Source organism: Bos indicus, chromosome 14, assembly GCF_029378745.1.
Source record: "Bos indicus isolate NIAB-ARS_2022 breed Sahiwal x Tharparkar chromosome 14, NIAB-ARS_B.indTharparkar_mat_pri_1.0, whole genome shotgun sequence".
NCBI classification, from domain to species: Eukaryota; Metazoa; Chordata; class Mammalia; order Artiodactyla; family Bovidae; genus Bos; species Bos indicus.
In genome coordinates, this window is record NC_091773.1 from 62,132,509 (window position 1) to 62,204,357 (window position 71,849).

Below are 71,849 nucleotides of genomic sequence, written 5' to 3' on the forward strand. Positions count from 1 at the left end.
ACTCTGATGAACTCTTTGTAGGAAGAGAGTGTGTTGGGTCAGAATCCCTGAAACCCATGGCACTTGGCTGCCCAGCTGGTACCTCCTAGGCCCTCGGAGCATGTGGATTAAGAGGAGGGCGTGGCCAATATGGAGAGAGATCAGAAATCACCAGAACCCTAGGGCCCTGCAGGATGGTCTGCTTTGGTTAGTGCACTGCTGGAGGGTGGGGGAGGGGTGGGGAGGGGGGGTGGGGGGTGGGGTGGAAGGCCGGGTGCGGGGGTAGAATGCGTGGTCTGCGGTCTTCTGGCCCTTTCTGATGCTGATTTCATTTTGCAATTCTCAGCTCCAGCCTAGTCCTCAGAGAATGAAGGATATGAGATGATGGCCCAGTGTGGGCAGGGAAGAAGGCAGAGGAAGTCCAGGGACTTGCCTGGTCATATCCCAGCTGATGCTAGCCCCACTGTACCTGGAGCTACAGGGCTTTCTCACCTTCAGCCAGAACCAGCGTTTACTGAGGACCTGCTTGGTGTCTAAGGTGCTTAGCAGAATTAGTTTCTTTAGTGCTTTCAAAACCCAGCAAGGTCGTATCCTTGTTACAGTAGAAAAAGGAACCCTCAGAGAAGCTAGTTCTTGTCCAAGAAGTAGGGAAACTTTTTTATTTTAACACACGTTTTATTTAAATATGCTACTTAAAAAAAAAAAAAGCAAATGAGAGGGAAGGAAGTGGAGAAACTGTGGATGTTCTGTTGCTGAGAGGCAAAGGGTGGAGGAATGAGCTGTTGTGGTTCTGTTAAATCAGAGCCTCTGGTCAGTGCACTGCTACAGCAAGAGAGGAAGGACCAGCCCGAGGCAGGCTAGGGGTTGTGGGCCTGCGAGCAGGAGAGGGGACAGACTCTGGTGCCTGGGAACCAGCTGGGCTCCACAGGGTGCAGGCAGGAAGCCACTTACTTTTTTTTTCTCCCAATTGCCTTTTTCACCCACACTGTAGGCAGTTCCTTCCAGGCCCTGAGTGAGGTCTCAGGCAGATCCCACAGCTTTTCAGCTTATCTTGGGTGGGGAAAAAAAAAAATCCAGGCTGGGCTGATGTGGAAACTGACTTCGGGTCCAGTTGAAAAGCTCTTCCCCACTCAGCTTGGGCCTGCTTTTCACACACTGGGTGAAAAAAGAACTGTGCTCGTTACTCTTCTCTGTCCCTTCGTGCCTGTCTTGTCACCCCCCAGCTGCTGCTTTGGGGGGCCGTGAGGGTGGAGGGAGGGAGGTAATTAGCCGAAAAGGTCGTCCGTGAGTGCTGCAGGCCTCAGGTGATCATGACTGTGACCGTGACCTGGGCGAGTGTTCCACCAGATTTTTCCTCAAGAGAGGCGCTTGGTGAGGACTTAATGGACTGCCATCTCTGGGGGCGTTTTACCCACTTGGTAGTGCCTCCCCAGCTTTCTGCCTACCATCTTGCAAGTCCAGGTGGGCCATGGCCCAGCAGGTCTCACCTGTCAGAAACGGAGAGCTTCAGCTCACCTATACCTGTTGAATCAGAACGTGAGAGTGTGTGTGTGTGCGTACTCAGTTGTGTCCAACTCTTTGTGACCGCATGGACTGTAGCCGCCAGGCTTCTCTATCCATGGGATTTCCCTGGCAAGGACACTGGAGTGGGTTGCCATTTCCTACTCCAGGGGATCTCCCCCACCCCTGGATCGAACCCGCATCTCTTGCAGCTCCTGCAGTGGCGAGCAGATGCTTTACCAGCATGCCACCTGGGACGGCCACGTTGAGTCAGAACCTACATGTTAACGAGAGCCCAGGTGATGTGATGTGCGGTCAGGTTTGAGGAGCTCGGGCTTCCAGCCACCCCCAGCCCCTGACTCCCAGCAGCATCTCTCTTCAAGGGTTCACCAGACAGGCTTCACCCTGTACTTTTTAGAGCCTCCAAGTCCAGCCCCCTTCCACCCATGTACAAGTATGAGGGGAGTCTCTCCTCTCCCCATGGTAGGTTCTCTGGCTGCAGCTCTGGAAATTCGACTTACAAAGACAAATTAACAAGAGAAATCAAGTTTATTGACATGCATATGCATGGGAGCACTCAGCTATAAGGAACTCAAAGGGGTGGTAAGAATTTGAGCTTATGCAGCATCTTAACAAAAGAACGATACATTTTTAGAGAAGCGTCAAGACATAAGAAAAGCATTTGGGGCTTCTGGGGGTGGCAAGTTGTGGGACTGCAAATACATGAAGGAATCAATGGTTTTAGCAAAGTTTGTTATGTAGATTCCTGCCATACTGCTAAGGGTCTAGATTATCTCCAATGATTAACTTCAGTCCTTCTTGATAGAGAGGGGAGAGGCCATAGCCCCTCCTGACCAGTCCCTGGGGATCTCACCCACCATGCTGATTAAATGTTCCACAGGATGAGCAGACTGTAGTCCATTCAGCTCTTCCCTCATTGAGAGATACTCAGGTGGTTTTCCGACTTTCATCTCTGCAAGCCAAGCTTCAAAATGTGTCCTCTGGTTTGTGTGCTCCAGAGCTCTCGTTTCTAAATGTCACCTGCAGTAGAACACGGCCTCCAAAAATACATGCCTTTATAGTAGAGAATGTCAGATTGTTGTCCAAAAGTTTTAGCAACTTACACTTTTACCAGCAAGAAATGAATGTGCCCTCTTAACCGCAAGACAGAGTAAAATAGTGTAGCTGTTTATGGTTTAAGCTAATTTGATGTGTGAAAAAGAGTATGCCGTTAATGTTTTAGTTTGCTTCTCTACAATGACCACAGGGGTCAGGGTGTTTTTGTTTTTTTTCATGTCCACTGACCACTTACATTTCCTCTTCTACAAATTGCCTTCTTTATTATTTTAAAATAAACTTTCTCTTTGACTGCACTCTGTGGCTCGTGGGATCCTAGTTCCCTGACCAGGGACTGAATCTAGGCGCTGGGCAGTGAAAGTGTGGGGTCCTCACCTCTGGACCACCAGGGAATTCCCAAAATGAACTTTATTTAAAAGAACAGCTTTAGATTTACAGAAGAATTGTGAGGACCTGCAGAGGTTCCCACAGAGCTGCGCCCACTCTCCCCATTAGTAACACCTTACATTACTTTGCTGCATTTGTCATGGTCCATGGACCATTACGGATACATTATTATTAATTGAAGACCTTCAAATGTCCTTAGTTTTTCGCCTAGTGTCTCCTTTCTGTGCCAGAAAGTGAACTAAAACATGAACGGCATACTCTTTTTCACCACATTCAGTTCAGTAGCTCAGTCGTATCAGACGCTTTGCGACCCCGTGAATCGCAGCATGCCAGGCCTCCCTGTCCATCACCAACTCTGGGAGTTCACCCAGACTCACGTTCATTGAGTCAGTGATGCCATCCAGCCATCTCATCCTCTGTCGTCCCCTTCTCCTCCTGCCCCCAATCCCTCCCAGCATCAGAGTCTTTTCCAATGAGTCAACTCTTCCCATGAGGTGGCCAAAGTACTGGAGTTTCAGCTTCAGCATCGTTCCTTCCGAAGAAATCCCAGGGCTGATCTCCCTCAGAATGGACTGGTTGGATCTCCTTGCAGTCCAAGGGACTCTCAAGAGTCTTCTTTAACACCACAGTTCAAAAGCATCAATTCTTCATCGCTCAGCCTTCTTCACAGTCCAACTCTCACATCCATACATGACCACAGGAAAAACCATAGCCTTGACTAGACGAACCTTTGTTGGCAAAGTAATGCCTCTGCTTTTGAATATGCTACATTACACTTAGTTATTTCAGCTCCTTGGGCTCCTTCTGGCTTTGATGACTTGTCAGACACTGCTTGTTTTCCATGACCTTGACAGTTTTGAATAGTGTTGGTCAGGCATTGTGTATAGTATGTCCCTATCTGGGTCTTGTCTTTTTCTCCTGACTAAACTGGTATTAAAGCCCAAATTATCAGCCTGGCCTTGGCATCAGCCTTGCACACCTAGCAAGGCGGTGTTTGTCAGATTCTTCCCTGCAAAGTCACTCTCTCCCCGCTTTTTCCACCCTCTACTCTTTGGAAGGTAGTTACTATGTATGAAAGTGAAAGTCGCTCAGTCGTGTCCGACTCTTTGTGACCCCATGGACTGTGTCCATGGGATTCTCCAGGCCAGAACACTAGAGTGGGCAGCCGTTCCCTTCTCCAGGGGATCTTCCCAACCCAGGGATCGAACCCAGGTCTCCCGCATTGCAGGCGGATTCTTTACCAGCTGAGCCACCAGGGAAGCCCAGGTCCTATGTAAAACCCACACCTATGGAGTAGGGGTTATGCCTCATCTCCTTTAGGGTAAAGTACATGAATGATTTTGAACCCTTCTATATGAAAGAGTTGTCTGTTTCCCTTTGTTTACTTAATTATTCATTTACACATATCCATTCGGATGCCTGGATATTTACCTTATACTTTAGGTTATAATCCAATACTATCTTATTTTCTTGCTCAAATTGTTCCAGCTTGGACCATTTCAGATGATGCCCATGACCCTTTGACGTACTACCATCAAGGTGTGTGTGTGTGTGTTTTTAAAATTTATCTATTATTTATTGAATTTTTGGCCACCCCCTGTAGCATGTGAGATCTTAAGTTTCCCGACCAGGGACTGAATCCACACCCTCTGCTCGGAAGGCGGCGTCTCAACCACTGGACCGCCACGGAAGTCTGGGCTTTGTTTTTTTGATCACATCCTTGCCTTCTGGCATTTCAAGGTGCTCCAGGTCCTTCTTGTGTCCTAGAATCAGCTTGCTGTACCCTAGAATCAGCCTTTTCTCCAAATAGTTCTAGTTTCTTTTATGAGAGAATGGTATTGGAAAACAAGGTCTGGGTACAAGATTGCTCATTGCTATTGGGGTGTTATTGCTTCCAGTTTCTTTCAGCACACAGAGCAAGGTAATGTATGTGAACTTATTAACCAGTGTATCTATACACATTTACAAATATTTCTATATGAATATGAATTCATTCCTACATCCACAGCTCTATCACTACATGGAATAGTCTCGCCTCCTTCCCATGCTGATGTGTAAATGCCCACTCCAACAGTGAGAATCCTGGCTCCCTACAATATTCGCTTCATTGTTGATTTCTAGTACACATGTATATCAGCATCAGAACTATTAACCCTACCCTTATGGGAAAAACTTCATCAAACAGAGTACGGTTTTATGCGCAGTTCTTTTTGCCTTTAATCTTATGGCTCCATGCATTTCCAAGGTTCCCTCAGTCAGCACCGATCCCCTCACCTCCTTCAGGGAGGCATTTTGCTACATTTCCAGTACAGATTATTTCATCCGAGTCTGCATTCAATCCTGGAGTCCCTTAATCTCCTAGATGATTTACTTTAATGTGTATGCATTGGTTCACTATTTGTGCTGTGAAGTTCTATGGATTTTGACAAATACACAGTGTCCTATATTTACAAGTAGTGTATCATATAGAATAGTTTCACCATCCAAAAACAAAAATTGCATACTTCTTCTATTCAACCCTCTACCCCACTCCTATCAAATTCCTGCCCATCACTGATGTTTTTACTGTCTCTATAGTTTTACCACCTCCAGAATCTCATATAGTTGGAATTATACAGTAGGTAACTTTTTCAGATTAGTGTCTTTCATTTAACAATATGTATTTGAGGTTCACACGTGTCTTTTCCTGACTTGATAGCTTATTATTTTTTTAAATCACAGAATAATATCCCATTATGTGGATGTACTACAGTTTATCCATTCCATGTTCTATTGAAGGACATCTTGGCTGCTTTCAGTTTTTAGAGATTATGAATAAAGCTGCTATAAATATTCTTGCCTATTTTTAAATTGTCCTTTGCTTTTCAAATTGTTTGCTAAGGACTTTGAACTTCATCAGGTTTCAACTATTTTTTTTCCTACTCTATTATTTATTTCCTAGTCTATTATTTCAACTATTTATTTCCTAGTCTATTATTATAGTCTATTATGTCTCCACTGACTTCATGATTTTTGCCTCACAATATTAAAAAATGTCATTGAATATATCTGTAATTTTTGTTATGGCTTCTGGGTACCCTGACTTGCCCAGATTGTTTTTCTCCATCCCAAGGTTGAAAGATGTTTTCTGAATCTGTCTTCCATTACGTATTAAGGAAGAGTGCGGAAGAGTGCGTAGGTTTAAACAGGAGATAGAAATGCTGAAGAATTACAGAGTGCCTGCGGTACAGTGACTTGGGGCTCAGAAGAGTTCTGCCTCTGAATTCCGAGTGGTCCATCACCTGGGCTTCCTAGGGTGATCCCTGAGAAAAGGTTTTCACGGGGTCCCTTCAGACACATGTAGTTCTGGAAGCAGGGACCCATGTGGCCTGACTTTGGCAAAGCAAAACCAGGCCCCAGGCTTGTTTCCTGAGCTCATTCGCCCCTATGTCTCCTTATTTTGTTTCCTTCCTAGATCGTAAGTACCATAAAGTCGAGGGCCAGGTCTGGCTTACTGATCCTTCATTCCTCAATGCCTGGCATGATGCCCTGTGGGCAAGCAGGTGAGAAGGAAGGAAAGGGCGTGGGTGATTTCCATTAACTCTGAAGTTCCACGTGAAGTTCTGCTGTAGGCCCCGGGTGGCTAACCTCACCGGACCACCTCACAGGCTTCCTCACCTCCGGCTCCCCCACTGGGTGTGGCCAATGGATACCCAGTCAGGGGTTTAGAGGCTTGGAGGAAGGAGAGGTGGGAGTTCTGATTGCTGTCACGCCTCACGGGCTGGGCAGGCCTGGCAGCAGCAGGTTCTTATGTACTCACAGCTCCCGTCCTGCGGCCCTCCTCCCAGGATGCCAGCTTTCACCCGGGCACCCACACCACACGTCTTCCTCAGCCTCTGCCGCTCAGGTGGGCGAGCCCCTTCCCTCCGTGGGCAGTGGCTGTGGGTATCAGCGTCTCTTACTACTTAGAGGAAGCTTCCCACACCTCTGTAAATAGTCACTTCCCTAAGAAACCTTCTCATAACCCCCAACTGAGTGTGCTTTCTTTGCTGCCTGGACTCTGACGGGGCCTTAAAGGGGGAGAAAAATAGGGAAAGAAGCAAGAGGAGCATGGAAGGATAAGAGGTTCCCTCAGAAGCACTCACACAGGCCCGGGAGAAGCAGTCCTTGTCATTCCCTGTGCTTACCCCACTACGGGAGAGGACTTAGGACCGTGCGAGGCAAAGCGATGGCCGGCCTGAGTCAGCCCAGCTCCCCCTGGGCTACTGGCTCTGTCCTCTGTTCCCTCAGTGCTTGGTTCTATCTAGACAAGAAATCTTGATAAAGTGAAATTATAACTTACCCTTTATAGGCCTATCTCCCTCACCAGACTGGAACTCCTCAGAGGCAAACAAAGATTTGGGTTTTGGCCATTTCTGGATCCTGCCCATTTTCTTGTTTTCTTTTTTTTTTTAATGTTTATTTTTATTTATTATGTATTTTGCCGTGCGGGGTCTCAGTTGTGGCACATGAAGTCTTTGGTCTTCGTTGTGGTCTGTGGGATCTAGTTCCCTGACCAGGGATCGAACCCCAGCCTCCTGCATTGGGAGTGCAGAGTCTTAGCCACTGGACCACGCCCCTCTCCCGCCCCCGCCGGGGGAAGTTCCCTGTCCAGTTTCTTCCAGGCTGCTGGGCACAGAGGAAGTCCTTGAATGGATTCGCATGAAGAAGGGAGGAGGGTTTCTCCCACAAATGAACCTGTAGGCCCACCCTTCTAGAACCCACCCCGTTCCTTGGTGGGGAAACCACCTCAGAAGCCAGTGGCCAGGTCCTGAAAGCTAAAAAGTACTTGACACTGATGATACCAGAAGATGACTAAGCTGCTGACTCAAGAAAACCAACTTCCTCTTCCAAGATGGCTGCCGGTTCGATTATCATGCTGTTTCGCCCACACACATCCTGGCCTCGTGCCTGCCTGCCACCTTTGCCTCCTTCTTCATGGGCTGCCAGCTTGGCTCCAACAGCTTTCTCCTTGTACCTTTCTGTTCCGTTGCTGTCTCAGATGTTGTCCGAATGATCCGTACTAACCCCTTCACACCTGCATCAGGAAACCCTCACCACACAAAGTCCACAGTGTGGACCACGTTCTCCCATCCCCAAATCAGGATACCGTCATTTGAAACCGGGGCTGTCCCAGAAAACCTGAGATATCCATTGGATTTATAGAAGCAACACTAAACCTCGATTCATTTTTAACTTAAATGATTTTGATAACCACAAATGTATGAGGAGGAAAAACAGTGAACAAAGCTTAATTGTGTCTGGCTGTAGTTTTCATAGGCAGTGGTGACCAAATGCCTGTAACTTTCTAATGCAGTGGCTTTCTAAAATTTTAATTGTATTGGCATATAGTTGATTTACAATGCTGTATTAGGTTCAAGTATACAGCAAAGTGATTTGGTTATACGTATAATCATTCTTCTTTAGATTCTTTTCTATTATAGGCTATCACAGAATATGGAGTAGAGTTCCCTATGCTATACAGTAGATTCTTGTTGGTTGTCTATTTTATGTATAATAGTGTATGTTCATCCCAAGCTTCTGATTTATCCCTACCTTCTTTGTTTAGTTACTAAACTGTGTCCAACTCTTTTGTGACTCCATGGAGTGCAGCCCACTAGGTTCCTCTCTGGGATTTCCCAGGCAAGAATACTGAAGTGGGTTGCCATTTCCTTTTCCATCCCCTCTAATGCAGTGTTAATTTCAAATGTTCCATTAGTGGAAACATTTTTATTTTATTTTATTGAAGGATAATTGCTTTACAGAATTTTGTTGTTTTCTGTCAAGCCTCAACATGAATCAGCCATAGGTATACATATATCCCCTGCCTTTTGAACCTCCTTCCCCCTCTCTCACCACATCTCACCCCTCTAGGTTGACACAGAGCCCCTGTTTGAGTTTCCTGAGCCATACAGCAAATTCCCATTGGCTATCTACTTTACATATGGTAATATAAGTTTCCATGTTACTCTTTCCATACATCTCACCCACTCCTCCCCTCCCCTCTCCCCATGTCCGTAAGTCTGTTCTCTATGTCTGTTTCTCCATTGCTGCCCTGTAAATAAATTCTTAAGTACCATTTTTTCTAGATTTTGTATATATGCATTGCTGCTGCTGCTGCTGCTAAGTCGCTTCAGCCGTGTCCGACTCTGTGTGACCCCATAGATGGCAGCCCACCAGGCTCCCCCGTCCCTGGGATTCTCCAGGCAAGAACACTGGAGTGGGTTGCCATTTCCTTCTCCAATGCATGAAAGTGAAAAGTGAAAGTGAAGTCGCTCAGTCGTGAAGCGACCCCATGGACTGCAGCCTACCAGGCTCCTCCATCTGTGGGATTTTCCAGGCAAGAGTACTGGAGTGGGGTGCCATTGCCTTCTCCAATATATGTGTTAGAGTACAGTATTTATCTTTCTCTTTCTGACTTATTTCACTCTGTATAATAGGTTCTAGGTTCATCCACCTCATTAGAACTGACTCAAAGGTGTTCCTTTTTATGGCTGAGTAATGTTCCATTGCATATATGTACCACAACTTTATCCTTTCATCTGTCAATGGACATCTAGGTTGCTTCCATGTTCCAGCTGTTGTAAATAGTGCTGCAGTGAACAATGGGATACATGTGTCTTTTTAGATTTTGGTTTCCTCAGGGTATACCTAGGAGTGGGATTGCTGGGTCATATGGTGGTTTTATTCCTAGTTTTTTAAGGAATCTCCATACCATCTTCCATAGTGGCTGTATCAATTTACATTTCCATTTGTGGAAACATTTTTGATGCCGAATATCATCATTCATGTTGTCATATTATTTTCAATAAAAGCTGTTATTTATGTGTATAATAAACTGTGACACTTTGTATACCATTGTAAGATTTTTCATCTGAAATCCCAGCCCAGCCCTGGAATCATCCCAGCCTGGTGCCAGACGGTGAATGAAGAAGCCTCTAGAAGACTCCAGTCACCTGAGTTTTCCCAAATGGAGCAAAGACAAGGCATCCCACCACGCCCTTCCTAAATTTCTGACCTGCAAATTCATGAATGTTAGAAAAATGATTGTTTTATTTTTTTTTGATTGTTTTATTTTTAAAAAAATCACAAAGTAAAACTCTTCTCTGGTTGTTGTTGTTGTTTTTTTTTTTTTGAACATTTTTCTTAGTATATGAAAATTCAGTGAAAACTGAAGTTTTAGAAGAAGAAAAGGAGTATTTCTGCACCCTCCCACCCTGAACCTTCCAGATTGAACTTTCAGATGTTCTGATGCTTGGTGGTCCCTATTCCACCAAGAGCAGAAGTTAGTCCAGCCACACAGGGTTATGCCCACATCCCTGGGGCACTCTCTATACTGCAGAGAGAAAGATGACCTGCTGGAAGGAATTCTAAGTGGTGGGACCAGTTGTCTATAGAACAGTGAATGCTGGCTTTCAAATGCCCTGTCTGGCATCCTGGCTCCAGGACCCTTGCTGTTACTGACTTGTCTGAAGCACACCTAAAGCCCTTGACAATTAAATCATGGTGTTAGTCTTGCCTTGACTGAACAAAGCTCCTAGAAAGGTACTTCTCGTTGACAACCGCTCCTGGCACTATCATTACAGGTACTCAATAGAGAAACCCTTGCCTTTATGTCAGTTTTCCCTGTGAGGATGATGAGCAGATTCAGGCAACTAACCCACCACCACAGGCCAGGCTTCCAGCTGAGGGGTGGCCTCTGGCTTCCCTGAGGGATCCTGTGAGGCAGTGATATCATCAATGCATTTTTCAGAAATGCCCAAGGTGCATCCAGCATGCCCCTCCGGCCTCTCCTAGTCCTTGTAAATTCAGTTTCTTCAGAACTCCCTCCTCTCCCAATCTCTCCAAGCACCTTCTTGAATTTGAGGCATTGGTGAAGAGGGTATAGAACACAGCATCTGGTATTTAAATGGATAAGTCTGGCTTGGCAGGTTAGTAAATGAATGAATCTGGACCAACAAGAGGGTGAGCAGGTGGGTAGGTGAATACAAGCATGAACTGTCACCAGGCATACCCTGGAATGGCACCTTCCAGAGGACAGGGATTCCCACTTATTCAAGACCCCAGCTGGATTCCATTGACCCAACAGCATGAAATTTTTTCAAAATCTATTTTAAAAATGTGTTACTTAGAAACTAGAATATTTATGAACATGTAATCAAAGTGTGGCAAGACACTTATAAAGGTAACTCTACCATTTGGTACATACAAACATTCATTTATACCTAGTTGCTAGGTAATAAATTTTTGAAATGTTCAATATTTTATATCTACCACCTGTATTAGTGGGCCATTATTTCCCTCAACTAAAAGCAAACTATGTTTTCTATCACCGTCAATATTCTTTAAACTTGAAGGAAACTTTTAAAGAAACAGGGATGGGAGAGCTTTAAGATCCCATCCAGGGTTTCTCAGCATTACCTGTGTGATTCAAAGTCTTACCTGGGAAGACTTTAAAAAATCTCAATGTATTTTTTTTTCCTTTTTAAAAACATTAAAAATTTTTTTTCTTGTGTGCATTGTGTGTGTGTGGTTTGTCTTTTTTCTCTTTATGGTTTGGCATCCATGTTTTTAAAGTTTCCCAAGTGATTCCCATGTGCAGCCAAGGCTTTAACCCAAGTGCAGCTGAGACTAGTAAAGAGACTTACTCTGCAAACGTGTAGGCTTTACATTCCTTGTAAAAGTCAGACGTGAAATCAGCCCACGTCCTCATTCTGATCCCGCCCCATCATCTCCCTCTTCTTTACACTTATTTCTGTCTTGGTGGTTTAGTGACTCATGGGCCATGTCCGTGAGGATCCAAGTTCAGGTGAACTATGCTATCACTTTGTGAAAGCTGTACTTTCCACTCATGAACGCTGGACTGAACTTTTGTGCCTTGAAGTAGTTTTAGGGACTGAGGAAAGCATAGTTGAAATAAATCCTGAGAAGTTTGCAAACCACCCTGAGCCACAGCTGGCCCTTCCCCCAAATCACAGGAATGTTGAGAAACAGCAGCTGTATGGCCACCCTACCCTTTGTCAGTGGGCTTGCTCCCCCCATACATTTGTACTCTGTTCGTTACCCCCAGTCAAAACCCAACCATGTGTCCCTTGGAGAGTCACTTTCTCTCCAATGCTCCCTACCATAGCAGCTTTGAAAAAGTGCTTGTCTTCAACCCTAACTAGTCTCGTTTTCTGCTTTGACTGTTTAATTTCTGGACTAGGTCATGTCACTGACTCATTTGGAAAAGCAACATGTGAGGATGCCCACCCACAAAATATCTTTTCCCGGGCTTTGGCATTAGTGGGGTGTGAAGTAGCACCCAGGAGGGCAGACTTCACCATTCACCTTCCCTGCCCACCCCTCATCCTTCCAGTGCCCACTAACCAGGTAGGGCTCGGGGCGGGGGTTGAACCAAAAGACTTGCACATGCCAGTGGGTTGCAGTTATGTATTCAGTTTCCTATGTCCTTGAATAACACGGGCCATGGGAAGGGGGAGAGAAACACTGGAAGAGCTGCCTGGCTGGATACATGACTTCTACTAAGTCCTAGGTTCCTACACTTTACAAGATCATCTTCCTACAGGAAAACCGGCTCCCACAAGGATAGCAGGGGTTACAGGGGTCACAGGGGTTACAGGGGCTGCAGGGGCTACAGGGGCTGCAGGGGTTACAGGGGTTACAGGGGCTACAGGGGCTGCAGGGGTTACAGGGGTTACAGGGGTTACAGGGAGACGTGCAGGGGTAGCAGGGAGACTCGATCTTGACGCAACTGCCGAGCCCGTAGGAGTAGGTCACGTCCTTCTCGTCCACGCACGGGGGCAAGCTGAACTCTTTGCAGATGTTCATGTAGCTGTATTTTTTCGACCCGAGGCAGTCGTATCTGTTCTCGCGCTCGGCCGACACACACACCTTTCCGTCCTTCACTCTAACCTTGACTTGATCCGGTTCAAAGCCGCACACGTTCACCGATCCTAAAATGTTACTGCTACAGCAAGAGGAGGCCAGAATTCTATTTGTTGTTCTTCTCAGTCTGGAGTTTAGGAAAAGGAAAGGGTAGGAGGGAGAAGCTCAGATGGACTCAGACACAACTTGACAAGCAACATTTTAACCTCTATTGAAAAAAAAAAACACCAAACCAGCAGAAGTAAATACTAGTCACTGTGGGGAGTCAAACTTTACAGAAGGGTGTGAAGTGAAAAATGAGAGTCGGCCCATGGGAACCACACCCTCCACTCCCAGGTAAACCCCTGTTAACTATTGGTGAGTGTTTGGTCTTCCAGATCTCTCTGGAAGTTTTTTATTTTTACTGTTTATTTTTAAAATTTTTTTCTTTTTCTTTCCAGTTTTATTGAGAGATAATTGACATACAGCATTGTAAATTTAAGGTGTACAGCATAATGATTTGACTTAACATACATCGTGAAATTATTATCTCAGTAAGTTTAGTGATTATCTATCACTTCATATAGATACCAAATTAAACAGAAAGATCTTTTTCCTTGTGATGAGAACACCTAGGATTTAGTCTCTTAACTTTCATATACAACCTACAGCACTGTTAATCATATTGTATATTACATACCTAGTAAGAGTCAGACACGACTGAGCGACTTCACTTTCATACATTGGAGAAGGAAATGGCAACCCACTCCAGTGTTCTTGCCTGGGGAATCCCAGGGACGGCAGAGCCTGGTGGGCTGCCATCTATGGGGTCGCACAGAGTCGAACACGACTGAAGTGATTTAGCAGCAGCAGCAGTACTTATTTTGGAGAAGGCAACGGCACCCCACTCCAGTACTCTTGCCTGGAAAATCCCGTGGACGGAGGAGCCTGGTAGGCTGCAGTCCATGGGGCTGCCAGGAGTTGGACGTGACTGAGCGACTTCACTTTCACTTTTCACTTGCATGCATTGGAGAAGGAAACGGCAATTCTACAGTGTTCTTGCTTGGAGAATCCCAGGGATGGGGGAGCCTGGTGGGCTGCCGTCTCTGGGGTCGCACAGAGTCGGACACGACTGAAGCGACTTAGCAGCAGCAGCAGCAGCAGTACTTATTTACCTTATAACTGGAAGTTTGTACCTTTCGACCATCTTTATCCAATCCTCCCCCTTCCTCACCCCTCTAGTAGCCACAAATCTGATCTCTTTTTCTGTCTGTGTGGTTGGTTTGTTGGTTGGGTTTTTCTAAAGTATAATTGACCTACAACATTCCTGGTGCACAGCATAGTGATTTGATACTTTTTTCCATTACAAAATGATCAGCACTTTCTCTTGCATTTAAATCTCAACTCCTTGTCTTATTAGTTATGGAACCCTGGGCAGGCTTCTTAACCTCTCTGCCTCAGTTTCCTCATCTGTAAAACTGGGACAATACCAGTAACCTATTTCTAGGGATTTCATGAGACAAATTAGTTACTGAATGAAAAGGATCTATACTGGTGCTCGGAGCATGGTTAGCATGTTAGGCTTTTGTCTTGTGTGTGAGTCCCACAGCGTGCCATGGAAAGTACTAAGCCATTGGAGGCATTGTTTCATTTGACCTGCATGAGAACCCTGTCACGCAGGTGGAATTGTCCCTGTTTTGTAGATGGGGAGATGCTGAAGGTGGTGAGTGCAGAGCCAGGATTCAAATCCAGGCCTGTTTAATGCCAAAGTCATGATTTTAACCATCACTTAGACTGAGCTCTCAGCATGAGGACCCAGACACTCAGTCTTGGAGGCCTGGCATCAGCCCTGCCTGCTCTGGGTCTCCTCAGGGACCAATTTCTTTCTAATTGCCTGAGCCTTCCAAAGATAACCTAATGCTCTGAAATGCTCTTCTTTTTACTCCCTTACCATTAAAAAAAATCTGTATTCTAAGAGCCACTCCTGGCAAATCTTGCATCTTTGGCCTCCAAAGGGAGGTCTTGGCATGTGTGCTTTCTAGAACCTCTTCTGGTTTGAGGAGTCTGGACTCTGATTGGGTGATTAATCTCAGATATATTTTTTATTCTGACTTTTTATACTGAATAGTTTATACACTTACTGCTTTTTGTTACATAAGTTATTACAAGCTCACTGTAGAAAACTCAAAATGTGCTGTGCTCAGTCGCTTTAGTCATGGCCGACTCTGTGACCCCGTGGACTGTAGCCGGCCTGGCTCCTCTGTCCATGGCATTCTCCAGGCAATAACACTGGAGTGGGTAGCCGTTCCCTTCTCCAGTGGATCTTCCTAACCCAGGGATCAAACCTGAATCTCATGTCTCCTAAATTGGTAGACAGGTTCTTTATCACTAGTGCCACCTGGTAAGCCCAGAAAACCCAAAGTCCAGATAAACAAAGAGATGGACTATTTTTTCTTTTTTCAGTTCAGTTCAGTCACTCAGTCGTATCAGACGCTTTGCGACCCCATGAATCGCAGCACGCCAGGCCTCCCTATCCATCACCAACTCCCGGAGTTCACTCAGACTCACATCCAGTCAATGATGCCATCCAGCCATCTCATCCTCTGTCGTCCCCTTCTCCTCCTGCCCCCAATCCCTCCCAGTCTTTTCCAATGAGTCAACTCTTCGCATGAGGTGGCCAAAGTACTGGAGTTTTAGCTTTAGCATCATTCCTTCCAAAGAAATCCCAGGGCTGATTTTCTTTTTTAACAGACCACAAAAGCCCTCTTTGTCTTCTACAGGAGATGGATCTGGGAGTCCAATCTACAAGCCAAGGCCGGCTTCCAGATCCATCTCCTCCTCTCAACAATCTGAATCTTGGGGTATGAATTCATGTTTGTTTTGGGTTTTCCTTAGATTTCCCCCTCTTCCACTATTCCTTCCTATTCCAGAGGGGGTCACTCTGGCCCCCTCTCAACTGCAGCAGATGCACGGGGGTCTCACAAATATGGATCTTCAGGAAATTGCCCCAGAAGTCTTGGCTGGATCAGGTTTCTTCTTCCCTTTGCTCCTAGGTCAGGTGCAACCTATGGGGATGTGTGGGTTTAGGAGAAATTGCAGAAGCCTCATTTTACCCATTAGATTGAGCTCCGAACTTGCAACCTGACTCCTGCCTGGCAATGTACCATCACCCTACATAAGATTTTCCCTGGGTCTGTGAGGTTCTGAGAGATGTTCTGCTTTACTGTGATCATGAGGACAGAGGTTAGTCATGGTCAACAGAGGCAAGTCAGCCTCTTCAGTGGATGGCAGAAGCCTCTTAGGAAAATTGGGGAAGAGCGAGTGGGCAGCGCTGTTTGCCTGCCACTCTGGGGTGACACCTCCCCTCCCGACTGAAACTGGATTTCACCTGAAGGTATGACCACGCTCCTGAATGTGATTCTGCCCAGAGCAAAGGGGAGTGATACCGCCAGCCATCTTCACAAAGAGATGAATCGGTTTTCTGCCAAGTGATGAATAAGGTGAAGAGGATGACGAGAACGCCAGTCTCTACACTGAACCACAGGATGGCTGTCCTTCCTCTAGTTACTTTTTCTCCTTAGACCCCTGCGAGTAACCTGTTGAGCTTGCTTGTTCCTTTCCAACACATCTTTCCCTCTTCCTTCTTTTCCCTCTTCCTGTTCCTTGCCTTGTCTCTCTCCTGATTTTGGATGATACTGGAGAAGTATGACTCTCAGCAGGAGCAGGGTGGCACCACACAGGTGCATCTGAACACCTGTGGCACTGTTCAAACACAGGTGCCTGGGCCCCACCCCCGGAGTTTCTGATTCAGCTGGTCTGAGGAGGGAACCAAGAATTTGCATTTCTAACAAGTTCCAGGTGATGCTGGCTGCTGGGTTCAGACAGCAGATCACTCTGACCACTGCTGACCAGGCAATTTAAGCACATCGATTCCAGAACTCAGGCAAACCTGGTCTCAAGTCCCGGCTCTCCCATATCCTGAGGATCAAGAACGTTGCCCTGACTCTGTTTCATAATCTCTAAATTGGCCAAGATGTTGCAAGGATTAAATGAAGATGATGTGCTAGGCACTTGGTTTTCACTAGATAAAGGTAAGTCTCTTTATCAGGCTCCGCCTTACACAGACTTCCCCGAAATATGAGGCTTTAAGTGGCCAAGCCCCAAGTCCTGTGTCATTAAACACTAAGGCTAAATAATGGACATGCATTTGGCCTGCAGGGGCAGCAACTCCAACTCCTGCTGCCCTGGGTGCCTGGGCCCTGAGACCTATGGGTACAAAGAGATTGCAGTGAGAGGGGACGAGGGGCCCAGCTTGCTTCCAGCTCTGCAAGGTCACAGAGGGAAACAGCGAGCTGTCCTCTCTGTGGGAGAGTCAACCTGCCACCAGCCGTAAGGTAAAGCCGCAGAGTTCCTGGGTTCCTCTCTGCTGGCTTCCCACAGTGTGACTATGCCCTGATCTTTGGGTCAAAGAATGAGGTGGGTTGAGGGGAGTGGAATGATTTGCCTGAGGGCTTAAAACCCAGGGAGGCACTGCTAAACCACAAAGAATGCACTCTGGGGGCTGACAGTCATCAGCCTCCCCCAATGAGGGTGATGCAGGGGGAACTTCATACTCAGAGTGTGAGGGGTAAAAGGAAATGAGAAGGCTGGTTTCAAAGTTCTCAGAAGATGATGCCTCTGAGGTGGGGGTTTTTTTAAGGGAACTTCTTGAGCTGCAGGTCAACCAAGGATACTTGGATGACTGGACGGAAGCAGTCTCAGGATGAATTTCCAGGTACCTGCAAAGGGCCCAGCATTGAACCTAGGGCATTCCTAAGCGCAGCTGCAAATCAAGGTTCATTTGCCCACGCAACACTAGACCCAAGTGTTGGAGCCACTCCAATATGAGCTATAGTTAGATAATGAACCCTAAGGGCAGGATGGCTCTTACCCAGAGGGTAAAGCGTCTGCCTGGAATGTGGAAGACCTGGGTTCGATTCCCAGGTTGGGAAGACCCCCCTGGAGAAGGAAATGGCACTCCATTTCAGTACTCTTGCCTGGAAAATTCCATGGAAGGAGGAGCCTGGTAAACTACAGTCCATGGGATTGCAAAGAGTCGCACACGACTGAGCAACTTCACTTCTAAGGGCAGGATTGAGGAGGGGCTGGCTTTGTTTCTACCATTTGTGTACAGAGGACAGGAAGCCCATGAAATGCAGGGGTGAATCGAGTGCAAACTTACATCAGGCTGGTCACATGGTTTCCTACAAGAGAAATCAAACTCAGTAACTTCAGTCTCTCTCAGTTCAAGAGAGGAAGGAAGGAAGAGTCAGGGAAAAGGCTAGTGGTTAGAGTACGAAAGTAATCTGGGGAGAAGAAAAGAATTTCAAAGAAGCTAATGAAATGGAAGTACTTACTTGGGTCTCCACTATTGAAGATACTGTCAAGGTGTCTTTAGAAGTAGCTGCTCAGTAAACAATGGAAAGAATTTGGGCCTTCTGTACCCAGACTAAAAATACACACACACACAATCAAATACACACCAATTAAATACACACTCAGGAAGGCTCAAATGACTTTTAGGGGAAATTACATGGTCTGCCAAAACTTCTTGCCCATTATTAACGGAACACCCAGAGACAGAGCACATAGACTCTCACACAGAAAAACAATTCCAGTGGGGCCATGGCAACTATAGACCAAGGAATCTTCTCCATTGGGCAAAGAAGCTTCTGGATAACATGTCCTGGCATCTAAGAGGACATGTCATACCTAATCAAACTGCTGGCTTTTGCTTTAAGGGGTAAAAGGTCACGTGCATATGTTTTCTAAATTCTAAAAGCCTTGGGAAGGTTTCACACCAAAGATTGTTTTAAATCGAATCAACATGATATTTCTCAATCCATTCAGTCATGGGTTGGGAGCTGAGAGATAAGAAAGGAGGCATTTCACTGAAAAAAATGATAATGGGAGTCCTCTGGGACTAGAGCTGGACCAGGCTTTAACATTTTCATTCATATTCAGAAATTGAATATTTAGGTTTGCAGGTAACTCTAAGCTTTTCAGGACAGTGAAATGTCAAGCTGTTAGAGCATAGGAGTTTCCCAAGGTGGTCTGAATAGGAAGAAAAGTAGCTGGGAAGAGGGCAGACCTGAGGTCATTTCTGAAATGAACTCAGGATTATCAGTTCAGAGATCCCAGAAGACCTCAGCAGCTTCATGTACTGCTTCAGGCAACAGAAAAAAATTAGCGAAAAATCCAGACATCATCAGGGAAAGTATCACAAACCATAGCAAGCGTTACCTCTTGTATAAATAAACCACACTGCTTAGATTTAAGCTTGAAATCGTGTCTACTGCAGATCATTAAGTAAAGACTCCCGGAGTAGGCGGAGGGTGCCCAGCTGGTGAAGAACTCACCTGGAGAGCCCAGAGAGTAAGACAGCCTGGAGACAGAGACTGAGCAGACTTGGAGCAAGGGTGTTTGAATAGTCAGAGGCATAGGGAAGTAGACACAGGCTACTCGCAAGTAGCCCTTCATTTAGACCAGATATTTTTTAAAAATGACCCTTACATGAAATTTATGTAACTTGATACTTGATGGGGTAAAAATTGGTTCAGATTGAGTATAGATGAGTTTATTTGGCAATGGTCCCATCTCAGACTATTGAAGGAAGTTCATTACTGACCTTTGGTGACCAATGACCTAGACAATAATTGTTCTATTGCCCTTTCCAGGGAATCATCACTGTCCTTTGTTGTCAGGGCTTCATTCTCTCTCTTTCTGTCTTCATCCATCCATCCGTCGTCATCTTTCTTTTTCTTTTCTTTCTTCCTCTCTCTCCCTCTCCTCTCTCCCCTTTCTTCCTTGTTTTCTTCCCTCCTTTTTCTTTCTTCCTATCTATTCATCTATTAATATATGTGTCTCTCTGTCTAATCTATCATCTAATCTATTAATCTTACCACTGGGATAAGAAGGACATTGTTTAAGGATACAAACTGGCAATGAGTAGTAAGTCCTAGAGATCTAATCACAGTATAGTAAATGTAGACAAAAGAAACATTGTATTATAATCATCAAACTGGATAAGAGGCTAGGACTTAATCAATCCAATCACTAAAAAGCAATAATTATATAACACAGTTTGTTGTTGTTGTTTAGACTTCAGTCGTGTCCGACTCTGTGTGACCCCATAGACGGCAGCCCACCAGGCTCCCCCATCCCTGGGATTCTCCAGGCAAGAACACTGGAGTGGGTTGCCATTTCCTTCTCCAATGCATGAAAGTGAAAGTGAAGTCGCTCAGTCGTGTCCGACCCTCAGTGACCCCATGGACCGCAGCTTTCCAGGCTCCTCCATCCATGGGATTTTCCAGGCAAGAGTACTAGAGTGGGTTGCTATTTCCTTCTCTGGGGAATCTTCCCAATCCAGGGATTGAATCCTCATTTCCTGCATTGGCAGAAGGATTCTTTACCACTGAGCCACTTGGGAAGCCCCTGTGTAGCACAACGGAGATAGCTAATTATTGCTACAATGGCAATCATATTATAATATATAAATGTATGAAATTTGCAACATTGTACAACTTAAATTTATACAATGTTATGTCAAATATAATTAAAAAGATCATCTATTTGTGCCATCTTTTAAAAAATAGTAGCATATTAAGTAGTTTTTCTGTACCTTTTTTCACTTAGTATGACAATACTTAAAATGCTTCATCAGTTCTTTTTACAGCTACATATTATCCCAATGTATGAATGTACCATAATTTGTTTAACCAGGTGACAGTGCTTTCAACTATTTTTTTCTATCATAGTTACAGACTAAATGGCATAAGTAGACAGAAAAAGAAAGTTTTCTCAGGCAAAAAGTAAAATGTGATGAAAACCAAAAAAAACTTGTAAAGTGAATTTAAAATTATCCAGTTCAATTAAAACCTTTTCAACTGTATTCTGAACACTGTGGCTTCAGTTCTGTAATTTCTTTACACAATCTTTACTATAGTTGAAGGGGGAGGCAGACAATAAACCCAATACCAGATGAATTTGAAGTCATCAAGAGTTGGAGAATAGGAGAAAGGATTTCCTACAAAACCAAATAAATGCCTCTATTGTTCAATTTGCTCCCCTGCTCTTAAAGCCTCTGGCAAACGTTTGACTTGATCAATTATTATTACTTCTCCCGTAGTCATTTCTGTAAGCCGAAATACACTCAAATCACTTTACTCATAACCAGAAAAAATGTTTAGTTTGCTGCTCCCAATAGCTTTTTAATGACACCCCCTGTTTCTTTCCCTCATTGAAGCCACATTATTTATCACGTTGGTGCTCCTGCCATAAGCTGAAAACAACCTTGCCAACCGACATCATTACACTGTCTTTTGAGAATCTTACAGTTCCCATTATGGACCCTTTTACTCTTCTTTTCTTAAATCTTTTCTGTGTCACCAGAGTCATTATCTTGAACCCGGTTCATCTTTGTTCAAGTATCGATTGTCACCCTCTCCTCCCTTATTCCAACCTAGGAGGCTAATGCACCAACTCTAAAAACCTGAAGATGTTGTCTTACTTGGCAAGCTCTCTCTTCTCATCCTCTATGGCTCTAATGGCTTTCCTCTCCAAACTTCTGAGAGACGGGCGAAGACAGTAAAGCTTAACATCACACAGGCAACACGGGTAGAGATCGCACAGGCCGCAGGACCGTGATCGCTTTGAGTAGCACAGGCAGTAGGGGTAGGGGTGCAGGTCGCAGCAGCAATATGGGTGCATGTATAAGTCGCACAGGCATCGTGCGCTGAGCTCGTCGATGCATCTCAACTGCCTTAGTTCTCTGTCCACCTTCTTGATGTCCCTTCTAACACTGTCCAAAAGACAACTCAGTGCAGCCATTACAGTCACACCTTATTGTTCTGTGAGTACCTTTGGGAAATGGCACTCGGGGGGGAAAAAATTGTTCTAAGCTCTTCTCAGAGGTTTCTTTTAAAAATAAATGACACACACATGGTTCACTTACTTTAAAGCTTGGGTTCTATGACCTCACCACCCTCTTAAGTATGTCATAGTCTTTCGGTTACCATGAGAACTGTACACAGTCACGGTCTCCAGAGGCCCTCCTTAGAGTTACAGAGCTACTCTCAGAACCACCGTAATTAACATAAGGGTTTCATTCACCTTGATTTCATTCACCTTGAAGTGGCATGGGCCCCCCAAGTCGTCACAGTTCCTTGGGGTTTATTGGGCTAAATCGTCCTGCTCTTGACTTGTGTGTGGCCTGTGGATTAGCCACAGCAATGCAGATCTTAGTGTGCAGGGTAGAAGGAGCTGCCTGGCTCCTTCCTTCAGGTCCTTCTCGCTCCAGCCTCGACATCTAGCCTTGCCCCTTATACTCTAGGATTCATTCTGGCTTCTATTCCTTTATAGGTAGAATATTAAGAGCTCCCCAGGGGTTCTCCTTACCAAGCTAACCTTGAGTCAGCCTTTGTCCTTGACCTTCTGAGCCTCCCATCTCTGGGTCCTGCCTGTTCTTTATCAGCTGGCATCTTGGCTATCCTAGGACCTCAGTTCTCCTGTGACTGGGGTCCTGCTCTTAAGCTCCCACCTCTCAAAGCTCCGAGTCTTGTCCTCATCACCACTTCCCGGCAACTATGCCTCTGGTCTTACATCCAAGCTGCCGGATGCCCTATTCCCAAGTGCTTCCCAAGTGCTCGTCCTTGATACTCAGAGCCAACTGCCTGAAGTTGCCTGAGACCCTGACTTGGGCCAGTTTCCTGTGTTCTCAGCTGGGTCAACATGCTGGACCTGGGGCTCAGCCCTCAGCCTTGGCTTGGCTACTTCTGCTCCCCTGGGCCATTCCCCTCAAACTGCTCTCTGCCTCTCAAATTCCCTTTTAGTGGACCAAGGCATAGGGTACTTGAGGACAGGTGGTTGGAGGTGGCATTGGAGAGGGAGACCAAGGGCTGGGTTTAAAGGGACTTCTGGCCAGTTAGGGCATTTGAACTTTATTTTGAGTGCAGTGTAGACTCACTGGGTCTCCTTTCTGTTGAGAGAAGTTGGAAGGTAAGCCACACTGAAGGTGGAGCATGAGGGGAGAACAGTAGCAATGTCTTCTGCGGGAAGGCAGGAGACAGATTCAGGGCTGGGGACCATGGCCATAGGAGTGGCAGGAAGGAAGCCAATGGGCTGTCTTCCTCTGCCCTCCCACATCCGCTCAGGCCCTACCTAATCCACTCTCCACGTTTTAGCCAGAGTGATGTTCATACATAAATCTATTACCCTTCGACTCTACCCTCCCCTCAAAGTCTTCAGATTCTTCTCTGTCCTCGTAGGAGAAGGCCCAACATCCTCACAAGGTGATGAACAGTAGGGCCTCTGCCCACCTCTCCAGTCTCTTCTGTTATCATTACTCCTGCAACTTGTTCTGCATGAGCCACAAAGGCTTCCTTGAAGTCTCTCTCATTCCACCTCCTTCTGGACTGTGTTCTGTCTGCTTAGAAGTTCAACGCCCTAACTAGTTGATCTAGTTAACTCCTAAGGCATTCTTTAGTTCTTCTCTTAAATGTCCTTCCTTCAAGGGCTTCCCTGTTCCCCAGAGGACATGCTGAACAGTCCACATATGTCTTTCGTAACATTGTTTGTTTCTCCAACTGGAGTGTAAGCTCTGTGAGGGCAGGGACCAATTATTTTTGCTCACCATTAGATCCTCAGCATGATGTCTGGCACAGAATAGGAAGTTAGAATTGATTCACCAAATGAGTAAAATTAAATAGCATTTAGTGAACAGAATGAGGACAGAGTGAGGGAGGTGTAATGACTCGTAAGTTTCTATCTTGATTGAGTCGTGGTGCCATTGACTGAGATATGAAACACAGGAAAAAGAGTAAGCTTGGAGGACATGCTGAGTTTGAGGTGCTGGTGACAACTTTAAGGTAGAAATGTGGAGTACCGTGTGGGTAAGTGGGTCTGGAACTTGAGAGAAAGCTGGGTCAGAGATATAAAATTCAGGATCTTGACTGGGCTAGATCACTCAAGAGGAGAAATAGATTGAAAAAATGAAGAGGACTAAAGCAGACTCCTGAAGAACAATGATAAGAAATGAGAGAATTAAAGGAGCTCATGAAAGTCTCATAGAAGAAATATGAGAAGAAAGAATTCCCACTGCCGAAGTCCCTCGTGTATCGCTAGACCAAGTCCAGTAGACCCCAGTCTTGACCTAGGAACTCCCTTTCTGTAGAGATGAAGCATTTTAGCAAAGAAAGCAAATTTCCCTGAAGATATTAGAATGAGGGAGGCTGGAGTCTGAGACACACAGGATGAGTTAGAAAAACAAAGAGGGGTAGTACTCCTCTGTGGACAAATGGTGAAGTCTTTCAAGAGTGATTCCATCCAATTCTGAAGGTAGACTCTGTTAATAGGAATGTGGCCTGTTCTCTTCCTGAGGGTTCATTGTGGAGCTGTTCAGATTTCTCTGGTTTCAAGGGATGGACTTTGAACTTTTATATCACCACAAATTCCATCCCTTAGCAAATGTCAGCAAAGGTCAAAACAAGCAAGCTCTCAGTTTTAAATTCATAAATATATAGGTTCAGGAATTTAAGCACGCACACATCTGTATTATACATGACACATTATGAAGATAGTTATAGCTTTATTTTAACTAGGATTCCCCCATGATTCCATCCTCCTAGTAACTGCACTCTTTATCGTGATGCATATTCTTGACATCATTTCAAGTGACTTAACAAAGGTAGTGACCCCTTTAAAGATCAGAGGGAAATGTGATCTATTCATGTCAGAAGGGCAATGTAGAATTCATTAGAACCTGCAGAAACCCACAGGAACAATCTAGAGTCACAGTTCCCTGCAGCACAAACACAAGAAGATTCCTTGGACGTTTGTACAATGGAAATGAGAGGCTTTCCTTATATAGGACTATGTCTGGGGAAGCTTCTGCCACTTTGGTGTCCAGATGGAACCTTCTATGGGATGGAGGGTAAGTGGGTGCTTGGTCCCCAGTATTGGTAGAACTATATGTCCAAAGGGGTCTCCTCTGTCTCTTTCACTAGGTGCGACAGCTAAGTCATTTATTAGGCCAATGGCACAAAAATATTCCTCTAGCAGTTACTCAGAGAAGGCAATGGCACCCCACTCCAGTACTCTTGCTTGGGAAATCCCATGGACGGAGGAGCCTGGTAGGCTGCAGTCCATGGGGTTGCTAGGAGTCAGACATGGCTGAGCGACTTCACTTTCACTTTTCACTTTCAGGCATTGGAGAAGGAAATGGCAACCCACTCCAGTGTTCTTGCCTGGAGCATCCCAGGGACGGGGGAGCCTGGTAGGAGGCTGTCTATGGGGTTGCACAGAGTCGGACATGACTGAAGCGACTTAGCAGCAGCAGCAGCGGTTACTGGTGCTCAAACATCAAGTTCAAAGTCACCCTCAAGGATTAAGTGTGGTCATATCTCAGTAGTGGAATTAAAGATGGTTTTAAAAATTCTGTTCCTAGACTTTTGTCATTTCTTAGTTTCTTCGATAAGAATATCACCAATTTTTTAGTGAAACAATTTCTGATAGTATGCTGTCTGCCACGCTATCAGTTTTGACCTGAATTGCTAAGCCCACCTCCAGCCTCTTCTTTTATAATCCAGGTGGGCTCCAGGGCCATCTCTCTGAGCAGATTTGCTGCTGGGTCTTCCTGAGTTGACTCATTGGAAAAGACTCTGATGCTGGGAGGGATTGAGGGCAGGAGGAAAAGGGGACAATAGAGGATGAGTTGGCTGGATGGCATCACTGACTCAATGGACATGAGTTTGAGTGAACTCCGGGAGTTGTTGATGGACAGGGAGGCCTGGCATGCTGCGATTCATGAGGTTGCATAGAGTCAGACATGACTGAGCGACTGAATTGAACTGAACTTCCTGTAAGGGACATCAAATACTTTTCCTAGCCATCATCCATGGCATCCTCTCCTGATAAAATAACTCTTCTCTTCCCCTGCCCTCTGCCATTCAGTTCAGTTCAGTTCAGTCGCTCAGTCGCGTCTGACTCTTTGCGACCCTATGAATTGCAGCATGCCAGGCCTCCCTGTCCATCACCAACTCCTGGAGTTCACCCAAACTCATCTCCATTGAGTCAGTGATGCCATCCAGCCATCTCATCCTCTGTCATCCCCTTCTCCTTCTGCCCCCAATCCCCCCCAGCATCAGAGTCTTTTCCAAAGAGTCAACTCTTCACATGATGTGGCCAAAGTATTGGAGTTTCAGCTTCAGCATCAGTCCTTCCAAAGAACACCCAGGACTGATCTCCTTTAGAATGGACTGGTTGGATCTCCTTGCAATCCAAGGGACTCTCAAGAGTCTTCTCCAACACCACAGTTCAAAAGCATCCATTCTTCAGCGCTCAGCCTTCTTCACAGTCCACCTCTCACATCCATACATGACCACTGGAAAAACCATAGCCTTGACTAGACGGACCTTTGCTGGCAAAGTAATGTCTCTGCTTTTGAATATGCTACCTAGATTGGTCATAACTTTCCTTCCAAGGAGTAAGCGCCTTTTAATTTCATGGCTGCAATCACCATCTGCAGTGATTTTGGAGCCCAGAAAAATAAAGTCAGCCACTGTTTCCACTGTTTCCCCATCTATTTCCCATGAAGTGATGGGACCAAATGCCATGATCTTCGTTTTCTGAATGTTGAGCTTTAAGCCAACTTTTTCACCTCCTCTGTCACTTTCATCAAGAGGTTTTTTAGTTCCTCTTCACTTTCTGCCATAAGGGTGGTGTCATCTGCATATCTGAGGTTATTGATATTTCTCCCAGCAATCTTGATACCAGCTTGTGCTTCTTCCAGCCCAGGGTTTCTCATGATGTACTCTGCATATAAGTCTGCCATTAGGTACCATCAATAATATTGCCCAGTAAAGGGGCAGACATGTAACAAAAGCTGGCCTATCCGACTTTCCTCTGGGGGTTTGATCTTTCACAGAGAGACTGCGGATGTTTGGAGCTGATTCACGTGGACAGCATGACACCTTCGTTACGGCCTTGTTCTGTTGTTTTCAAGTTGGTTCTCTGGCTTTCCTTTGAGTCTCTGAACTCTTCCGTGTCCTTCCAACACATTCCTGCTTCTCTTCAGTTATCCAGTCAGATTCAGTTACCTGTAACTGAAGAACACAACTGACATGACAAGGCTGTTCCCTGGACTTGTCCGAGAGGACCACTCCAGGCCAAACGTGTGGGTCTACCTTTGCGCCAGTGCATGCTGTCTGGCGCTAGTCTAGCTCCTCCCTCTATATTCAGAGCTAGCTGCATCAGGGCAGCCACCAATCCTGAAGGCCCTGAAGGTACCAGGCAATGGGGATGACTCAAACTAGGGAAAGTGTCTGGAAACACCCACAAAGGCTCACCCATGGACACTATCCCTGGAGCAAGAAAGACTTTCCTGGCATTTGGAGCCTCAGAACTTTAGCTTTAGAAGATCTAAGTCATCCAGACCACTTCCTACCCAGCAGGGAATCTCTGCTGGAGCACCCCAGGCAGATAAGGATGGAAGAGCTGAGGGGCTTGTATAAGTGATGGAGTGCTCCCTCACTGGGCTAGTGCTCCCTCATCAGGGCTCCTATGGCCAACCATATTGGTCCACGTCATTTATCTCCCTCTTTCTTCCTCCCCACCTCCACAAGGAGCTTTGACAAATATCTTCCTGCTAAATCAGGGAAGGGATATGGAGGAGGAGGATGTTGGTAAGTTACTCTTAAAACTGCACCCAACAAGGGTGAACTCAGGTCTAAGCGGTTGCAGCACAGTGGATGTTTTTGGTTACCAGGATCTTGAAAGAGCATCTCATGAGGTGTTTTCCTTTTTTTTTCCAGCAAATATCATCATTCAGGCGTTACTGAGAAGGAGTCATGAGAATTTGGGGGCTTCCTAGGTGATGCTAGTGGTAAAGAACCTGCCTGCCATGCAGGAGACATAAGAGATGTGGGTTTGATCCCTGGATTGGGAAGGTCCCCTGGAGGAGGGAATGGCAGCCTACTCCAGTATTCTTATCTGAAGAACTCCATGGACAGAGGAGCCTGGCGGGGTACAATCCAAGGGGTTGCAAAGAGTCAGACACGACTGAAGTGATTTAGTACGCACATACATGAATGAAGTCCCTCATTAATATCTAAGGAGCGGACAGGGATCTTTGTGATCATTATCCTGGTTTGTCTGGGATGTGGGACTTTGGTAGTGCCAAAACTGGGGCAGGAGATGCAGGTTGAAAATGAGGTGGAAGTACCAAGTGGCCATGGTAGTCCATCCAATTTGTCCAGTTTAAGTGATGCAGCTAGACTCAGTGGGGTGCAAACCTGTATGTCAACCCCTGGTCTTGAAGGTGGTATTGTTTAGTCGCTAAGTCATGTCTGACTCTTGCCACCCCATGGACTGCAGCCCACCAGGCTCCTCTGTCCTTGGGATTTCCCAGGCAAAAATATTGGAGTGCTTTGCCATTTCCTTCTCCAGGGGATCTTCATGACCTAGGGATCAAACCTGGGTCTCCTGCATTGCCAGGCAGATTCTTTACCACTGAGCCACCAGGGATGCCCAGCTTTGAAGGTAGAGTCATATTATGAACTCTGGATTCTCTGTGACAACTATACTTTATAACTCCTTTCTCTCACCCTCTCAAATCTCCAATTGCTCCTTCTCCCTCTGCTCACCTCCAGCCTCATGGATTCACCAAACAAAAATTGTTAACTGCAATTTGGCTTGTTCTTGAAGACAGAGATGAAAAAGCTTCCTTGAACTCCACACTGGAATCATTCAAACAAGAAAGGGTATGTCTATGTCCTCCTGGAAACAGAAGGACTTGCTTCTGCTGCAGATGGTGGCCTGATTACTTTGGGGGTGAGGGGTGAGAATTTTCATGTCCCTACCACCACCATAGCTGCCTACCTCTTAATAGAGACTTACTTGAATAATATTTCACATGTAAAGAGTGCTCAAGTTGTGGGGCTATTTATCTCCATTTTACAGATAGGGAGACTGAGGAATGGGGAGTTCACACAGCAAGTGACAGAACTAGGGTTCCAACCAGGTGGCCAGCCTCCTCTCTCTGTCTTCAAGTCTAACAACTCTTGAGAAGAAAATTTCTCTTTATGTTCACCTGAAAGATGAAGGAGGAATTAGATTTGAACACAGGGACTTCTGGGTTGCCTGCTTCTGTCATTATCCACACACCTACAGCTTGATTCCCTGCACATGTTGCTGTTCAAATGGAGTAACGTGCTTTTCTGCTCTGGGCCCCACCCCACCCCGTGTCCCTCCTGCAGAGATGGGGCTGCTTCACACCAGCCTCCAGAGTGATCACGTCCTCACTCTCCCCTCAACCACAGGTGTTCTCCTGTCTCCTAAAGTAATGTTTCTTACGGAGAATTCTTTCCTTCCCATAGCATGGTTGGCTTGTTTTGTGAAATAAGAAGTTTTGTTTTCAATCATTACCAAAGAAGATGGAATCAGAACAAAACGTTCCCACTGAAGACTCCCAAGTCTTCCTGCCTAGGTTCTTGGTCCAGGGGGTAGACTCTCTGCCTCAAGCAGTGCGTGTGTGCTAAGTCACTTCAGTTCTGTCCAATTCTTTGCAACTCTATGGACTGCAGCCTGCCAGGCCCCTCTCTCCATGGGATTCTCCAGGCAAGAATATTGGAGTGGGTTGCCATTTCCTCCTCCAGGGGATCTTCCCCACTCAGGGATCGAACCGGCATCTCCTGTGTCTCCTGCACAGCAGGTGGATTCTTTACTGCTGAGCCACCAGGGAAGCCTCCAGCAGGTGTTGCTCTTAACCCCAGAACGTGAAATGTGAAGCCCTCTTCTTACTTCACGTTCTGTCTGACTCAGCTTTCCAGGGAACTGAGATACATTCAGATTCCCCAAGTCTTTCTCAAGTCCCTGCAGAAGCCCAGCAGAAAGAGATCAGCACAGGGCTCTCAAAGCAAAAGCTAGAGACAGGCCACACCCAGGGTCCCTTCAAGCTGTGGGACAGGAGGCCCAGGAGGAGGGGAACAGAAGAGAGGAGGGAGAGAGGGAATGTAGTACCATCTTCCTGCTTTCGTTCAGTGGCTCTCAAACTTCTTGGCCTCAGGACCACTTTACACTCTGAAAGTGGGGATTCCAAAGAGCTTTTGGTCATGTGGGTTTTATCTATGAAAACTGAGCCTTTTTAGAAATTAAAACAGACATTTACAGAATATGTAAGCATTTAAAAATAACAATAGTAGGACTTCCCTGGTGGTCCAGTGTTTACAAATCTGCCTGTCAATGCAGGGGATGGGGATTCAATCCCTGGTCCAGGAAGATCTCACCTGCCTCGGGGCAACCGAGCCCAAGCACCACAGCTACTGAGCCCATGTGCTCTAGAGCCTGCGCTCCGCAACAAGAGAAGTTACGGTAATGAGAAGCCCAGGCACCGAATCGAAGTATAGTTCCCGCTTGCTGCAACTGGAGAAAAGTCCATACAAACAGCAACAAAGACCCAGGACAGCCAAAAGTTAAAAACCCAGTTGTGAATAAAGCATGTGTGCGTGTGCGTGCTTGTGGGGGTGTAAAATAAAGAAAGAAGAGAGAAGTTGATTGGTTATAAGTGATATTTTTTAAAAAACCTATGTAGCAATGTCCTGGCTTCAGCTAATTTGGAACCCCTTCAAGGAATTTAGTTGGGTCTGGATCAGCCTGTGGACTGGAAATGGTGAGTCCAGCTGGGCTCCATTTGCTTCTGGAGAAAGAACTAGAGGAGGAGGGGGTATAAAGCTCAGATTGGAGGCAGGCCTAGACTTCAAGTGCAGCCTGGTGCCTGTGGCCTGATTCTGTTCTCAGCCTCTATTACATCCAGCCCCTCCGCTGCATGGACCCGTACTGGAGTCTGTAGTTGGTCAGGATGTATGACATCAAGAGAAGAACTCAAAATGGAGCTCTTTTCATTGGCTACTCTATAAAACGAGGGGTTCAGAGCAGCAGCGATGGCTACACATCCAGGCGGTAGTCTAGGTGCTGGTCACGTGTTTGTCCACTAGATCCTGTCGCTCAGTCCTTTGAGGTCGGTGCTAACACATTGTCACTTTTTCACAGAAGAGGAGACTAAGGCAAAGAGCAGCCAAGTCACTTGTTTATGGCTGCCCAGTTGGCAAGCCCTGGACGCCAAAGGTGTACTGGTGATGACCTGGAGCTCCAGGTATAGCCACCACGCAGCACTGCCAGGCTGTGGGCCCCTCCCCAAGCCCACCTAACCCTTCCAGGTGGGGGAAATTATATTCTTAAAGGCTGGTGCAGGAACTTGCCTTAGAGACAAATATCTCTTTGTGCCAAAAGAGTAGGTGAAGTGGAGAGGGAGAAACCCAGAAGAGTGAACACTAAGGGGGCAGGAGCCAGGGCGGCAAGACCGCTCATGTCTTGTGCCTTGCTAAGTCGCTTCAGTCGCGTCCGACTCTGTGCGACCCCATAGACGGCAGCCCACCAGGCTCCCCTGTCCCTGGGATTCTCCAGGCAAGAACACAGGAGTGGGTTGCCATTTCCTTCTCCAATGCTTGAAAGTGAAAAATGAAAGTGAAGTCGCTCAGTCGTGTCCGACTCTAGCGACCCCATGGACTGCAGCCTACCAGGTTCCTTCGTCCATGGGATTTTCTAGGCAAAAGTACTGGAGTGGGGTGCCATTGCCTTCTCCGTCCTGTGCCTTAGAGACCAACAAACGGGACTGGTGAATTGCCACCAGGTGACTCCACGTGTCACCAGCACCTCCATCGAGAAACAGAACCTTCTGAGTACCCCCTGTTCATGCCTCCTTCTGACTTTAACAACCCCTCCTGCTCTCAAGCAGCCAGAACTCATTTTGCCTGGTTTTGTATAAATGGAAATATACAAAAACCCATCTACTCTTTGGTGTCTCACTTCTCCCAGTCAACAAGGGTTGTGAGTTTCATTGTTGCCTGATATTTGTATTTCACTCCTTTCTGCTGTAGGGCGTTCTCTTGTGTAAATACACCACAACCTACATATGCTTTCTATGTTCTTGGACATTTGTAGACAGACATCTGGGCATTTTTTCATTTGAGGCTGTTGTTGGCACTATGGCCATAGGGTTATTCTCCTACACGTCTTGGTGAATATTCATAGCATGCCTGTGGGATGGAATTGGTGGGTCAGGGTATATATGTAAGTTTCAGCTGGGCTAGACATTGCTGAACCATTTTGCAAAGCCTGTGTACCCAGGTACAATCGCTAGTGGGTTATTTTTAAGATGCAGGGAAGTCCAATCTCTTTATGAGTTTATGCTGCTGTGATAAGGGCTTCCCAGGTGGTGCCAGTGGTAAAGAATCCACCTGCAAATGCAGGAGACGAGTTCATGGGATGCAAGTTCAATGCCTGGGTTGGGAAGATCCCCTGGAGGAGGGTGTGGCAACCCACTCCAGTATTCTTGCCTGGAGAATCCCATGGACAGTGGAGCCTGGCGGCTAGTCAGACACGACTGAAGCAACTTAGCACACGCACATGCTGCCTCTATCTGCCCCCTAAGTGTTTAGTAATGCCTAGCACATCTCACTGATCACTAATATGAATGACAGGTCTTTTTGTTTTTAATAAAAATCAAAGAATGAGTTGAGGTTCATGGCAGGGCCAAGATGGTGTGAAACAGAAAATGGCACGTGTGAGATGGTGAGGGACCCACACGCTGAGCTGACTGTGATGCCAGGAGCTTTGGCCCTGAGGTAACAGTGCCAGCTTCCTCTGGGGACCTTGGAGAGTGCCTCAGGCTTGCACAGAGGGGTCCAGGCTGTGAGTTGCCAGGGCCAGTGGGACCCTAGCTGACTTTCAGATCATGAAGAAGACAAGATCACACAGTCTCCCCTCTGTGACCTGAAGTAGGGGATGACTTTTGTGTGTCAAAATTTCCAGAACACAGAGCAAAGCTCTGTCCCTTTCCAGGCTTCAGTACATTAACACAGGTGCCCAGAGCCAACCAGGACGAGGTACCCATAGGACTAAGCAGAGGGACCCAGGAGCAGTGTCCTTCCAGGAAACTGCAAGAGGCAGCAGCAGTGCAGAAGCCCCAGGACACGGCACCCTTGGCAATGATGCCAGAGTCCTCAAGATAGAACAGCCCTGGGGAAGGTGACTTCTGGGCCACATGACCAGGACCCTCCATAGAATGAGCTGGAGCAGGATGTGGGCAGAGTGGTGGGACTCCCAGCTGAGCCAGAGAGGGCTGTTGTGAGCTTCTAGAGACACTTGTGCAAAGGTCCCAGAAAAAAAGTTGAGAAACACCAGGCAGAAGGCTGGGTGCTCAGCCATGGTGGGCGCCAGCCAAGAACATGGGGTTTGTTACTGTTTAAGTTCTGCCTCTGGGTGGCCGGGAAGCCGGGGTACAGTCAATACTAGCAATGCCTGAGTTTACGTTTCTCTTTTTTTAATCCCATGTACTCCTATTTTTGCAAACAAATATTTATCTCTTACATAAATCAATCTGGAGTGTTGTTTTCCCAATGTTTGTCAAAGTTCAGTCCCCAAACTCCGGCCTTTACCGCAGTCCTAGCTATGTTCCCCTGCCAACAGCAGCGCCGTTCCCCACTGGAGGCAGCAAAACAGGAAGGAGCGGGGTCAGAGGCTGCAAAGCCCCCCTCGAACTTTCCTACACGCTCAGCTGGTACCCGCAGGGGGGCCTGTGGTCTCCACTGGGGTCTTTCCTGCAGCTCTTCTGCCCTCTCCTCGTATATTCTGACTGACTCCCAGGCTGGCCTCTCTCCAGGCTCTTCCTTTCTTGAAATGCTTGCCGTCAGCAACCTTCACCTCAGCACCCTCCCCGTAGGCCATAGGCCCCTTCAGCCTCCATCATCTCCCAGAAGTGCTTCACTCTCGACTCTTAATGCTGGAAGTTCTACTCTCTCTGGTCATGGTCTCTCACCCTGCAAGGTTCTCATTCTCTTAATAATCACTGAAGAGTTAAAAAAACTAACCAGGGACTCTAGCCTCTTAATAAGCTCCCCAGCCCTCACACCACCTTCTCCCGGTCTATGAGTTTTCTCTTGCCTCTTGCCGCCTCTCCACCAAGCAGGACTCATCAGAGTGGGGGCTGGGGGGTGGTGGCAGGAGAAGTTTCCAAGAAGGGAGCACTGCCTGAAGACAGCAGAACACGCCCTGCCCTTTCTACCTCAGTGCCTTTGCACGGCTGTTTGCTCTGTGTTGCCCACGCTTAACTCCTCTCCACTCAGCTAACCCTACTCAGTGGTTCAGATCTCAGTTCAAATAGCTCTTCCCCAGGGTCAGCCCACTCTGTCCTCTCATGGCTGGCCCTCGTCTCAAGGAGGCATGCCAGTTGTCGTGGCTTGCGTATGTGTGCAGGGACCAGGCTGCCACGTGCACTGCCACACTCTTGGCACTAGCATAGTCCTGTCACATTGATGGATGAGTGGGCTGATGGGAGAACAGGCAGGAGGCAGCCAACGGTGCAGACGCCAAAGTGGTGAGGGAGGGCCGAAGTAAGCTGTCTGTCAGTGTCAGAATGGAAGACTCATGCTCAGGGAGTGCTGACCAGGGGCTCCTCAAGCCAGAGCACCCAATGTGATTGTACTTGGACATAGGACCTTTAAGGAATTAAGGTCAAATGAGGTCATACGAGTAAGCTCTAATTCAGCCTGACTGGTGTCCTTATAAGAAGAGGAAGGGATGCCAGGGATAGGCAGGCACAGAGGAAAGGCCACGTGAGGACACAGTGATAAGGCAGCCACCTGCAAGCCAGGGACAGGAGCCTCGGCAGAAACCAACCCTGCTGACACCTTGCCTTTGGACTTCTAGTCTCCAGGACTCTAAGAAAAGAAGTATGTGTTGTTTCAGCCACCCAGCCTGTGGTATTTTGTGATGGTGGCCTGAGCAGACTTAGTGACACAGTTATGATCCAACCTTCCATTAGAGTAACTTGCCTGCAGTGATATGGTGGTAGGTCTTAACAACTGGCCCTCCGGGGACAAATGACCTGATTTGTAGAATCTGCCAATTACTGCAGTGTCAGTACTGCCCCTGCCGATTTCAAGCTATTGGTGTCACGTCACTGATGTCAAGTTGGGAAGAGATGTGCATGTATGGCTCGAGCCCGTCAGCGCCCTGGGGCTGGCTCCAGCGCATCGCTGTTTGTCAGCCAATCCCTCCAGCAAATATTTACAGCAGCTCATTTACGGCAGGATCTTGTTTTTTTTTTTTCTTTAGTAAACTAGGATATTACTAGTTTTCCTTTACTCCCATCCCAAACATAACACACAAGGGCACTGACATGCTCCAGGCTTGCCTTCTTGCAACAGGAGTAGCTTGAAAATAAAGCAGTCCTTGCATTCAGCCAACAAAAGTCCATCTAGTCAAAGCTTTGGTTTTTCCAGTAGTCATGTATGGATGTGAGAGTTGGACTATAAAGAAAGCTGAGCGCTGAAGATTTGATGCTTTTGAACTGTGGTGTTGGAGAAGACTTCTGAGAGTCCCTTGGACGGCAAGGAGATCCAATTAGTCCATCCTAAAGGAAATCAGTCCTGAACATTCATTGGAAGGACTGATGCTGAAGCTAAAACTCCAATACTTTGGTCACCTGATGCGAAGAGCTGACTCATTTGAAAAGACCCTGATGCTGGGAAAGATTGAGGGCAGGAGGAGAAGGGGACGACAGAGGATGAGATGTTGGATGGCATCACTGACTCAATGGACATGGGTTTGGGTGGACTCTGGGAGTTGGTGATGGACAGGGAAGCCTGGCGTGCTGCAGTCCATGGGGCTGCAAAGAGTCGGACACAACTGAGCAACTGAAATGAACTGCATTCAGCTGTCCTTTACCCCTTGTCTTTCATGCTGGATCTGCCCAACATATTAGAGGAACATGGGAACAGAGCAGAGCTGTACACTGTTGGCTGCTTTTGCTTCAGGAACAACCAACTCTCCCTGAGGACCACAAATACAAAAGATATTTCCCACCGGATCTGGGGTCTGCCTTGTTCTCTCCTCCCACCCCATCTCGTTCTTTCTTCACGCACGCAAACGAGGTAATTCCCAGAAATCTCTGCTTTCTTTCCTATTATTTACCTAGCACATTTTCACCTACCTGGGAAAATATGTGCTAATTTTACATCCATCATGGGTTTCACACCTCTCTCCAGAGCAGGTTTTAAGAGGTACTTGAAATGCATAACCGAGTATCATGGTTCCTTAGACACAAATTTGAATGATTAATTGGATCGTTTCCACTCCAGTTCGTGTTGTGCAGGCTCTGTCATCCTAAGCTCTTCCCCCTAATATTGCAGAATCTGCTTGTCCAGTCGGGCTCCCAACTACAGCTCCATTTCCTTTTTCATGAACTCTGTAGTGGGTGATTATGAACAGAATTTGAAGAGAAAGAACCCCTTCCCCCACCTGAAGTTCTTCATTCCTGTTTCCACTGCCTGTCCCCACTTCCTTAGGGAATAGGGCTCTGCCTTAGGTGGGCTGCCGGCTCCTTGACAAGGGACCTTGTGCTTGCTTGAGCATTGCTTGTGGCTCCCAGCATGGTACCCGGTGATGTCTGCATGCCTGGTGGGGAGAAGCCCGCCTTCAACCACACAGTCAGTGTTACTCTGCCTGTCTCCATCCCACAGGGATTCCAGTATGGTGACATTTGCGGCAGATACTGCTGAATTTGTTTCAGGAAGGTCTCCTTTGAATTTGGGGACCATCCCGAGGTGTGCTGGAATGGGTTCCTTCCAGCAGAGAAGAGCCGACTGCATGTATCTCCTCTCAGTTTCATGCTCGGTGACATCATGTTAGTAGCTTGCCAGAGGCCACGGAAGGAGGATTTACTCCAGGGAAATCAGTCAACGGTACGTATCTTGGCTTTTTCTTTCCTTTTTCCCTGTAAGCACCCACTTACAACACACCACTGGAAATACTGCTTTAAAACAAAGAAAGAAATTCCCTCACAGGAGCCAGCAGCCCGTGCAATTAAAATCTTCATCCCACCCTCCCTATCATTTTACAAGCTCCTGCTACTAAAAGGGAGCAAAACAAATTCAAATTAAGTAACCTCTTTTAATGGGCTGTCTTTCTTTATAGTTCTTATCACTCACCTTCCCCTTGTCAGGAGAATCTGGTAGAATCTAGGGGTGCAAGATCCTGGTTCCCCTGCCATCTGATGTCTAGCTTCTTTTCTTTGCATTGACTTCTCTGTAGGTTTATTTCTAATAATTTCATGATCCAACAAGCAGTGCTCTCTGTTCTCAGTGGTTCCTGATTCCCCAGGAAGGATTGCCACGAATAGAGATTTCAGGGCCCAGCCTCCAAGACACTCTCCCTCAATGGCTCAGGGCAGGGCTCCAGAAATCTGTATTTTTAAGAAGTTCTCTGGATGACCCTGGGTTGAGTTGACACTTGGGAACCCCTACTGGGCTTCCCTGGAGGCTCAGTGGTAAAGAATCCGCCTGCCAATGCACGAGACACAAGTTCAAATCCATGGGTTGGGAAGATCCCCTGGAGGAGGAAATGGCAACCCACCCCAGTATTCTTGCCTGGAGAATCCCATGGACAGAGAAGCCTGGCGGGCTACAGTCCATGAGGGTTGCAGAGTCCAGCACGACTTAGCAACTGAGCACAGCACACACAATAACGTCTGCGGGTACGCTGGGCTCCTCAGCAGCTCCTGAGAGCAGAGCAGGACTCACTCCGCCCGTTCTGTTTCCCAGATCGACAGGCAGGTCTGGCCTGCTATCCTCCCATCCACACAACAGAGGGAGTCTTAGTGACTTTCCTGATTACCCAGGGACACAAAGCCTGGCTCTGAGGTACAGAGGGGGTGAACCGATGAACTGTGCCTCGTGAAAAGCTTAATTGCACATCATTTTCTAATTTGTCATCCAAATGAAGCACAGAGGGGTGTCAGGTGAGCACATCGCTCTCCAAGTGACTCACTGTTACACCCCAACCCAGCACTGATGATAAGTGGGTGTCTTCTCCCTCCCCATGTTCCTCCTCCACCCCCCACCCCACCCCCCACACCCCTAGGGACTCCCAAACTTCAGGATGCAAATGAATCACTGGGGAGCTTGTTAAAAGCCGGATCATGGGCCCCTGCCCAGGTTCCTGTTTCAGGACAGCCAGAGTGGACCTGGGAATCCCCTTGTTTAACAAGCTCCCCAGGTGAATTTATTTGACACGCAGCTCGTTTTATTTAAACCATAAAGGTTTTCAGGAAATGTCGGCTCTTAAGAGTATTATCGGAGAAGGCAATGACACCCCACTCCAGTACTCTTGCCTGGAAAATCCCATGGACGGAGGAACTCGGTCCATGGGGTCGCTAAGAGTTGGATACGACTGAATGACTTAGCAGCAAGGGTATTATCTTCCCTTAAGGAATTCCTCTGGAGTAACAATGAATCAGCTTTTTCTTTAAAGCCCTTTTTAAAAATAAATACTGTGTTTCAGAAATCCAACCATGCATTTCAGCCGAGGCGAGTTGAGTACTGCTGGGGGCCATCTGGCCAGCCACACTTCCACTCGGAGAACTGGTCTCTGGTGAGTGAGAAGGGAGCACCCCCAAGCGGGTGGGCTCCTCCCTCGAAGGGAGGAGGGCGGAGGGGACAGGCCGCCCTGGTTCTAACAGCTGGATGGAATGTCCCCCCACCAGGGTTAATCCGAGTGGTTTCTTTTTGTGAAGATAATCACCAAATTAAATGTTTTAATTACCGGAATTATACATGCATTTCTTCCGAGAAAAGAGCATCCTCTGGACACAGCATCCACTTCCCAGAGGGTCAAGGGGCTTTGCTTGGAGGGGAGGGGGGTGTGTGGAGGAGTCCATTTTAATTTCATTATAGAACCGGCTTGAGAAATAAAGGCATAGATTGACATGTATTCCCAGCCAGCTGTGACTTAATGAGCTCAATTCAGAGCTTGGAAGCTGCTAGCCACATCCATATTAATATGTCTGTGGAAAAAAACAACAACAGAGAAAGTGACAAACTGCTATTCCTAGTATTGGAAATGAATTTTAAATGACGGTTAAAATGGCTAACGCGGGTGAGCCTGACTCTGAGGCAGCCCAGCTGGCTGCCCCACCGTGCCTGTCAATAACACCCTCGCTGCAGAGGCAGACGTGGCCCTTGGAAGGAAGGAGCTGTTTTCAGCCCAGATCAGCAAACCCTGGGGCCTGGGGACAGGTTCTACGGCAGCCCCCTCCCAACCCTCACCCGAGGCTTTTTATCTTGAATTGTTTGTTGCATAACCATCTAAGTCATCAGGATCACAGAGTCTTTGTGATCCTGGTTTCCCAGTCATGAGCACAGCAACATAATACAAATGTCTTGTTTGAACATTTCGAGATCCTAAAAATAAAAGGTGCTGGGTAAGCCTGCCGAGTTAATAAGCACAAGGGGAGAGGGAGGGTGTAGGTGGGGGAGGGCAAAGGAAATGCACCAGAGAAACCTCGGTTGGTGGATTTTGAAGTTCAACTGCAAAATAGCTACCTGGTTCGGTGAGAAGAGGGCCCCTGGGCTGCTGAACCATTCCTGTAGTACCGCATGGGAGGGGGAAAGCCCCTTTTTCAGGTCTGGAGAGAGGGTGTGAGCACTCTCCTGGGTAGGTCTTTGCATTCCCTTGAACTTGAACTCTGCTGAGTTTTTGGTGGTGGTTGTGTGTGTGCATGACAGGGGAACAGTCAAGATTCAAAGCATAGCCTTTCGAATCAGACAAATCCTGCCTCTCTCACTTACAAAAGATTCAACTGAACTATCAGTTTTCATTTTGTTTAAATCTGGAAATGGGGCTAAAATATTAATACCAATCCCATCAGGCGTTTTCGGATAATTAAATGAGAAAATACACGCTTCGATTTGGCAGAGGGTAAGCCCTGGATGATTCTTGCCACCATCTCTGACACACGTCTCAGTGGCACAGAGTTTCCAGGTTATCTTCATTTAAAAACAGCTCTCAGTTACTCCCCTGGTGATGCAGTGGCTGTTTTCACTTTCGTCTCAGGTTCAAAGGATTGGTTAACAAAATAAGCCACTCGTTATATACAAATAAATAACACAGATATTTATTAGAGAATTATCTAGCTTACTTTCAATATGCTAGTATTAAAAGAAAAGTAGAAAGAGCAGAGAATACATCACCAAATTGGGTTTATGACCAACATCCAGACTTAATCAGCGCTGGGAATCCCGTGTCACAGCTCATCTGGAGTCCCAATTGGGAAAGGGTCCCAGGCAGCACATCTGCTCCGCTGGTAAGACTTCACAGATTGCAGTTCAGGGGTTCCCACTTGTAATCCCAGGACGCAAACTGATATCATCATCAATCTGTGACCAAACTGTAAGCCTGTTTTCCTATTAATGCTGTCTGTCTTGTTGTGTAAAACTTGGAATGTAGTGAAGCCTGGGGCTTGGTTGACCAGGGCCCCTCCAGGGGCTCAACAATCTCAAGATTTCTCCCCCATCTTATCTATGGTGCTGCAAGCCTTGCACTCACAGCAGGCAGTCACTCCCAGTCAGGACAGTGTCCAGGCAGGTTAGAAGCAAGGTCAGAGGCCTGCTGTGCTTTGTATCTGAAGCCTAAACCAGACTATTCATTTAATTTCCCTAACAGTGGCTAAGACTCCATGTTCCCAATGCAGGGTGGGCCTGGGTTCTATCCCTTGTCCAGAAACTAGATCTCACATGCTGTAACTAAAATTTAGTTCATATGCCACAATTAAAGATTCTGCATGTGGCAACTGAGACCTAGCGTAACCAAATAAATATATTTTTTTAAAATCTTTCAGGGAAATCCCCTGGCAGTCCAGTGATTAAGATTCAAGCTTCCAATGCAGGGGCCTGGGTTCAATCCTTGGTATGGGAACTAAGATCTCATATGCTGTGGAATACGGTTAAAAAAAAATAATAAGCTACTGTATATGGTGATTATGAGGATTTTTTTAAAAAGCAACAACACCCCCCCCCCCACACACACACACACATCTTTCAACACATGTTAAAGTGAAGTCGCTCAGTTGTGTCCGACTCTTTGAGACCCCATGGACTGTAGCCTACCAGGTTCCACCATCCATGGGATTTTCCAGGTAAGAATACTGGAGTGGGTTGCCATTTCCTTCTCCAGGAGATCTTCCAGACCCAGGGATTGAACCTGGGTCTCCCACGTGGTAGGCAGATGCTTTACCGTCTGAGCCACCACATGTTGTTGCTGCTGCTGCTGCTAAGTCGCTTCAGTCGTGTCCAACTCTGTGCGACCCCATAGATGGCAGCCCACCAGGCTCCCCCATCCCTGGGATTCTCCAGGCAAGAACACTGGAGTGGGTTGCCATTTCCTTCTCCAATGCATGAAAGTGAAAAGGGAAAGTGAAGTCGCTCAGTCGTGTCCGACTCTTAGCAACCCCATGGACTGCAGCCTACCAGGCTCCTTTGCCCATGGGATTTTCCAGGCAAGAGTACGGGAGTGGGTTGCCATTGCCAGGCACTTTGAAATCAGTGTTTCAACTCAATGCCTAGTCAAAAATCTCAGACAGTTGTGACACCTTCGGGAAAAAGGGCAAAATATTTCACTTCTGCTTTCACACAATGCTCATGGTTAAATCAAGATAAAAGATGCGACCCAGTGAGTCATTTCTAAAACCAGGAGAGGGGACTGTCACCATAATCACTGACTAGAGTCTAAGCCCACTGGGAATAAAATGGGAATGGAAATGACGTAGTCACCAGCACAAACAGCAAACCCCATTTTCTCCAGTAGATCACAGCCAGAAACCGAAAGGAATCGAGTAGTAGTCTACTGACTTCATCAGGCCTCCATTTCCTCATCTGTGACATGGTCACAATAACACCCGGCTCACAAGAGTAAATGTAAATTTAACAGGTGGTGTCTGCAAACAGGTGGTGTTTGCGATGTGCTTGAGACCGCACCATGAGCGAACAGCATGCACCACACGCTCGCTCCTCCTCCAGCGAGGTGCAGGGACTCGGCCCCTTTCATAGCCCTTAGGCCTGTCCAGTCCCCTGGGGACACCTAGGTTCAGCACTCATCCAAACCCTAGCACCGTGGACACTCTTAGTTGCCATCAGTTATGTGTTATATCTTCCCCCAAAAATAGATTGAAGTTCTACCCCCAGTATTTCAGAATGTATTCTTAACTGGTGACAGGGTCTTTACAGAGGTAATCAAGTTAAAATGAGCTCATTAGGGTGGGGCCTAATCCAGTCGGAGTGGTGTCATTATGCACATGGAAATTTGGACGCAGGGAGGATATGAAAACACATGTGAAGATGGAGGACCGGAGCGATGCATCTACAAACCAAGGATGATAGAGAGTGCTGGCAAACCATCAGAAGCTAGGGTGAGAGGAGGAAGGATTCCCCACAGGTTTCAGAGGAAGTGTAGCCTGGGCAAATCTCGATTTCAGACTTCTGGCTTCCAGAACTGTGACAGAATAAATTTCAGTTGTTTTAAGCCATCTGGCAGGACTTCCCTGGTGGCTCAGATGGTGAAGTGTCTGCCTACAATGCAGGAGACCCAGGTTCGATCCCTGTGTTGGGAAGATCCTCTGGAGGAGGAAATGGCAACCCACTCCAGTACTCTTGCCTGGAGAATCCAGTGGACAGAGAAGCCTGGTGGGCTACAGTCCGTAGGGTTGCAAAGATTTGGACATGACTGAGCGACTTTCACTTACTCACTCAACACAGTAGTGAGTTGCATGATAATTGGCACTTTCAGATGGTAAATATACCGAGTTGTGCTCAGTTGTGTCCGACTCTTTGGGACCCTATGGACTGTAGCCCGCCAGGATCCTCTGTCCATGAGATTCTTTGGGCAAGAATACTGGAATGGGTAGCTATGCCTTCTTCCAGGATATTGAACCTGCAGCTCTTGTGGATCCTGCATTACAGACAGATTCTTTACCACTGAACCACAGGGGAAGCCCAAGACATACTGTATTTATATTCATTTTAATATTTATTTAATATTATTGATATTAAATACATTAAAATCTATTCATTTTAACATTCATTATAGTTTTCGATGCTACTGGATTGGCTTTCATACTGACGATAAGAAATACTGGCAGTTGGAAGAAAATGTTAGTGATTCCATTTTTAAGACAAACATTTTCTATTACTTTTCTTTCAAGCTTTTAGATCAGTTTAATTGAAGGTTATCCTGGGGTTGAAAAGCAAGCAGCTAAAAGCTGTTAATGCTTGCCATCACACATGTATGGGATTCAGGATTTTATTGAGTTCATGTAACAGAAATATAACTCAGGATAAACTTGATGCTGAGGCCAGTCTAAAGCTAATTTTAAAAAATGGTTTTTTTAATTTATTTTTATTTTTGGCTGTCCTAGGTGTTCATTGAGTTAGACAAGGATGTGGTCCTAGTGTGATTAGATTGACTAGTTTTCTGTGAGTATGGTTTCAGTGTGTCTGCCCTCTGATGCCCTCTTGTAACACCTACTGTCTTGATGAAAGTGAAAGTGGAGAGTGAAAAAGTTGGCTTAAAGCTCAACATTCAGAAAATGAAGATCATAGCATCCGGTCCCATCACTTCATGGGAAATAGATGGGGAAACAGTGGAAACAGTGTCAGACTTTATTTTGGGGGGCTCCAAAATCACTGCAGATGGTGATTGCAGCCATGAAATTAAAGGACACTTACTCCTTGGAAGGAAAGTTATGACCAACCTGGACAGCATATTCAAAAGCAGAGACATTACTTTGCCAACAAAGGTTTGTCTAGTCAAGGCTATGGTTTTTCCTGTGGTCATGTATGGATGTGAGAGTTGGACTGGGAAGAAGGCTAAGTGCCAAAGAATTGATGCTTTTGAACTGTGGTGTTGGAGAAGACTCTTGAGAGTCCCTTGGACTGCAAGGAGATCCAACCAGTCCATTGTGAAGGAGATCAGCCCTGGGATTTCTTTGGAAGGAATGATGCTAAAGCTGAAACTCCAGTACTTTGGCCACCTCATGCGAAGAGTTGACTCATTGGAAAAGACTCTGATGCTGGGAGGAATTGGGGGCAGGAGGAGAAGGGGACGACAGAGGATAAGATGGCTGGATGGCATCACTGACTCGATGGACGTGAGTCTGAGTGAACTCCAGGAGTTAGTGATGGACAGGGAGGCCAGGCGTGCTGCGATTCATGGGGTCACAAAGAGTCGGACACGACTGAGTGACTGAACTGAACTGAGGTGTTCATTGCTGTGCCTGGGCTTTCTCCAGTTGCAGCGACCATGACCTGTTCTTTAGTTGTGATGTGCGGTCTTCTCACTGTGGTGGCTTCTCCTGTTGCAGGGGATGGGTTCCAGGGCACAGGGGCTCAGGAGTTGTGACGCACAGGCTTAGTTTCCCTGAGACATGTAGAATCTGCCCAGACTAGGGATGGAACCTGTGTATCCCCTGCATTGGCGGGTGGATTCTTAACCACTGGACCACCGGGGAAGTTCCCTAAATCTAACTTTAATTTGTATCTGAACAGCCTCATTTCCCTTGTGTGATTACCGTAAGTGGTAAATATTGCCACTTGAAATAAATTTATATGGATAAAAATGGATTTATACCTATTGGAATTCAGTGTAAAGTTGCTTCTGAAAACAGGTAAAAGATCTGGACACCACCATACCCGACTAGTACCACCAGCACAGATTGTTCTGGATGAGTTGGACAGAGCTCATTTCCCACCCCTTGACTGCCCTGATGCTCTCTAACCTGTGAGCATGGATCAATTTGGGGATGGTTACTTCCAGTCAAACATGCAACCTGCTGCAGAGCATCTCAAGAGGTGGGACGTCAGATGCTGTGTTGGGAGGACACTCCACAGGCCACCCTTTCTGCCTGCTCCCTGTAAACCCGCGCAGGGCTTCTGAAAAGTCTGATTCAGCCTGTGGCAGATGAAAGCGTCCTCCTGAAAATTCTCTGCTCTGATGTGGTTCTGAGGAAAACACAAGGACTTTTCTTATAGAAATCCTCAGTTTGATTGCAACTTCTCCTGGTGAGAAAGACAATGAATTGCATAGAAGTGAGTCTGCTTTATGGAATGGAGAACTTTTATTAGTGATGCATGTATCAACTTGATTGGAGGATTAATTTTTCTTTATAGAACTGGTTTTAAAAAAAGCTGATTTTCTTTATTACATGGTTAATACATGTTCATTGCTGATCAATGAGAAAATGCAAGTAGCAAGAATAAGAAGTAAATGAAAATATTCATAATCTAAATAATTGGGGGAAACCACAGTTGACATTTTGGTATACATACTCTAAATCCAAGGTCAGCAAACTTTCTCTGTTAGGGATGAGATAGTAAATATTATAGGCTTTGCGGGCTAAGAAGTGGGCTTCCCAGATGGCTCAGCAGTAAAGAATTCGCCTGCCATCCAGGGGACTCAGGAGACGCAGGTTCAATCCCTGGGTTGGGAAGATCCCCTGGAGGAGGAAGTGGCAAATCACTCTGGTATTCTTGACAGAGAAATCCTGTGGACGGAGGAGCCTGGTAAGTCTACAATCCAAAAGGTCTCCAAAAGTCAGACACAACTGAGCACAGCACAGGCCAAGAGGTGAAACAGAGAATATTATGTAGGCACTTAACATCAGTACAACAGAGAATACCAACTGTCATAGAATTCTTACTGATAAAATTCAAAATATAATAATACAAACAATAATGATAAATGAGTTCAATTTTTTGTAATAAAGGTCTACTTACAGTAAGAATGGAATTTTTGGGGGTGAGGATCACATTTTGCTGAATTGGGGTTCAAAGTTAGTGTTCCCACTAATGGACACTGAAATCTCTTGAAACATTTATTGTTATTACTGATATGTAATGGAATTTCATGTATTTTATCCTGGAAAATGTCTTTTTACACAGCAAGGTGCTACCAAATACCGATACCAGTTTTCAACCATACAATTTTAATTGAGCCTATTCATTGTTTGGAAGGCATTTTTAGAATTCTATTCCTTCTGTTTGTATTTGGATGGCTAAAAATTTCATTCAGGTTTTCCATGAAATGGTATAGAAAAACCTGAAAGAGTTTTTTGGTCAACCCAATATTGGCCCTTGAGCATGTCATTGTCTTTTTTCCCTAGTGGCTCAGACGGTAAAGAATCTGCCTGCAATACGGGAGACCCAGGTTAGATCCCTGGGTTGGGGAGATCCCCTGGAGAAAGGAATGGCAACCCACTCCACTATTCTTGCCTGGAAAATCCTACGGACAGAGGAGCCTGGTGGGCCCCAATCTGAGGGGTCGCAAAGAGTTGCACACAACTGAGCAACTAACACACACACACTCATGTCTTTATAATTCAGATTAATCACTTCCAATTGAAGATAAGGTGGAAGCTCCTCAACTACAGATAAGTGGATTCTGAAATATGGAAATTCCCTTTATACTTGCATGGAACTTCAAAAAATGCTGCTGAAACTACAGTATGAGCTGAGTATATAAATATACCCACTGAAAATTTGTGTGGGAATGGAGATCTCAATTATCACTTTAATTTTTAAAAGCACAGCAACCGTGTAAAGCAGTATGACATTACTTGTGATCCAAATTAATGTTAGTTACCATCAAGATGATCTCATTGCAGTACATAAGTTTTGTACATAAACACTGTTTTGTCTCTTAATTTTAGATTGAATTCATTAAGCATTATCAAGTCTGCAATAGAAGTTAATTTTCAAAGCCATTCAGTGTTCAATAATCATGACTGCTTAATAAATAAATAAACAAATAAATGAAAATAATCAAGGGAAGTAGTTCTCACTCAGAAACATTTCAATCTTAGGTTCAAGTTCAAAAGTTGCAATAAAACTTTACAACTGCTAAGCCACAGAACTGTGGTCATGGCTGTGAGATACAGGATATTTAACTTCAATTTGTGACAAAAATTCACATAACCGACAATGGTTAAGTCCACAGCAATAAATAGCAGTATAGATTCAATAATACACGATAGATTCAAGTATTTTCTGCCAAGTACTCTTGATACATAATGTGGTAAAGACCATAGGTTTTTAATACCCTCCATTTTCACAAGCTTCGTAAAGTTTTCTGACTGATACTTTCTTTTTCTGCTCCACACATTTTTCTTTTTTTTACCACCATCAGTTGTTTGGTAGTCAGTACTAGTTAGTTAGAAGTTAAGAATTAGAGGTTAAAAAGAAACTGTAAAATACACTTTAAGGTCTATTTATCTCACATGCTAGTTAAGTAATGCTCAAAAGTCTCCAATCCAGGCTTCAGCAATATGTGAACCGTGAACTTCCAGATGTTCAAGCTGGTTTTAGAAAAGGCAGAGGAACCAGAGATCAAATTGCCAACATCCGCTGCATCATGGAAAAAGCAAGAGAGTTCCAGAAAAACATCTATTTCTGCTTTATTGACTATGCCAAAGCCTTTGACTGTGTGGATCACAATAAACTGTGGAAAATTCTGAAAGAGATGGGAATACCAGACCACCTGACCTGCTTCTTGAGAAATCTGTATGCAGGTCAGGAAGCAACAGTTAGAACTGGACATGCAACAACAGACTGGTTCCAAATAGGAAAAGGAGTCCGTCAAGGCTGTATATTGTCACCCTGCTTATTTAACTTCTATGCAGAGTGCATCATGAGAAACGCTGGACTGGAGGAAGCACAAGCTAGAATCAAGATTGCTGGGAGAAATATCAATAACCTCTGATATGCAGATGACACCACCCTTACGGCAGAAAGTGAAGAAGAACTAAAGAGCCTCTTGATGAAAGTTAAAGAGGAGAGTGAATAAGTTGCCTTAAAACTCAACATTCAGAAAACTAAGATCATGGCATCTGGTCCCATCACTTCATGGCAAATAGATGGGGAAACAATGGAAACAGTGTCAGATTTTATTTTTGGGGGGCTCCAAAATCACTGCAGATGGTGACTGCAGCCATGAAATTAAAAGATTCTTACTCCTTGGAAGGAAAGGAGTCTATGACCAACCTAGACAGCATGTTAAAAAGCAGAGACATTACTTTGCCAACAAAGGTTCGTCTAGTCAAGGCTATGGTTTTTCCTGTGGTCATATATGGATGTGAGAGTTGGACTGTGAAGAAGGCTGAGCGCCGAAGAATTGATGCTTTTGAACTGTGGTGTTGGAGAAGACTCTTGAGAGTCCCTTGGACTGCAAGGAGATCCAACCAGTCCATTGTGAAGGAGATCAGCCCTGGGATTTCTTTGGAAGGAATGATGCTAAAGCTGAAACTCCAGTACTTTAGCCACCTCATGCGAAGAGTTGACTCATTGGAAAAGACTTTGATGCTGGGAGGGATTGGGGGCAGGAGGAGAAGGGGACGACAGAGGATGAGATGGCTGGAAGGCATCACTGACTCGATGGACGTGAGTCTGGGTGAACTCCAGGAGCTGGTGATGGACAGGGAGGCCTGGTGTGCTGTGATTCATGGGGTTGCAGAGAGTCGGACACGACTGAGCGACTGAACTGAACTGAACTGAACTGATACAACTTTATTGAAGTTGGCATCATTCTAAAACATACAGACAAAGATGAAAGGATCTGACTACATAAAAAATTTAAGTTTCATTATATCAAAAGAACAGTATGAAAAGGCAAAATGATAGGATACTGAAAGAGAAACTCCCCAGGTCAGTAGGTGCCCAATATGCTACTGGAGATCAGTGGAGAAATAATTCCAGAAAGAATGAAGGGATGGAGCCAAAGCAAAAACAATACCCAGCTGTGGATGTGACTGGTGATAGAAGCAAGGTCCGATGCTGTAAAGAGCAATATTGCCTAGGAACCTGGAATGTCAGTTCCATGAATCAAGGCAAATTGGAAGTGGTCAAACAAGAGATGGCAAGAGTGAATGTCGACATTCTAGGAATCAGCGAACTGAAATGGACTGGAATGGGTGAATTTAACTCAGATGACCATTATATCTACTACTGCGGGCAGGAATCCCTCAGAAGAAATGGAGTGGCCATCATGGTCAACAAAAGAGTCTGAAATGCAGTACTTGGATACAATCTCAAAAACGACAGAATGATCTCTGTTCGTTTCCAAGGCAAACCATTCAATATCACAGTAATCCAAGTCTATGCCCCAACCAGTAACGCTGAAGAAGCTGAAGTTGAACGGTTCTATGAAGACCTACAAGATCTTTTAGAACTAACACCCAAAAAAGATGTCCTTTTCATTATAGGGGACTGGAATGCAAAAGTAGGAAGTCAAGAAACACCTGGAGTAACAGGCAAATTTGGCCTTGGAATACGGAATGAAGCAGGGCAAAGACTAATAGAGTTTTGCCAAGAAAATGCACTATTCATAGCAAACACCCTCTTCCAACAACACAAGAGAAGACTCTATACATGGACATAACCAGATGGTCAACACTGAAATCAGATTGATTATATTCTTTGCAGCCAAAGATGGAGAAGCTCTATACAGTCAGCAAAAACAAGACGAGGAGCTGACTGTGGCTCAGATCATGAACTCCTTATTACCAAATTCAGACTGAAATTGAAGAAAGTGAGGAAAACCACTAGGCCATTCAGGTAGGACCTAAGTCAAATCCCTTATGATTATACAGTGGAAATGAGAAATAGATTTAAGGGACTAGATCTGATAGAGTGCCTGATGAACTATGGACAGAAGTTCGTGACATTAAACAGGAGACAGGGATCAAAACCATCCCCAAGAAAAAGAAATGCAAAAAAGCAAAACGGCTGTCTGAGGAGGCCTTACAAATAGCTGTGAAAAGAAGAGAAGTGAAAGGCAAAAGAGAAAAGGAAAGATATAAACATCTGAATGCAGAGTTCCAAAGAATAGCAAGAAGAGATAAGAAAGCCTTCCTCAATTATCAATGCAAAGAAGTAGAGGAAAACAATAGAATGGGAAAGACTAGAGATCTCTTCAAGAAAATTAGAGATACCAAGGGAACATTTCATGCAAAGATGGGCTCAATAGAGGACAGAAATGGTATGGATCTAACAGAAGCAGAAGATATTAAGAAGAGGTAGCAAGAATACACGGAAGAACTGTACAAAAAAGATCTTCAGGACCCAGATAATCATGATGGTGTGATCACTGACCTAGAGCCAGACATCCTGGAATGTGAAGTCAAGTGGGCCTTAGAAAGCATCACTACGAACAAAGCTAGTGGAGGTGATGGAATTCCAGTTGAACTATTTCAAAACCTAAAAGATGATGCTGTGAAGGTGTTGCACTCAATATGCCAGCAAATTTGGAAAACTCAGCAGTGGCCACAGGACTGCAAAATGTCAGTTTTCATTCCAATCCCAAAGAAAGGCAATGCCAAAGAATGCTCAAACTACTGCACAATTGCACTCATCTCACACGCTAGTAAAGTAATGTTCAACATTCTCCAAGCCAGGCTTCAACAGTATGTGAACTGTGAACTTCCAGATGTTCAAGCTGGTTTTAGAAAAGGCAGAGGTACCAGAGATCAAATTGCCAACATCCGCTGGATCATGGAAAAAGCAAGAGAGTTCCAGAAAAACATCTATTTCTGCTTTATTGACTATGCCAAAGCCTTTGACTGTGTGGATCACAATGAACTGAATTTTCACAATGAAATGATTGTAAAGTGAATGAGAACACAATGAAAGAGATGGGAATGCCAGACCACCTGACCTGCCTCTTGAGAAACCTGTATGCAGGTGAGGAAGCAACCGTTAGAACTGGACATGGAACAACAGACTGGTTCCAAATAGGAAAAGGAGTACGTCAAGACTGTATATTGTCACCCTGCTTGTTTAACTTATATGCAGAGTACATCATGAGAAACGCTGGGCTGGACGAAGCACAAGCTGGAATCAAGATTGCCAGGAAAAATATCAATAACCACAGATATGCAGAGGACACCATCCTCATGGCAGAAAGTGAAGAACTAAAGAGACTCTTGATGAAAGTGAAAGAAGAGAATGAATAAGTTGGCTTAAAGCTCAACATTCAGAAAATGAAGATCATGGCATCTGGTCCCATCACTTCATGGCAAATAGATGGGCAAACAGTGGCAGACTCTGGACTCCAAAATCACTGCAGATGGTGACTGCAGCCATGAAATTAAAAGACGCTTCCTCCTTGGAAGGAAAGTTATGATCAACCTAAACAGCATATTAAAAAGTAGAGACATTACTTTGTCAACAAAGGTCCATCTAGTCAAGGCTATGGTTTTTCCAGTAGGCATGTATGGATGGGAGAGTTGGACTATAAAGAAAGCTGAGAGCTGAAGAATTGATGCTTTTGAACTGTGGTGTTGGAGAAGACTCTTGAGAGTCCCTTGGACTGCAAGGAGATCCAACCAGTCCATCCTAAAGGAGATCAGTCCTGGGTGTTCATTGGAAGGACTGATGTTGAAACTGAAACTCCAATACTTTGGCCACCTGATGTGAAAAGCTGACTCATTTGAAAAGACACTGTTGTTGGGAAAGATTGACGGCAGGAGGAGAAGGGGATGACAGAGGAGAGATGGTTGGATGGTGTCACCAACTTGATGGACATGAGTTTGGGTAAAGTCCGGTAGTTGGTGATGGACAGGGAGGCATGGCGTGCTGCAGTTCATGGGGTCACAAAGAGGTGGACACAACTGAGCGACTGAACTGAACTGAACTGAATGGTAAAGAATCTGCCTGCCAATGCAGGAGATGTAAAAAATTCAGGTTTGATCCCTGGGTTAAGAAGATCCCCTGGAGGAGGGAATGGTAACCCACTCCAGTATTCTTGCCTGGAGAATTCCATGGACAGAGGAGCCTGGTGGGCTACATACAGTCCATGGGATTGCAAAGAGTTGGACACAATTGAGTTACTGAGCACACAGATATAAGGTAACACTAAGAAGTTTCAGGGATTTGGACTTGATATTGTTTTGTTGTTTGTTTTAAAATTATTTAGTTGTTAATTTATTTATTTTAGTTGCACTGGGTCTTTTTTGCTGCATGAGGGCTTTCTCTGGTTGCAGCAAGCGGGGGCTACTCCACAGTGCACCGGCTTTTCACTACAGTGGCTTCTCCTGTTACCAAGTACAGGGCTCTAGACACGTGGGTCTAGATGTCTCCAGTAGTTCCAGGGCTCTAGCCCAGTAGTTGAGGCGCACGTGTTTAGTTGCTTTGCAGCATGTAGAATCTTCCCAGACCAGGGATTGAACCTGTGTCCCCTGCATTGGCAGGTGGATTCCCATCCACCAGGGAAGTCCTTGGACTTCCCCTTATAAATGGTAATTATTGTTGACAGCCCCCTACAAGTGGTAATGCCCAGTAGCTACAAGGGTATTATGGAGAAATAGGTGCTCACTGCTATTGGGTATGAAATTGTTAACATATTTCTTTATGGCATATTAACCTTGGTTTGCTTCTCCAGATCCACTGTCTACTCTTCTCCATCCTTCTGTGTCCCTGGGGGCTGACTTGTGTGGACTGGTCTCTGGCTAGGTGGTGTTAGTTAGAGTCATGGGAAGGAGTTGGGAGGATGGGAAGAAAGTGAGGGTACTGTTTCTTTGGTTTCTGCGGCTGCCTGGGCTTGCTGCATCTCTGCACCAAGGCCGTACCCTCTATCACATCAGATCAGATCAGATCAGTCACTCAGTCGTGTCCAACTCTTTGCGACCCCATAAATTGCAGCACGCCAGGCCTCCCTGTCCATCACCAACTCCCAGAGTTCACTCAGACTCATGTCCATCGAGCCAGTGATGCCATCCAGCCATCTCATCCTCTGTTGTCCCCACACAGTCAAAGGCGACCCTCCCCAAATACCCACCTCTGCAGGTTCTGGTAACTGCTCCCTCCCCACCCCCTCTGGCCTGGGGGTGGTAGTATCCCCCAGCACTGCACCATCCCTGGCAGGTTTCACACATTTGTACGTCGTCATTTTATTAGACCTCCCTCAATTACCCACGGAGAAGGCAATGGCACCCCACTCCAGTACTTTTGCCTAGAAAATCCCATGGACGGAGGAGCCTGGTAGGCTGCAGTCCATGGGGTCGCTAGAGTCAGACACGACTGAGCGACTTCACTTTCACTTTTCACTTTCCTGCATTGGAGAAGGAAATGGCAACCCACTCCAGTGTTCTTGCCTGGAGAATCCCAGGGACGGGGAGCCTGGTGGGCTGCTGTCTCTGGGGTCGCACAGAGTCGGACACGACTGAAGCGACTTAGCAGCAGCAGCAGCAGCAATTACCCAGTTTTGGCATGCCACTTGTTTCCTGTCAGGCCCTAACTGGTGCAAGTGCTACGTATCAAATCAGAGATCTATTTAGGAGAAAGTTTATTAGCAGCATTATTTATTATAACAGAAACTCAGAACAGCCCAAAGAACCAAACTGGAGACTGGCTAAGCAAATTATAATGCCTCCACATAGTATGTACAAGTATATGAGAATCATATTATAAAAGAATATTAATAAGATGAGAAAATGGTCACCATATATTCCCACAAAATTGTATATTTAATAATTTCTCATTTCTGTAAAATTTTAATGGTAAAGAAGATTAAAAGCATACGTAATATTAAATTTTAGTAAAAATTATATCAATATGTGCTTGTATATCTAATGTATAAAATGTATTTTTTTGTGTAGCTTTTATATAATATGTGTTGTTATATAATGCAATTATCTCACAAATGTATATTATATAGATTTATTACATTCTGTGTGATGTCACTTTTTGTAAATTATTTACATATCTACTCATACATGCTTTGTGTCATATGTGTAGTATATAACATACACATGTTACAGACAGCATGTCTGTATATGCATGGAAAGAATATCTCTTTTTCAGATGTTGGTTGAGATCATTCAGCCCTCTGAGCTTGAGACAGAATAGGTTGTATCCTCTAGTCCGGGTTTGCGAAAACGACAATGTACACTGTCCTGTAAAGACTGATCCCGATGCCCAGGAGCTCACAGCCGCCTGCGGCCTCTCTCTCAGCGCGCCCCGGCGCAGACGTGGGATTCACTCATGTCCCTGAATTTCTCCAAAACCACCTGCACTAGGCAAATGAGTGTGTGGCAGACTTTTCTTAAGATCCAGAGTGCTGCACGGCTAACTGTCCTACTGCAAGCATCTCGGGCACTTCCAGCCCAAGCTCTGACCGCCGAGGGCCGCTCTTGGCCGTGGGCGTGGCTGTGGGCGTGGCCGCGGCCGTGGGCTGCCGATCACAGGGCTGCACCGGATCAGGGCCCGCCTCTCCTCTAGGCGCTTTTGGCTTCAATTTCCTCACCCTCTCCTTACCGTGTGCTCCCCACCCCAATATTACCAACTGAGACTCCTTGGTGACTCTGGCAGACGTCAGTCTGGGACGGAAGATACCAACGAATCGTGACTCTGAACCGTGAGTCCCTCCCGACTGCCGGTCTCTAAGAGGAGAGAAGCAGTGAATGATGCTGGCTCTCTGGGTAGGCAGGAAAAATCCCGCCCCGCTGCTCACCTAGCTCTGACCTTTGGGGCACTGGTCTCCACGTACCTCAGTTTCCTTATATACAAAATGGGGGCGGTGCTAACATTTAAGAGGGTCGCTGAGAATTAAATGAATTAAATACAGAAGAATATGTTTGGACTTGGTCATAGGCAGAAGTTTCTTAGATTTAATATGTACAAAGTGCTTAGAATATTTGGCACAAAGTAAACACTGTTAAATATTAGCTGTTTTTCTCCGTAAATATGCAGACACCCTCACCTTCATCTCCTCACCCCACCCCACCCCATGAACATGCAGGAGCAGCTATGGTCCACTTGGTTTTGAATTATATATTTATATCTGTTGTTGTTGAGTGGCTGGTGGTGGTGGTTTAGTCACTACGTCGTGTCCGACTCTTGTGACCCCGTGGACTGCAGCACGCCAGGCTTACCTGTCCATCACCAACTCCTGGAGCTTGCTCAAACTCATGTCCATCGAGTCAGTGATGCCTTCCAACCATCTCATCCTCTGTCCTCCCCTTCTTCACCTGCCTTCAATCTTTCCCAGCATCAGGATCTTTTCCAGTGAGTCAGTTCTTTGCATCAGGTGGCCAAAGTATTGAAGTTTCTGCTTCAGCATCAGTCCTTCTGATGAATATTCAGCACTGATTTCCTGACTCTCTCTCAAGAGTCTTCTCCAACACCACAGTTCAAAAGCATCAATTCTTCGGTGCTCAGCTTTCTTTATAGTCCAGCTCTCACATCCATACATGACAACTAGAAAAACCATAGCTTTGACTAGACAGACCTTTGTCGGCAAAGTAACATCATTGCTTTTTAATATGCTGTCTAAGTTGGTCATAGCTTTTCTTCCAAGGAGCAAGTGTCTTTTAATTTCATGGCTAGCCATGAAAATCTTGGGATTTTGGAGCCCAAGAAAAGAAAGTCTGTCACTGTTTCCATTGTTTCCCTATCTGTTTGTCATGAAGTGATGGGACCAGATGCCATGATCTTAGTTTTTTGAATGTTGAGTTTTAAGCCAACTTTTTCACTCTCCTCTTTAACTTTCATCAAGAGGCTCTTTAGTTCCTCTTCACTTTCTGCCATAAGGGTGGTATCATCTGCATATCTGAGGTTATTGATATTTCTCCCAGCAATCTTGATTCCAGCTTGTGCTTCATCCAGCCTGGCATTTCACATGATGTACTCTGAATATAAGTTAAATAAGCAGGGTGACAATATACAGCCTTGATGTATTCCTTTCCCAATTTGGAACCAGTCTGTTGTTCCATGTCTGGTTCTAACTGTTGCTTCTCGACCTGCATACAGATTTCTCAGGAGGCAGGTAAGGTGGTCTGGTATTCCCATCTCTTTAAGAATTTTCCATAGTTGGTTGTGATCCACACAGTCAAAGGCTTTGGCATAGTCAATGAAGCAGATGCTTTTCTGGAACTCTCTTGCTTTTATATATATATATATGTATATATATGTAAATATTTTAAATATAAATATTTGTATATAGAAAAGTATATCTTTATATATAGCTATATATATCTTTTATATTTAGCTATAGCAAATTCAGACTTAAATATATAGCAAATTCAGACTTTAATTGAAGAAAGTAGGGAAAACCACTAGACCATTCAGGTATGACCTAAATCAAATCCCTTATGATTATACAGTAGAAGTGAGAAATAGATTTAAGGGCCTAGATCTGATAGATAGAGTGCCTGATGAACTATGGAATGAGGTTCGTGACATTGTACAGGAGACAGGGATCAAGACCATTCCCAAGAAAAAGAAATGCAAAAAAGCAAAATGGCTGTCTGGGGAGGCCTTACAAATAGCTGTGAAAAGAAGAGAAGAGAAAAGCAAAGGAGAAAAGGAAAGATATAAACATCTGAATGCAGAGTTCCAAAGAATAGCAAGAAGAGATAAGAAAGCCTTCTTCAGTGATCAATGCAAAGAAATAGAGGAAAACAACAGAATGGGAAAGACTAGGGATCTCTTCAAGAAAATCAGAGATACCAAAGGAACATTTCATGAAAAGATGAGCTTGATACAGGACAGAAATGGTTTGGACCTAACAGAAGCAGAAGATATTAAGAAGAGATGGCAAGAATACACAGAAGAACTTTACAAAAAAGATCTTCACGACCCAGATAATCATGATGGTGTGATCACTGACCTAGAGCCAGACATCCTGGAATGTGAAGTCAAGTGGGCCTTAGAAAGCATCACCACAAACAAAGCTAGTGGAGGTGATGGAATTCCAGTTGAACTATTCCAAATCCTGAAAGATGATGCTGTGAAAGTGCTGCACTCAATATGCCAGCAAATTTGGAAAACTCAGCAGTGGCCACAGGACTGGAAAAGGTCAGTTTTCATTCCAATCCCAAAGAAAGGCAATGCCAAAGAATGCTCAAACTACTGCACAATTGCACTCATCTCACACGCTAGTAAAGTAATGCTCAAAATTTCTCCAAGCCAGGCTTTAGCAATATGTGAACTGTGAACTTCCAGATGTTCAAGCTGGTTTTAGATAAGGCAGAGGTACCAGAGATCAAATTGCCAACATCCGCTTGATCATGGAAAAAGCAAGAGAGTTCCAGAAAAACATCTATTTCTGCTTTATTGACTATGCCAAAGCCTTTGACTGTGTGGATCACAATAAACTGTGGAAAATTCTGAAAGAGATGGGAATACCAGACCACCTGATCTGCCTCTTGAGAAATTTGTATGCAGGTCAAGAAGCAACAGTTAGAACTGGACATGGAACAACAGACTGGTTCCAAATAGGAAAAGGAGTTCGTCAAGGCTGTATATTGTCACCCTGTTTATTTAACTTATATGCAGAGTACATCATGAGAAATGCTGGACTGGAAGAAACGCAAACTGGAATCAAGATTGCCGGGAGAAATATCAATAACCTCAGATATGCAGATGACACCACCCTTATGGCAGAAAGTGAAGAGGAACTCAAAAGCCTCTTGATGAAAGTGAAAGTGGAGAGTGAAAAAGTTGGCTTAAAGCTCAACATTCAGAAAACGAAGATCATGGCATCCGGTCCTACCACTTCATGGCAAATAGATGGGGAAACAGTGGAAACAGTCTCAGACTTTATTTTTCTGGGCTCCAAAATCACTACAGATGGTGACTGCAGCCATGAAATTAAAAGACGCTTACTCTTTGGAAGGAAAGTTATGACCAACCTAGATAGCATATTCAAAAGCAGAGACATTACTTTGCCAACAAAGGTTCGTCTAGTCAAGGCTATGGTTTTTCCTGTGGTCATGTATGGATGTGAGAGTTGGACTGTGAAGAAGGCTGAGCGCTGAAGAATGGATGCTTTTGAACTGTGGTGTTGGAGAAGACTCTTGAGAGTCCCTTGGACTGCAAGGAGATCCAACCAGTCCATTGTGAAGGAGATCAGCCCTGGGATTTCTTTGGAAGGAATGATGCTAAAGCTGAAACTCCAGTACTTTGGCCACCTCATGCGAGGAGTTGACTCATTGGAAAAGACTGTGATGCTGGGAGGAATTGGGGGCAGGAGGAGAAGGGGACGACAGAGGATGAGATGGCTGGATGGCATCACTGACTCGATGGACGTGAGTCTGGGTGAACTCTGGGAGTTGGTGATGGACAGGGAGGCCTGGCGTGCTGCAATTCATGGGGTCGCAGAGAGTCGGACACTACTGAGCGACTGATCTGATCTGATCTGATAGCTATAGTATATCTTTTATATATAGCTATATATATAGCGATAGCTATGTATCTGTAGCTATATCTAAAATACCAGGAGAAAATATTTTAACATGTTGGAGGTGGATTAAGGCACTTCTTTTCTCCTTTTATTTTCTTTTGTGCCTTTTCAAGTTTTCCAACTTTTGTACATTTAGCATTTGCTGTTTTTTCAACTATGAAAAGTGCAAGTTTCTTTTTGAAAAGAAGGTCAAGCCTCTTGGGAGGGTGATGGTGTAGGGTAGGCGCAACCTTCCCCTTGTGTGTCAGTGGATTAAACCCTCAAGAGCAGGCATGGCTCCTTGGGAAATGGGTAGATCTTTAAAGTTAATGATTCCTTGCTGTTTGCACTTCAGAAGAAATCTGTGATTATTTCTTGCTCTTCAGACCTGCCATTTCAGCATCTAAAAAGAAACGAAACAAAGAGAAATTAAAGTTTGTGACCTGAGTCCTTCCTACAAACCTAATTGTCTTGAAATTTTCCCCTTGGATTCCTAGATTTTAAGAGACTTAAGTGGCTTCCTGGCCCCTAATTGCTCTATTAATTTAATCTGCTCAACATCTCCCAAGGGTCTAATCATCAGTCTTCAGGGCTGGTTCTGGCTGGTCTGGTCTCTTCCACAGAGCTGTGCGGAGCTATTTTACATGTCATCCTGAGTTCTGTGTTGCCAGCGTTTTCCTTCTGAGAGGGTTTCTCTTGACCTAATTAAACAAGCTCTGTTATTTGTGAGAAGGAACACTTTAAGGGAAATGGTATGGTTCCTCCGATGGAGACCAGGAACTGCACATTTGTGCTAATTTTTCTCTGTTGGCTCCTGATCGTTTCTCCTATAGGCACTCAGTAGCTTCATGTTTACCCACTCCAGTGTTCTTGCCTGGAGAATCCCAGGGACGGGGGAGCCTGGTGGGCTGCTGTCTATGGGGTCGCACAGAGTCAGACACGACTGAAGTGACTTAGCAGCAGCAGCAGCTTCATGTTTATCTAGTGTAATTTATCACTTTGCATAAAAACATACCCTAAGCAAGTTAGCTCATTTTCATTTCCTCATCTAAAAAAGTCAGGTGATAGCATATGTATTAGTTTCCCAGGGCTGGTGTAACAAATGGCCACAGACTCAGCCCGAAACAGTAGGAATTCATTCTCTTCATAATTCTAGAGGCCAGAGGTGCAGACTTGAGGTGTCAGCAAAGCCATACTGCCTCCAAAGGCCTCAGGGGGAGAATCCTTCCAGCTCTGAATTTCCTTGGTTTGTGGCAATGTAAGTCCTGTCTCTACTTCCATCTTCTCGTGGCCATCTTCCCTTCTCTGAGTCTCAAATCTCCTTCTCCTTTCTCTTATAGAGACACCCACCATGAAATTTAGGGCTTAAAGTTAAAATGATGTCATCTCAAGATCCCTAACTTAATTACATCTGCAAAAAAAAAAAAAAAAAAATTACATCTGTTCTCAAATAAGGTCACTAGTCACAGGTATCTGAAATTCTCATTTTGACATCTTTTGGCAGGGGGGATACTATTCAACTGCGGCAGCTTATCAATCTCATTGAGTTGGTGGGTGAAGATTAAGATATCATATCAGTGATATGAAAATGTGTGTGATACAGCTACCACTGAGCCTGATGCAGGCACAGTAGGTCCTGAACCAGTCCTCACCATCATCGTAGCTATTACCACCAAGGAGTGCTGACATTGGGCCAGGCCTGATACCCAACCTAACTGTGCCTCAGCCCACTTACTCCGTATAGTGTCTCTCTGAAGGAGATAATGCCCCATTTTATAGGTTAGCGAACTGATGCTTCAGGAGCTAAAGGGGGCTGATGATAAGAGGCAGAGCTGGGACTCAAACCCAGGTTTCTGTGACTCCAGAGCCTGTGCTTCTCCCCTGCACTTGGTCCCCTGGGTATTGATTGTCTGTGTCTCCTCGGCTGTGACCCAGCACCTCCCCCTGCACTGACCCCTCCCACGCTCTGTACTGTGAACTGGAGCTGCATCTGGTGGGAGGAATTAGCAGTGGAGAAAGAGAAGAGTGAGGTTTCTCTTGCGTGTCCTTTTGACATGGCAGGCGGCCTGGTCCAGGGTGAGTGAGCTGAGAGGGAGGAGGAAGCCACAGAGCCTTTTATGTGCTCACTTGGGAAGTCGCGTGTCCCTTCTGCCATCATTTCATTCATGGGAAGTGAGCTACCAGATTCAGTTCCCACTGCTGGGGATGGGAATTAGGTGCCAGCCCCTGGGAGGAGAGGTCTCAGAGGGTCTGTGGACACCTTTAGAGACGACCGTGCCAGTCAGTCCCTGGCAGGAAGACGGTGTCTGAGGAAGCGCTTGATTTGGCTGTGTCAGCTAGCAGTGCACGGGGAGGCCTGGCGCCAAGTTTAGGGGCAGAGGAGAGCTGCATTTTTCCACATAATCAAATGGGACAACTTGAACTTTAGGTCAAAAGAAAGAAAGAGGGGAAGTGAGAGAGGAGAGGAAGCAACGAGCCTGGCATCCCAGGCGCCTGGAAGACTTGTGGAACAGGTCCCCCTGGTGTCATCTGCTGTCGTGTAGGGCGAGTGTTAGAGTCAGATCTGTCCATTTTACCACGCCACCAGCAGACTCTGCTCCACACACAGTGCAGGCACACCCCCACACACGTACTGTGAGAGAGGCTTTCAGTGGTGGCTATGGAGAGGGGCAGAGTTTCAGATCTGGTTTGCTAGTCTAAACAGGGACCATGTGGGATGGTAGTAAGCCTGTCTGTGAATCCACCCTGTTTCAGAAGCACAGGCTGGAGACATGAGGCCCCTGGGAATTCTCAGAAATCTCAGAAAAGGCAATGACGTCTCCGTGAGCCTGGAAAGGGAGACAATTTAGTTCTTGCTGTGGTTTTGGTACCCAGCACAAGGCAGGCGTGGAAGCAATGACAGGTTTTATTTTCCTGGGCTCCCAAATCACTGCAGATGGTGACTGCAGCCATGGAATTAAAAGACACTTGCTCCTTGGAAGGAAAACTATGACAAACCTAGACAATGTATTAAAAAGCAGAGACATCACTTTACTGACAAAGGTGTCTGTATAGTCAAAGGTATGGTTTTTCCAGTAGTCACATACAGATGTGAGAGTTGGACCATAAAGAATGTTGAGCCCCGAAGAACTAATGCTTTTGAATTGTGGTGCTGGAAAAGAATCTTGAGAGCCCCGTGGACTGCTAGGAGATCAAACCAGTCCATCCTAAAGGAAATCAACCCTGAATAGTCATTGGAAGGACTGATGCTGAAGCTGAAACTCCAATACTCTGGCCACCTAAAGCGAAGAGCTGACGCATTGGAAAAGACTCCAATGCTGGGAAAGATTGAAGGCAAAAGGAGAAGGGGTTGGCAGAGGATGAGGTCATTAGATAGCATCACCAACTCAGTGGACATGAATTTGAGCAAACTCCAGAAGACAGTGGAGGACAAGGGAACCTGGCATGCTATCATCTGTAGGGTTAAGTGGAGGGAAGAGTGGTATAAAGCTTGAATGTGGAACATTTCTCCAAGACTCTGTTTCGCCAGGTCACTATATTTAGAAGTCATGCCTGGGTTCTTGTGAGTCACTGTCAAGAATGAGTCTAGGTCTTGGCTCTCCCTGGAACCCTAGTGCCTGCCATGGTCAATAAACATGTGTTAACTTGGTGTTTCACAGGAGATCATTAACACTGAGAGATCAGTTTGATCTAATTCTAAAAAATACCCAAAGATGAAAATATTTTAAAATAACGAAGTCCCTGATCAGAAGGTCCTGGATTTCCTTATTCCTTATACTAACTTAATCAATATTCAGGAAGGCAGAGGGGGCAGTTCCAAGGGTAGGATTTGGAGGGATTATGGGGGGAAATGGCTGATGCAGATGGCCAGTGCATTTGTTCACACTGTATACACACATCAAAGCTAGTGGTCTTACCCATCCTTTTGACTACTTTCAAAGGCTTCACTACCAAGTGTCATTCAACACAACTAAATGGTGAGTAGACTTTGAAAGGGACCCACCACCCACTGAATGAGATACTAGCTCGTATTCCTCTCCCCTGCTTTTATCTGTACATTTTGAACCCCCAGATATATGTTGATGCTATTTGATCAGTTCATGAGGATGGGGACTGTATCTTTCCCATCTTGACCTCCTACAGCAGTCCACCCTAGCCCCACTCTCCAGGCACACCTTACTACCAGACCTTCCCCAAATTCAGCTCATAGCTCCTGTCTCCAGGCTCAGTACATTCACCCAGATCCTTAAAAGGATGAAAGTGTCAAATGCAGCCTTCTTGCCCCTTAAGATTGTCTCAAATGCCCCATCCCACAGACTTTGGGAAGCCCCATGCCTTGTCAAACAGTTCTACAAGTTCCCAGGGGACCTAAGTTCTGAGTTACCTCTTATTTTGACCTTCTGCTTCCGTTAGTTAGTTCGGTTTTGGGCTCATCTCACAGTTTCGTATAACCCAGACTCGAGACTCAGCCATTTCCTATAGATTCACACTGACACATCTTTGTGAATATGGCAGACTTTTGTTTTTATCAAAAATTCAGGAAGATGGAGGAATTTGTATCAGAAAATTGGACAAGTTTTAAATAAACATTAGCCATCCTTCATGGCCTCCTTGGGCATGTTCTTAAAAAACACTCATCAGGCATTTCTGCTGCTTTGTGCCAGGTTATGTAACCTCCTCTCCACCTCCTTCTTCTTTTTCGTCTCTCTCAGGAAAAACAAAGATGTACAACACAAAACCACCACCTCCTCATACCTCTCTCTCTCTCTTTCCCTCTTCCCGTTCCAGGCCTCCCTTATATATTCAAGGATCACAGCGAAGTTTTGCAGTTACTACTCCTAAGGAAGGACTCTTCTTAAATTCTAAGACAAATCAACCCCATCGCTAGTTTCTGTCTGGATATTAGTAGGAGAATGTGGTAATGGGTTACCCTGATTCCCAGTTTCCCCATCTATAAAATGAGGATATGATAACACTGGCTTCATCCAGGTGATGTGAGAATGAGTAAGTTAAGTCACAAAGTCCTCATTAGCACAGTGCTTGGCACCTAATCCACAGATAAACGTCACCAGTTCTTGTTCCCTCTCTTCCTCCCCACTGAGGTTCCGTTCATACATTTAGGCCCAAGTCAAGTGCCGATGCCTTGACTCTGAGTTCTCCCTTCCAATTTCCTCCCTCCTGGTGTTGGGTTTACATTTCACTTCAGTCAAAGAGGAATATGACAAGCCCCTGGATGAATTTGGACTTCCCTGATGACTCAGTAGGTCAAGAATCTGCCTGCCATGCAGGAGACACAGGAGATGCAGGTTTGATCCCTGGTCAGGAAGATCCCCTGGAGCAGGAAAATGGCAACCCACTCCAGTATTCTTGCCTGGAAAATTCCACGGACAGAGGAGTCTGGCAGATGAGTTTACAGTCTGGAGGGAAAGATGGATTTGGGCATATAGAAAGGGAATGATCCAAGCTTGTTAGGGGTGGGATGGAGGAATAACAAGCAAAGAGGTGAGTCAGCCAGCTTCAAGGTCTTAAATTCGAAATCAGCATTGTGATCACATTGCCAGTGTTGTCAGCCCAGAATCCTGTCACGCAGTTCTTCAGTCAGTTTTCCATCAGTTGCAGATTTTACCAAGTGCAAATTTCAGGCTTGCCTCTGTTATGTTGTGTTGATTATTTCAACATGTGTGGATCAGTCAGGGTTCCATCAGAAGAAGCAAAATCTCTGTGAGCTATGGGATAAGGAATTTATTATAGGAAATGGACCTTACCCAGTTTGGGGAAGAGCTGGGGAAATAAAGGTCTGGAGTGGGGAGCTGAAGAATCAGAGGAAATCACTAACCAGCCCTGGTCACAGGGAAGTCTGGAGCTCAGGCACGTCCAGCTGCTGGAGTGGGATGGGGTGGGGTTGGGGAGCTGGAGCTGAAGTCTAGGGAGGAGTCTGAGATCTTCATGACAAACCTCTGTGTGTTCACAGCATATTCTGGCTGGCCTGGGGGTGCTGCTCTTGGCAGAGTCCCAGGCAGGAGGGAGAGCTGGATGCAGAGTCGGGGAGAGTGGGGCACACTGGAACCTGCTTGCACATCTCGGCTGGCTCTTGTCATCTCTCCCCATTGTTGACCTTGAGCCCATCATGGTGCCTGCTTCATTTCAGCTCCCTGAATCTCTCACAACTTTGCTTTTGGCTAACTCCACCCAGAATCACACAGAGAAAAGAATTCTAGGAAACATAATTCCCAGTAGAACAATCCAGCATGTAACTTTTATTATAAATCTCAGTATTCATTGAAAATTGGAAGCATGACTGATTACTAATATCTGCTTCTTGGAACAGAGAATGAAAAATTTTAAGAGAGAAAAATTGTAAGATCGGGGTAAATGGCAGGGTCAAAATTTTAGAACACATAGGCCATAATCAGACTCATACATAAACATGCAATATGTGTTAGAGACAGTTCTGCAGAACAAGGGGGAAAGGAAGCATTGTCTCTAGTAAATGATGCTGTGCCAATTGGATGTCCAAGTGGAATACACATTAATCTTGACCTCCTACTTCAAAACACGTATAAATATCAACCCCAAGCATATTATTGATCTAAGTGAAAGATAAAACAATAAATCTTCCAAAATAGAAGACTAGCTCCATGATTTGAAGTTAGGTAAGATTTCTTAAACAAAACATAAAAAAGCACTAATCCTTTTTGGAGAAAATACAAAACAACTGTCAAGCACAATTGTTGGATGGAGTACAGTCATTGTTTAGTCCACAGGGGATTGGTTCCAGGAGCCCCATGGATACCAAAATCTGTATTTGTATACAGAGGACTGACTGTGTAGATTAATCCAACTACTTTTGAAAGCTGTTTAATGGTGTTTACTAAAACTGAATATATTCAGAACCTGTATTCCAGCAATTTCACTTCTAGATATGACCTAATATAAATGCAGAGGTAAGTATTCCAAAAGAGCTATATAAGAATGTTTATAGTTGCTTTGTTAATCATCAAAAGCAGGAAGCAAGCTAAGTGTCCATCAACAATAGAGCAGATAAACCATTTGGTACATTCACACTGTGGAATACCATACGGTGATGAAAAGGAACAAACCACTGCCACATGCAATAACGCAGATGAATTTCGCAAACATAATTTTGAGCAAAAGAAGCCAGGCACAACTGAATATACCACATATGACTCTATATGGAGCTCAAAATGAGGACCTTCCTGGCAGTCCAGTGGTTAAGGATCCATGGTTCCATTGCAGAGGGCAGGGCTTCTAAGATTCTATGCACCATGCAGTGCAGGCAAAAAATAAAAATAAATAAAAAGCTCAAAATGGGCAAAATGAATCTGTGATGTTAGCAGTCAAGACAGTGGTTGCCCTTATAGTGAAGGTTAATGACGGTGAGTAACGTGAAGTAAATAATCAAGTTAGTGATGGTGAGGGAGGCTTTGGATATGCTGGGAATATTCTGGTTTTTGATCTGGAAGGTGGTTACAGTCTGTAATAATTCACCATCTATACATGTATGATGTGCACTTTCTGCATGTATGTTTTTCTTCATTTTTTTAAGAAGCCTTATTTTTAGAAAAACTTTTAAATGTCTTGTTTTATCCATCACCAGTTGTCATACCTGGTGGGTTTTTTCCCTTACTTCTCAACCTCTTTTATCCCTCCTACACTATTTCCTATGCTTATTCTCTAAAAATGTTTTCTTTCCATAATTCTTATTGCACCTTGGATCCCTAACCTGGCTACCCAGCAAATACTTCTTGAGTATCTATGATATTTCAAGCACTGAGTCAGTCCTAGAGTTTATGATGGTAAGTAGACTAGCAAAGATTCTGACCTCTTGGAACTCAAGCTTCCACTGAAAAGAGGCTTCTCAACAGGTGATTGCATCCTAACCAACTCTTCTTCCCACTTCACCAAAGTTAAGGGAAAGTGAAAGTTGCTCAGTCAGGTCTGACTCTTTGTGATCCTATGGACTGTAGCCTGCCAGGCTCCTCTGTCCATAGAATTCTCCAGGCACTAATACTGGAATGGGTCACCATTCCCTTCTCCAGGGGATCTTCCCACCCCCGTGATTGAACCCGAGTCTCCTGCACTGCAGGTGAATTCCTTACCACTGAGCTACCTGGGAAGCCCCTCCCTAAATTTAGGTCTTCCCCAAAGTTCTAGGTTAGAGTCAGCTTCTCCAAATCCAGTTTAGGGCTGTTAATGACCCCATCCCTCCCCACATCATTGCATGAGACCTCAGCATCAAGTCTGATGATTTCTTCCAATCCCAAGCACAAAGATCTATCCCATCCTGCCCATTTCTACCTCTAAAGTGTGAGCACTCACTCCTTCTTCCTTCCATTTCTGTTGCTTCAATCCATCTTATTTATTGATGTCAAGTTTTTGCCATCTTATTTAGGGTTTATTTGCAGACATGGAAGCCACTCAAGCTAGTTTGAGCAGAATTCAGGTGTAGGTGGCGAAAGAAGTGTTGAAAAACCTGACAAAGACATTAGAAACAGAGCTTCTGGGAACAACATCCAACTCCTGGAATCCTCCTGACTCTGTCAGGAATTAGGAAGTGGTTTCTTTTACTGCAGAAGTCCTCCAACCAGGAAGCAAGTGACCCCAGTCCCATGTTGTCTCTGGGCCTTGTGTGTCAGCAGAATGGATCCTTGTCTAGAAGCTGAGCTACTGGGAAGTGTGTGAGTTGTAGTCTCTAGTTTTCCAGCCTCGTGGTTCTGGTTAGTATGGGTGTGAGCATGTGAGTCCTCAGCGTCTCCCTGCCCTCCCAGCTCCTCTCCCACGGTCTCTGGGCTTCCCCCACAGTTCCATTCTTTTTATTGCTTCTGACTCTGATCCCGTCAGTCCGCAGCTCAAGCCTCCAGTGACTCATCCCCTACTGTGATCAGATCGCAGCCTGTTTTCCTGGTTTACATCCTGCTCCACTCCTCCAGTTTCCTCTGCTCCAGTCATTCCCCATTCCCCAAACACATGCTTCTCTTTCCCACTTCATATCTGTTCATCTGCTATGCATCCCACCATCCTTTGCCAATAAAATATGAAGCAGCTTTCTAGACCTTCTAGCCCTCCAATGGCACTTCCTTTCTGCCTTCTCTTCTCTTCCCCTTAACCAATGTGACTGCTCACCCCAGCTCCACAGAGAGTTCGTCCTACCACTTTGGAGACAAAGAGATGTGGGCTGGAATCCTAGCTATGCCTGGGCACACGAGGTCATCCTGAACTCAGAGCCTCCGTGTCCTGCCCTGTAAAAAGGAGATAATAACAGTACCTTCTTCATAGGCCTGCTGGAAGGACTGGTTGAGATAAGAACCTGAGCTGCCAGTACCTGCCCGACAGATGGCAACCGCTGCTGCAGAGCGTTGTGCGGTTTATCTTGTGCTCCCTCATCCAGGTGCTCCGTAAATACTAGTGTGATAAATGGACAGGCCGGACCAGGAAGCAAGATTGACCTTAGGTAGCTTGAGGTCAAACCAACGTGATCCTTGGTCCTTCTTTGGTCAGTGTCAGGCCCTTGGGTGGGGTCAGCTTAGGGCATAGGTATGAGTGGATGAGGAGTTCGCACTTGTTTTATCAAGTCGGGAGAAATAAAAGCTAAACATCTAAACAGAAAGGCCGGGGCATAACCCCGTGGTATAGGTCACGGCAAGTTAACAGAGCCTCATGGATCGAAACTGTTTGAGAAAGTTTCCACCCGCCCCCATCACAAAGCCTTTATTTGGAGGGCTCTCATCTCCATGCTTGGAGAAGTCTGAACACGGAAAGGTGGAAAGAGGCAGAAGGTGTCAGACCAGGAACATTCTCATCCGAGTCCCCAGTGGAAAATATTCCCGAGATCTCAGAGGCTGCTGGAGGAATGAAATTGCTCTACTGCCTTTTGGAGACCCATTGGGCAGTACTTTATTAATTCACAGAGGCACATGCCCTATGGTTCAGCAGTTCTGCTTCTCAGTCTCCACCCTAGAAAGACACTCTCACAAGCAGATTCGTTCAAGGAGATGCAGTGCTGCATTGTTTATGAGACCAAGAAATTAAAAACAATCTGAGTATCCATCAGTGATGAATAAATAAAACGTGGTACGTTGAAATGTTAAAGTACAAAATAGCAAATGCAAAGGCATGAACTAGATTTTCATATGTCGGTATGGATAGATTTTAAAGTATAATTTTAAGGAAAGATAATAAGTTTCAGACTGATGCATTCAGGATGATACCATTTAAAATATAAAAGGAACGCTATTAATATATATTGTTCAGGGCTACATTGAGGTACAAACTTTAAACAATGAGCTGAAGGGATACATGTTAAATTCATCATTGCAGTTACTTTTGGAAAAAAGAATTTGACTAGGAACCAAATTTTATCTCTAATGGTTTTTCTCTTTTATTTGAAAAAAAAAACAAAAAACAAAAAAACACCTTAAAAGGACTTGCCTGGTGGGCCAGGGTTAAGACTCTGTGCTTCCAATGCAGGGAGTGCAGGTTTGATCTCTGGTTGAGGAACCAAGATCCCATATGCCTTGGAGGATGGCCAAAAAATTTTAAAAAGAAAGGAAAAAACCATTAAAGCCTTAAGGGAAAATGTTAATAACTAGGTAGTGATTGGGGTATAAGAACATTATTCTATATTACAAAAATTTTTTTCTCAGAAAACACAAATATTGCTTATAAGTCTGATTTTGGATATATGTATGTGTTGTGTTTTGTAGATGGGGAGCCATTGGTGAATAACCCCAACAGTTGTCCTTCAGGAATATTTACTTGTAGGCAACAGAAGTTTCCCTGCCACAGCATCTAAATTTCAACAACTTGCTGAGGCTCTTAAATACCTCAGAACTCTTTGACCCCTTGACAGAAGCTGTGTGCTCTTGATCCAGGGGTGCAGAGATGCACAATTGGTATGCAGTTTCACAAGTGTTACGGCCCTGGGGTTGAGTCTGCACAACTGCAGCATATCCAGCGGTTGACTTCTTTCAACCTCCAGAATAGCTAACTTAAAAATGCATGGCAGAGAGACCAGGGAGACTTGTTAAAATATATAAATACAACGTTCTCTTTGCAGAAAGATATGTGCATGTGTGGGTATGTGTGTGTAAAAGCTGCCGAAACCCTAAAAAAGAATAAAATAAGCACAGCTTCTCAGGCGCTGTCAGTTTGCATCCTGAAGTGTAATGTCAATAAGTCAGATGGTTCTGGGAAACCTGAGACTTAGGAAGCTCAGCTCCTGCCAGAGTAAATGCCAGCACCCCAGTCCCCGGGATCAGCTTCCCTGAGCTGGGAGCAGGCAATTCAGAGAAACCTGTTTAGCCTTGCAGGACTGTGAAGTCAGTCACCCCACCCACCCCAGGGACCACATGGTGTCCAGCCTGTTTCGCATCTAACCTCTGTCTCCTCTTGCTGGAAGGCCTCACGGTTTCACCCAACATTCTTGAAGGGACAGAGCCTTCCTATTCAGGGCCCACACAGCCCCTTTTTGCCTCTTGACCTCAGGCTGGAAGTAAGATGGCTTTTTAAAATAAATCTTTCTTAATCATTTTGGTATTTGGATTTTTTTCATTTAACTTCTAGTTTTCAAAGGAAAAAAAAAATAGAGGGAATGTAACTGAAAAATAGTTCTGCAAATATTTCGAATTTGCAGAAAATTGCACCTTTTCCAGTGGATGCAAAAGTCTGTTAAGTGGGGTGGGGGTGGGGGTGACAAGCTGCCAGTGCCCTGGAGCTCATAGCTTCCCGTCAGCAGCATTCACACTGGCAGCGCTGTGGCCAAAACCCTAGAGAATGCATCAGACATTAGAGGAAACATAATCTCTCCCAAAGACCCAAAGTCAGATGGAGCCTTAAATATTTTATAGGAAAACACTTGCCAAAAAATGTGACTTGGCGGTAAATTACAAGATGGTACTCATTAAGGTTACTTGCTGACAGAGACAGCTGAAATGATAATCCACGATGCAAATTATTTTGGAGCCATGAAAAAAAAAATCTGTCAATAGTTTATATATTCTTGTTCTTTCATTTTGCCAAGATGAAGTGTTTTGGGATTGACTAAGTAAAACCCCATTAGCTTAACTCTGAAATCCAGAGAAGTGGAGTGGCTTGAGAGAGTGCATGCAGAGCCCTCACCCTGCTTGTGTGCAAGGAAGAACAGCCTCCCCGCCCCTGCAGTTAACAGTTCTTCTTAAAAACCTCACCTCTGCAGATGGGGACGGAGCTTTAAGAATTCCTTGCCTGTAGACTAAATATGGTTCCAGAGCCTCCCCTCGAACCTCCGGCAGGAGGTGCTCTTTGAGAAAAACCACCTGGCACTCTGGTTGGTGCCAACTGTCTGGGGAAAACATTGCTTCCCCACAAGCACTCAGCCGGAAGTTTTAGGATCCAGATGGTGGTTGTAACTGTGTGCCCCTACCCCGGAGAGTATCTGAGTGCCTCTGCTGCCCTTGGTGCCTTCTTCTGGCCTCTTGGCTCCTCTCTGCTCTCGGATGCCATGGCAGGTGGTGGTGGCTCTCACTGACAGCAGTGGTTCTCTAGGTATAGTGTCACCTGCAGGGCTTATTAAAACACAGACCATTAGGCCCCATCCCCAGAGTTTCTGATTTTGTGGGTCTGAGGTCAGTCAGTTCACTTGCTCAGTCATGTCCTACTCTTTGCAACCCCATGGACTGCAGCACGCCAGGCTTCCCTGTCCATCACCAACTCCCAGAGCTTACTCAAACTCATCCAACCATCTCATCCTCTGTTGTCCCCTTCTCTTCCCACCTTTAATCTTTCCCAGCATCAGGGTCTTTTCCAGTGAGTCAGTTCTTTGCATCAGGTGGCCATAGAATTGGAGTTTCAGCTTCAGCATCAGTCCTTCTAATGAATATTCAGGACTGATTTCCTTTAGGATGGGCTGGATGGATCTCCTTGCAGTCCAAGGGACTCTCAAGAGTCTTCACCAATGTCACAGTTCAAAGACATCAATTCTTCTGGTCTGGAGTGGGATCCCAAGAATTGGCATTTCTAAGTTCCCAGGTGATACTGATGCAGCTGGTCCTAGGACCACACTTTGAGAACTATTGGTCTGTGCTTTAATCTAAGGTGCCCTCCTTCCTCAGCTTGGGCTCAATCCCAGAATGTAGTGCTCAGCACAACCCTACACAGACATCTTGGTTGGAAGAGGGCTGGCGCAGATAATTAGCCAGACACAGTGTCCAAAGTTACATATAAAACAGCCCTTTTCATTAAAAAAAAAAGTATTTATTAATTTGGCTGCCTTGGGTCTCAGTTATGGTGTGCAGGATGTTTCTTCGTGGTGTGAAGTCTCTCTAGTTGTGCCATGCGGGCTTAGTTGCCCTACAACATGTGGGATCTTAGTTTCCCGATGAGGGATTGAACTCGCATCCCCTGCACTGCCAGGCAGATTCTTAACTACTGGACCACCAGGGAAGTCCCCCTTTTCATTTCACGTTCAGTGAAGATGCCGATCTATTCTAGAGGCCACTACGGGGATGAGATTCTGGAGTCACTCCTCTGCCCCCCTCCCACCAGCTTGCCCTTCTTGGGGTTCTTGCACTAAAGAGGGCCTGACAGCGACTCTCAGGCTCCCAGGTGGCAGCTCCCTCTCTGTGGAAGAAAAGCCTTTTCCTCTGGACATCCTGCCCGCCACCCCACTCCACTCCGCCACCCCAGCCTCTCTCTTGGTTCCTTTCTTCTGCTGGGCTGTGATTCTTCGTTTCCACCTTGCTATTAAATGGCTTCAGAACCTAGGAGTGGAGATAGAAAAGAGGAGAAGCAGCTTTCTGCCTTGTCTGCCCCGCAGGATGTATTGTGTAAGATAATCAGAACTTTTATACAGCTTGATGAACAGTGCCGTGGCTGTGCCCTGTGGTATTATGCTA

General features: G+C 45.5%; 1 protein-coding gene and 1 long non-coding RNA gene across 3 annotated transcripts; one reads left to right on the top strand and one right to left on the bottom strand.

Annotated features, from left to right (window-relative positions):
- Nucleotides 1–12,384: 12,384 nt before the first annotated feature.
- ODF1 (outer dense fiber of sperm tails 1) lies at nucleotides 12,385–21,829 on the bottom strand. Its single transcript, XM_019973503.2, has 2 exons — nucleotides 21,377–21,829; nucleotides 12,385–12,976 (listed from the first exon to the last, which is right to left on the bottom strand). Exons 1-2 carry the CDS (start codon nucleotides 21,694–21,696, stop codon nucleotides 12,508–12,510), a joined length of 789 nt encoding a protein of 262 aa, XP_019829062.1. The 5' UTR covers nucleotides 21,697–21,829; the 3' UTR covers nucleotides 12,385–12,507.
- On the top strand, nucleotides 16,686–30,649 carry LOC139186955 (uncharacterized). 2 transcript variants are annotated; one of them, XR_011570647.1, is made up of 3 exons: nucleotides 16,686–16,919; nucleotides 28,512–28,622; nucleotides 30,109–30,649. It is a non-coding gene; the product is annotated as an uncharacterized lncRNA (long non-coding RNA). The 2 variants fall into 2 exon arrangements; XR_011570646.1 differs by lacking the exon at nucleotides 30,109–30,649 and adding an exon at nucleotides 29,238–30,099.
- Nucleotides 30,650–71,849: the final 41,200 nt, after the last annotated feature.

Excerpts from the sequence above, each read along its gene's own strand:
- ODF1 (XM_019973503.2), bottom strand. The coding sequence starts at position 21,696 with ATGGCTGCACTGAGTTGTCTTTTGGACAGTGTTAGAAGGGACATCAAG. Across the intron at positions 12,977-21,376 it reads GAGAAGAGAGAGCTTGCCAA|ACTGAGAAGAACAACAAATA; the intron begins GTAAGACAACAT and ends CCTAAACTCCAG.